The sequence below is a fragment of the Pongo abelii genome, chromosome 4 (genome assembly GCF_028885655.2).
Source record: "Pongo abelii isolate AG06213 chromosome 4, NHGRI_mPonAbe1-v2.0_pri, whole genome shotgun sequence".
Classification (NCBI taxonomy): Eukaryota; Metazoa; Chordata; class Mammalia; order Primates; family Hominidae; genus Pongo; species Pongo abelii.
Window position 1 is genome coordinate 140424312 of NC_071989.2, and position 70682 is coordinate 140494993.

The 70682-nt window shown below is 49.3% G+C and overlaps 2 protein-coding genes across 2 annotated transcripts; both read left to right on the forward strand.

Moving 5' to 3' along the window:
• The first annotated feature begins 9073 nt into the window (after window positions 1-9073).
• IL3 (interleukin 3) lies at window positions 9074-11232 on the forward strand. Its single transcript, XM_002815855.3, has 5 exons — window positions 9074-9287; window positions 9386-9427; window positions 10722-10811; window positions 10936-10977; window positions 11081-11232. Exons 1-5 carry the CDS (start codon window positions 9126-9128, stop codon window positions 11201-11203), a joined length of 459 nt encoding a protein of 152 aa, XP_002815901.1. The 5' UTR covers window positions 9074-9125; the 3' UTR covers window positions 11204-11232.
• A 10958-nt stretch (window positions 11233-22190) lies between these two features.
• Window positions 22191-24576, forward strand: CSF2 (colony stimulating factor 2). The gene is made up of 4 exons (XM_002815856.3): window positions 22191-22384; window positions 22487-22528; window positions 23216-23341; window positions 24155-24576. The coding sequence occupies exons 1-4, from the start codon at window positions 22226-22228 to the stop codon at window positions 24260-24262; spliced, it is 435 nt and encodes a 144-aa protein (XP_002815902.1). The 5' UTR covers window positions 22191-22225; the 3' UTR covers window positions 24263-24576.
• Window positions 24577-70682: the final 46106 nt, after the last annotated feature.

The window sequence follows — 70682 nt, forward strand, 5'->3', positions numbered from 1 at the left end:
TAGGGGATGGGAAACCCTATGTCCTTTCTCCTCCGCACGGTGGGAGGGTAGAAGGCTCTAGGGTCCTCTGTCTGAACAGTTTCTTCCTGGCTCAGAGGCACATGGTTGGGTACCGCTTGTCTTTTCCAGGGCAGTCGGTAAAATCCTATCTAGCATCCCGTTAAAACTGTCACCCAACACTGAGGGGGCAGTTTAGAACAGGCAGATGGCTCTAGTGGATAGTTAACTAGTAAGGAGGCAACACTGCAGTTGCCTGGTGTCTGTAGTTGGCGTCTTTTAGATGGAGACTGACGGCAGGGTTTTAGAGTATAGAAATGGGGGCAGGGAGCAGTGGCTCACGCCTATAATCCCCGCGCTTTGGGAGGTCGAGGCGGGTGGATCACTTGAGGTCAGGAGTTTGAGACCAGCCTGGCCAACATGGTGAAACCCCATCTCTACTAAAAATAAAAAATTAGCCAGGCGTGGTGGCACGCACCTGTAGTCCCAGCTACTCGGGAGGCTGAGGCACAAGAATCACTTGAACCCGGGAGGCAGAGGTTGCAGTGAGCCGAGATTGTGCAACTGGACTCCAGCCTGGGCAACAAGAGTGAGACTCCGTCTCAAAAAAAAAAAAAAAAAAAAAAAGAAAAGAAAAAAGAAAGTGGGGGCATGTTTCATCTTACATGGTACGGGTCGCATGCTTCTTATCCTTGCGATAGTTCCCCAAGGGATAGTTCCAAGGAGGTGGAGGAGGGCAGGAGGGGAGAGAGAGAATCAAAGTCTTAAATAGGGGTGAGGGAGTTTTGGTGGGGCAGGGATCACGAAATAAAAAAGACCCATTGTTCCCTGGACTGGAAGGAGCCCTAGGAATCCTCAGTGGGGATTTCCATAGGAAGAACTGGCTTGTTCGTCTCCTGGGTCCTGGTCCCAGGAAACCAACCGTAAATCAGTGGAGGGCCAACAGCAGAGGTGACGTGAGCAGAGAGGTGTCCAGAAAGGCTGCTCTGACAACTGGGAGACATGCAGTGGCAGAACCCGGGCCTGAGAGCTGTGGTGAGAACCAAGGTGGCCAGGCCTGGACCAGGATGGGGGAGTCAATGGGAGGGATGAGAAGCAGATGGCGCAGAGAGGCCTTCAGAGGCTCGTGTGGGCCGTGGGGAGAGGAGCGAGTAGGTGGAGCGGGAGTGATGGGGGTGACTGAGCCAGGGAGAACAAGCAGGGTTTGGGTGGGCCCACTCAGGGCATAAGCTAGGGAAATACCAGGAAAATCCCCAAAGACAGAGTCCTGAGAGGAATCCAAGCTGTGGCATGAAAGAAATTAACTATGGAGTGTGGAAATTGCAACCCAGACTCAAGTCAAATGGAGAAGCCTTCTAGAAATGCAGCACTGCTGACAAAGGGACCCTCTACAAAGTGCTCACTTTCCCAGAGGAGGAGGAACTTTCTGAAATCTGACAGAGAAATGTAGATGCTCTCGTACGCGCTCTGTGCTCTGCTCAGAGGCTCCTAAGAGGGTTCCCTTATTAAAATAAAATAATTTCACAACAAAGTGAATAACAGTTAAGTAATCTGCAACATAAATACACATGATTGTCAGTATCCCTGAGATGAAAACTGAGCGGCTCATTCCAGAGCTAAACTTTCAACCGCTGACGTCTGTAACAAGGAGTGGAGTATTCATGGGATATCAAGAAGGAATATTGGTGACCCAGGACCTGAGCCCAGCTCTCAGGCCTGGGAGTTCAACAGCCTGAACAAAGGCATGAGAGATTTGGTTGGTAGCAAGAGCCCAACATCACCCAGGGTTCTCGGGAAGCTATTCAACAAGTTATTAAAATTGCTTTCTTTGATGTGCAGCCGCTGTTTTTCCCTTGAAGAAACCAGAACATTGGGTCAGGTGTAGAGAAGGTGGAAGGGTCGTGGCAGGTACCTTGCTCAGCCTGGGGCAGTGGGCATCCCAGCCCGGGTGGCAGCTTCCCTGAGATGTGGGTGTGGAGATGGGCAAGCTTTGCAGGAGTTCCTGTGGGCCAGAGACAAAAGAGGCCAGTCAGCTTCTGGAAGCCAAAAAGAGCAGGAGAGCCCTTTGAAAAGACTGAGAATGTCCTGGGTGGTGGCTCTGGCCCAGCTCTGGAGGGGCTGCTGGCAGTGGAAAGGGGAAGAACCTGGGGGGTGGAGGTGGAGTGGAAATGCTGCTCCTGTTTGGGAAAGGGCAGGACAAGGGCAGGCACTCTGACCCGGTACAGGCTCTTCTGGGAACACAGAGACTCCAGTGACAGAGGGATGCTCCCCAGCCTCACACACCTCAATCATCTTTGGATTGTTCCACATGGATAAAGAAGATGAGGTTTCAAGAGCTTTGAGGTGTTCAGTAAGGCAGCCAGGTTAGACTTCAGAAAGGTGGTGTTCTACAGGGGCCAAGTGTGTGGTACGGCCAGGAAGGGCTGTCCTCGTGGCCTTGTTTGCCATTCCCCTGCCTCCTTTCTGGGGTGGCCTTCACTAGTTCCCCCATCACCTCCCCCAGCTCTGTCCTGCCCAGGCCCCAGGAGGAACCCAGCTGCTTTAGGGGCACAGCAGCCAAGCGGGTCACAGCACAGTCTGAGACAGGCCGGAAAGGCAGGGACCATCATGCTTCCTGGCTCCAGGTGCACTGGGCAAGGGCCTGGGGTATAGGGGCACTTTCTGAACCAGCTTCCAGGATGCAAAAAGAAGGAGGCCAGCTGTGCCAATGTGAATATTACAACTCCCACACTTGGCGAAGAACATCTACCACACACATCCTCCATGAGGCAAAGAATAGGCTGGTGGACGCATCTGCAGTGAAGATGCCAGATAAAGGCTGACTGAGGTGTGACCCTGCAGGTGCGCCTCACCCAAATGTGCCCAAGCCCAGAGCAGTGACCAGCAATACAATGGCAGTGATGACTGGTAGGGAGGGCAGTGGGACTTCGGGGCTGTGTGCTCACCTCAGGATCCATTGCTCCTGGATCTCACCTTTCTGCAGGGGACCAGCAAGAACCCACGAGTGCCTGGCCTGGGGCTGAGCGGAGCTGTTCCTACCCTGTGCCCATCTGGCACCAGCTACTCATAGAGGGCGTGCTCAGGTGCCACTGGATTTCAAGGATGATGTTCAAGAAGTTGTCTTTAGTCTGGATTCTAATGGCCATTGTGGGTAGGGGCTTTTGGAGGCTGAGGGGAAGAAGGATGAGGAGGAGGGAGAGGCAAAACGGTCTCCACATATCTGTACTGCTCGGAGGTACTGTGGTCTTCCCTAACCTGTGTGGATCTGAAGTGGCCTGGCCCACATCCTCTGTAAAGGCCCAGCATGGGGGAGGGCGGTGCAGGAGATTCAGGGGGTGTGGGGGTTGCGGGGATGATGAGGTTTAGGGAGAAGCCCCAGATGGACTGATACTCTTTTCTGATATGGAACCTCCACGACAAACACATCAACTTATTCATCATTTTCTGTAAAGAAAAGATCAGTAAGGCTGGAAAAAATGTAAAAGGTTTCTCCTCACGTCACCAAGGAAGATAAGACAGAGTGGGCCCGGCTGAGAGGCAGCCTGGCTCTGAGCTCACCTGGGCCTGTCTGTGTCCCTGCCTAGCTAGCATCTAGTCCTGCCCTTCCCTGGACAGCTCTGACCTGCAGCTGCCCACCCAGGCCGGCCCTTCCCCTCTCTCCCTGGGAGGCAGACAAGACTTCGCATGGCAACATCATCCACACAACTAACACTCCATGTGAAGTCTCCCCCACTTAAGAGAGCATTTCCTGAGGGCCTGGACTGCCAGGTTCTTAGCATTTATGCCCCAACCTTGTCACCTCACAGTTTGGGGCAGCTTCTTTGAGAACGGGGAGCTCTTGGTTTTGTCTGCAATAGATATGATAAATGCAATAGGAATGCATCTTCCAAAGCTTTGTATTCCAGGTGGGTAACAAGAGAGTGACAGACACTGAAAGCCCATAACTTATTAATAACAATAGGAACGATATGGCCACCCCAGGTACCCAGATATTGGAGCCCTGGATTGAGGCCAACAGATGGAGCACCTGCAGCCCCAAACCCAGCGCTCCCTAGGGAGCACTTCTTCTGTGGCATGCCTGGCTCCAGATCATCCTTTAGGTCATAGCTGTCCTTTCCTCCTGTCTTCTCTGATAGTGCAGGCTGGATGAGGCTGCCCCATTTCTGGGCTTCTGCCTCCCACAGGCATATCATTCTAAATGGGGATTCTCCAACTGTCTTCTCTATTAGACTGGGCCTGGGATGCGGGGGTCTGCTCTGCACCGACAGGGCCCCAAGGAAGCCATGTCCCTGCAGCAGGGGATAGAAAGGCGAGAGTGCACAGGTGGAGGCTGTGTAGGTCTTGGGGATGGAGTGCAGAGCCAGGTTGGGACAGGAGGCCAGGGCTCTCCAGCTGGGCTCCCTCTGTGGCTTTTTCCTGAGCTCTCTGCTCAGATGAGCAGGGGAAATCTGACGGCACTGCTTGGCTGGCCAAGAACCCTGAGCTGCCTTCTGTGGTGACAAAACCAGGCGATATCATCAGGGCCACCAGCGGAAATACAACTGAGGTCATGGGCAGACTAAATCTGACACTTGTGATGCCATGGAGAGGGTGGCGGAGGAGCTCGTCACAGTGACTGAGGCCCAGGTTCTTGCCTGTGGCGGGTACCCCAGAAAATTCCACTAGGCCTGTGGGGGTGAGTGATGGGAAGAGGGAGGCATGTACCTCTGGTTGGACTGGACCCTGAGGACCAGGACTTCCAACACTGTGGCCCACTCTGTAGGGATGGGGTCAGGCCCACAGGGATCCATTAGATAGGGGTCCAGAGACCCCTGCTGAAACCTCCAGGGCTTTGGCAGACCCCGAGCTGCAGTCTTGGGCTGGCTCTCCTGTCCGGGCCCTGGCACAGCCTCCCTCCTGCCTGCCCCAGGGGTGGGCACGTGTGCTCATTTCCCTTCTTGATAGCAATCAGCCCAGCCCACAAAGGAGGGTTCCCCTAAGCTGGGCTGGGTTGACGCAAAGGCCTGGGGTGGAATCACCATCTTACAGGGGACCAGGTCTCTCCCCAAGGGCTGGCAGGACTGTGGCCTCTGGAGGAGGGAAGTGGTGCCTATGATTTTGCATGAAGCTCCTATAGAGTCAAGGCGAACCTCGAAGGAGACCCTCAGGATGACCCAGGCTATGCCTCGGTCCAAGGGCTCACAGAAGCGCTGTGGTGGCCAACTACCCAGATATCCTTGGCAGCCCCTTCTGAACGAGGTTTGCTTTTAGGAACATGTCCCTCCATTCCTCCCTGGTTCATCGAACAGCAGCAGGTGTTGGGCTGCAGTCACTGGGCCTCTCCGGGGTCCGGGGCTGCACCACCTCCTGCCTCCTTTGCTCTGCCCGGCTGGCCTCCCTGCCCATCCCAGCCTCCTCCCATGGCCCCACACCCTGCCTCTGGGACCTTCCATTCCATATTCTTGCCTACCAAGGCCCTGGGTCCTCCCAACCTCCTTGCCTTCTGACCCCAGGCTGCCAGCCCCTCAAGGTCACCTCCAGGTAGTCACAGCTCAAGCCACAAAACCTCACCACCCTTATTGCCTCTAGCCCCACCTCAGGGGCTGACTTGACCTCTATTTCACAGAGAACACAGAAGCCATTGTCCCCTCCCACCACAAACCTGTGGGCCAACCGGGCCCACCCCACTGCACCTACCCCACCAGATGGACTGGGCCACCCAGGCAGCCTTTCCCTGAGCTCTCTGCGAGGAGCCCGTGACAGCTGATGGTGGGGCACTGCCTGTGCTGGCCGGCCAGCCATCTCACCCACTCCCGGCTCACCTCCTTCAGAGAGGAAGGAGCTCAGACTTCTGTGTGGAAGGTGCGTCTCTGACCCTGTGACTTCTCTGGCTGCCCCATCCCACTCTTCCCTTCAAAATAAAACTTCAAAGAATCTTCTACCCTCTGTCTCACTGTCACTCGCTTCTCAGCCCACTGCCAGAGGCTTTGCCCCACCATACACTGAAACTACTCCGCCAGAGGCCTCAGGGATCTCCCCGTCAGTAATCGGAGTGGTTATATCTCATCCTCACCCTGCTGTCCCCTCCTGCCACGTGGCATCATCCCTTAAGGCCGTCATTGTCCGATGCTGCCCAGGGGGTGCTCAGCCTCTGGGTTGGACTGTTCTGCTTATCTCAGTCCCAGTGATGTCACTTCCTAGCTACAGCAGCTCAGCTTCTGAGACTCAGTTTCTTCATCTGGAAAATTGGGCTAATAACAGCACCTGCCTCACAGTTCATCATGAGGATTAACAAGTTCAGCCATGAAAAGAACTTAGTTCCCCACGCTTCACAAGTGCCACTCAATAGAAGTCAGCTGTGAGAGTGCTTCTCTTCACCCAGTCCTCTCCACCCCATAAGAACCTATCTAGTTCAGCTTCCCACCACCTGTCTTCCAGAGGACTCCCAATATCCCCTCACTGGCCACCCTGCTGCCTTGACCTTTCTCATCCATTCCCCCACAGCAGGTGCACCTGAGCTTCACCACGTCTCCCCTGGTTGAAAACCCCACAAGTCCTCCAATGCTCCCAGCATGAAGCCTCAACCTCTTTTGCCTTTAATAAACTATGTGTATATATATAATTTTTTTGGAGAGATGGTCTCACTCCAACGCGCAGGCTGGAGTGCAGTGGCACAATCACAGCTCACTGCAGCCTCGACCTCCCAGGCTCAGGTGGTCCTCCCACATCAGCCTCCCAAATAGCTGGGACCACAGGTGTGCACCACCACGCCTGACTAATTTTTTGTATTTCTGTAGAGATGAGGTTTCGCCAAATTGCTCAGGCTGGTATATAATCATTTTTAAAACGAGACAAACATTACAAATGTCAAGATTTACAATACTACTATTCAGGATTTTGTGTGCGTGTGTGGTTACAACACAAAGTCTCGACTTTTAAAGAAACAAAAAAAATACAGGAATGTTTTGTCTCCACAGCTTTAAATTCATTGAACTTTAAAATTCCCTAGAAAAGCCCACTTACATTAAAAAAAATACAGCTTTTCTCTATAAGGAATCACATTATTTGTGCACAAGTCCCCAAAACGTTTATATAGACAGTAACACCAAGGTACAGTTGAGTATGCAAGGAACAAACTCTGGGCCCGTGGGGCAAGAGGGGACCCTACCGGAGCTAAGATTGCTGAGGTAGTTAGATCAGAGCCCCTCAGATGTCACTGAATCACCGAGGATCTTGTCAAAATGCACTTTTTGATTCAGAAAGTCTGGGCTGGGGCCTGAGGGTTGGCGCCGCTAACAAGCTCCCAGGCAGGGCTGACCTGCAGGTCTGGGAACACAGGAAGGGTAGAAGACTTGAAATCTGTCTCCCCACAAGTCTGAGCTGCTAGTGGAGGTTACCATGTCTGTTTTATTCACAGCAAGTGCTTTGTAGATGTCTGTTGAATGAATTGTGCCTACCGAGTACGCAAGCTGGTCCTAAGGCTCCCCTGTGTTGTGTTGAGTTGTGCCTGTTAGACTCCACTCCGGGTCCAGAACCTAGGGCTCCTCCTGGTCCAGGGCCCAGCCTGGGGCTGAGCCAGGAGTGCATATCAGCTACAGAAATTATCCTCACAGCATGGCCTTGAGTCACAGCCTCTTCACCTGCCTCCCCACAGCCACATCCTGGTCCTTGTCTTCACCTGATCTGCTTATGCTCAGAAGCCCAAAGCACCCAAATTCCGCTGCCTCAGCATAACCTCCTATCCGCCATCCCCCACACCGATCACAACACACTGCACCACGACCCAGACCCTGGCCTTTCCTTACTGCTCTCCTCTCCCTCCCACCCAGGGCCAGTCATCTTGAAGAAGTCTTCCACACGCCCCTGTCACACTCATCCCTTTACCAAAAGCCCCTACCCCATGGGGTGGGTCAGGCAGGCCCCAAGACAGGCCCGTATCAGGAGGACCCCTCTTCTCTCAGGGGCTGCCCTCTGGGATAACCACCCCCGCCCTTCTGGGTTTCCTGCTTCCTATCTGGCTGCAGCTTCTGAGGTCCCTTGTGGATTTCCCCATGGTCTGTCCCCACTCGCATCCCCTCTCTGCAAACCTTGCCTACTGGGCCTGCACCTGGCAAATCCATGCTCAGCACAGACGGGGATCAAGACCTCTCAGTACAACTGTCTCCTGCCAATCCGTGCCCCAGCAGCCTGAGGCCCAGTCTGAAACCAGGGAGTTGCTCTCCTTTCTCCTCTCCTCCCTTGACCTCGCCCCTCAGACCATGCCAATTCTAACTCCTAAACCTCCCAGGCCAGCCCCTCCCCCAGCTCCCAGTGACAGTGTCCTCCAGAGCTCCTGTCCTCAGGTACCTGAGCTCAGCTCTTGGTGCTACCAGAGGGACTGCCAGGGGCTGCAGCCAGGCCTCCTGCAGGGGCTGAGTCCCACAACGCAGGGAACAGCCATGCCACTGCTAGCAGACCAGTAAGAGAATGGCCACCTGGGGCCTGAGGGCCCTCGGCCACCCATCAGAAACAAAGTGTCGAGGACAAGCTGCCCGAAGCCCATGGGACAAACCACTGGGGACTGGAACACCAGTAATTCTGTATTGGGAGGGGGCACCAAGAGATGTACTTCTCAGAGCCTGAGGCTGCACGTGGATGTTTAGCAGCGTGACCGGCTACCAGACAAACTCTCATCTGTTCCAGTGGCCTCCTGGCCACCCACCAGGACCAAGCAGGGCGGGCAGCAGAGGGCCAGGGTAGTCCAGGTGATGGCAGATGAGATCCCACTGGGCAGGAGGCCTGAGTGAGCTGAGTCAGGCTTCCCCTTCCTGCCACAGGGGTCCTCTCACCTGCTGCCAGGCTTCCCATCTCTCATCCTCCTTGACAAGATGAAGTGATACCCTTTAAGTAATCTTTTTTCTTGTTTCACTGATCTTGAGTACTAGAAAGTCATGGATGAATAATTACGTCTGTGGTTTTCTATGGAGGTTCCATGTCAGATAAAGATCCTTCCGATGCCTGCCCCACACCACCACCAACCCTCCCCGCCCCGCCTTGCCCGGGGTTGTGGGCACCGTGCTGCTGCATATATAAGGCAGGAGGCTGTTGCCAACTCTTCAGAGCCCCACGAAGGACCAGAACAAGACACAGTGCCTCCTGCCGATCCAAATATGAGCTGCCTGCCCGTCCTGCTCCTGCTCCAACTCCTGGTCAGCCCCGGACTCCAAGCTCCCATGACCCAGACAACTTCCTTGAAGACAAGCTGGGTTAACTGCTCTAACATGATTGATGAAATTATAACACACTTAAAGCAGCCACCTTTGCCTTTGCTGGTGAGTAGCTGGGATAAGACTGGCCTGCAGCAGGGAGGGGTGGTGGCTGCCTCAGGCCAACAGGCCTCATGGGCCTTTCTCTCCCTTCACCCCCACAGGACTTCAACAACCTCAATGGGGAAGACCAAGACATTCTGATGGTAAGAGCTCAGCCCGTGGATCCCAATCCACTTCCTGCCTGGGTGACTTCAGCAAAGTCATTCCATCTTACCTAGCCTTGCTTTCTTCATCTGTAAAATAGGGTTAATAGCGCCTATCTCAGTGGGATTGTTATGACAATCAAATGGCAGTGTGCATGTTCTGGCCCAGCATCTGGCACTTAAGAGTTCAATACATGGCCACGGCCATGGCTATAATAATGAAAATGACTTTTAAATTAGAAAATGAAAAGGCAGTTCTAGGTGAGGAATACCAAGGGCCTTAAAGTCAGTTTTTGGTAGGGCAGACTCTGGACTGACAGACATAAATTTCCCCCTCAGATGTGCCAGCTTCTTTTTCCCTTAAAAAATTGAGTTTGTGTTTTCACCCTCATTGGCTGTGGCATTATCATTTACAGTTATTTTTCATGGTTCCAGTTGGTTGCAGTGGTTCTGTCTCACCTTTGCATGACATTTCTTGGGTCAAACAAGAAGTGGAAGCCTTTGCTGAGTTCCTGGGCCATCTGTGTTTGGGGCACTCACAGCTCACATGCTGCACCCATTTCCATGCTGGGGTCTCTGTGATTTTCTTCTTGATTTCTAGGAGACTTTAATTCAGTCAGGGCATGAACACTGTTATCAGCCTCTGAGCTACAAATACTTCCCTTGGAAAACCCCGTCTTTTGTAGAGCTTCTTTTTGGAGATATTTTTTCCCCCAAGTGCAGAAAGATCCACCTAGGTACCCCCTCCCCACCCTTTTTTTTTTTTTTTGAGACAGAGTCTCACTCTGTTGCCCAGGCTGGAGTGCAGTGGCACGATCTCAGCTCATGGCTACCTCTGCCTCCTGAGTTCAAGCGATTCTCCTGTCTCAGCCTCCCGAGTAGCTAGGATTACAGGCATGCACCACCACTCCCATTTGTGTATTTTTGGTAGAGACGGGGTTTCACCATATTGGTCAGGCTGGTCTTGAACTCAACCTCAGGTTATCTGCCTGCCTCGGCCTCCCAAAGTGCTGGGATTACAGGCTTGAGCCACCGCGCCCAGCCTACCTAGGCCCTTTATGTAGCTCACATGGAGCCAGAGACTGGGGGCTTGAGGAAACCAGGTCCTGCCTGCCACTCACTTCTAGGCCTGTGCCCTTGGGCAGGGACCCACCTGAGGCAAGAACGGGACTGGGAGGGAACCCGAGGATGTCCCCAACAGTGGGCTTGGGAAACTGTGGGGGTGACTTCCACCTGCTTGTGGGAGGGATACTCTGTAACCTTTCCCGCTTAAGTGTATTCTCTGCCCCGTTAGGAAAATAACCTCCGAAGGCCAAACCTGGAGGCATTCAACAAGGCTGTCAAGAGTTTACAGAACGCATCAGCAATCGAGAGCATTCTTAAGGTATGTGAAGCTGTTGAGGGTTTGGTATCCCTGTGTTGGCCCTGCCCTGCCTCTGAGGAGGACAGCAGGGCCCACTCCCTTTCCAAGGGAATCTCTGACCATCTGCTTTGGTCTCTTTCCACAGAATCTCCCGCCATGCCTGCCCATGGCCACGGCCGCACCCATGGTAAGCTGTCCCCCAAGATGCCCCTGTCATGGCTTGCTCCTCAGCTAGTCATCACCATTACAGCCTGAACTCACCTAATGCCACCTTCTTGGTTTCTTTATAGCGACATCCAATCCGTATCAAGGACGGTGACTGGAATGAATTCCGGAGGAAACTGACGTTCTATCTGAAAACCCTTGAGAATGCACAGGCTCAACAGATGACTTTGAGCGTCGAGATCTCTTGAGTCCAACGTCCAGCTCGTTCTCTGGGCCTTCTTACCACAGAGCCTCGGGACATCAAAAAAACAGCGGAACTTCTGAAACTTCTGGGTCATCTCTCACACAGTCCAGGACCAGAAGCATTTCACCTTTTCCTGCGGCATCAGATGAATTGTTAATTATCTAATTTCTGAAATGTGCAGCTCCCATTTGACCTTGTGCGGTTGTGTTCTCATTTTTATCCCATTGAGACTATTTATTTATGTATTTATTTATTTATTTATTGCCTTCTGGAGTGTGAAGTGTATTTATTTTAGCAGAGGAGCCATGTCCTGCTGCTTCTGCAAAAAACTCAGAGTGGGGTGGGGAGCACATTCATTTGTACCTCGAGTTTTAAGCTGGTTCCTAGGGATGTGTGAGAATAAACAAGACTCTGAACAACTGCTTTGTTCCCAGTGTCTCAATTTGACTCGGGACTTAGTGACCATTTTAGGGGAGACTGGTGTGCCACGAATCTTGGGTGGCTTGATCCTGCCACGTGGATGCTGTCTGGGTGAGCTTGTTCTCACACTGTCCTCCTGCCACCCCCATTTCCAGAAATGTGATGATGATAACTCTAGCAATCTTGAATATCCACAGAACTGCTACCAGGTACCAGGAGCCGTTCTGAGCATTTTACCTGTGCTATCTAACTTATTCCTCACCCCAACCAAGAGTATGTTTTCTCCGTTTCATGGGAAACTGAAGTTCAGCGTGGTTGAGCAACTGCCTAAGCTGATAGTGGCCCAGCTGGGGCTTGAATTCAGGTCCCCGGGGTCTGGAGCACGCTAATCCTGTGGCATGTCTCTCCCTAGTGGTCCTTCCAGAAACTGCAGCCGCCGCCCCTGCTCCTCCCAGTGCCAACGCCAGGGATCAACATCCCCTGACCCCCTCAATGCAGCAGGTTCTGCTGACACAGGCCACCCAATTCTTGATTTCATTCCTTTAAAACCCTCCAAGCCTGGAGTCTCCACCCCTGCCTAAGCCCCCAGCCTCTCCTGCCTGATGATTTAGCAGCCACCCTGTAGGCCTCCTGGCCAGCCCTGGAACTCACACCCTGACGATCTGCGCTCTACTAGGGAGCCAGATGGAGTTTTAGAAAATGCAAATCTGACCATGTGGATCTGTACTGAATCCCCCAGTCCTCGGGGTCTTCTGGACCTCGTCCACATCCTTAGGGCAACGTATAAGGCTCGCCTCCACCTGTTGCTTTTATTTCCCCCATGGCTACCACCTAATCAAAGCTCCAGCCAACAGGAGTGCTGGGACTTCCTAGACAGGCTTCCATGAAGCCTCTCTTCATGCCCCGGAGCTTCTATCCACATTGTCACCTCAGTCTGGCATGCCCTTCCTTGGCATGATGAGTTCCTATTCCATGGACCAACTCAAACTCTACCCACCTCTGGACTGTCCACACCATCCCAGGATGGGGCCCTCCTCCAAAATAGGTGGGTACACAGGGACCCACTGGAGGGACAGCCATTGTGGCCCAGAGGTGGTGCAGACCAGCCTGGAGGCAGAAGGCAGGAGGCTGGGACATCCCGAGTGTGGCTTCAGTCTGCCGCCTGGCCCTTTAGCCCTGAGTGCCCCCCTCTAACTCCCCTGCACACCACCCTGTGGCCCTCCTCAGTCTGCTGGTGGAAGGAGGGGCAGAGGGGCCTTCCTCTGTCACCACGTAAGCAGCAATAGCATCCTCTCTGATTCCTCCCAAGTCCCAGAAAAGGATCAGAGGCTGACACCAGGTGCAGGGGTCCTGTCCCCCTTTTTCCTCTTTTCCACCTTGATCCATCCCTCCCTTGAGGTTATGAATAAGGAACAGCCTGGCTGCTTGAATGTGACTGGAGATGATGGAAGATTTATCTGCTACAGGCTCAGAACTCTATTTCCCTAAATTCTTCCCCCTAAAAAATCGTCATGTTTCCACAGAAGAACTCTCTTCTCCCCCTCCCCCCACCTTTCCCCAGCCTGGCTCACTGAGGGCATTGCGCGGGGACCAGGGGATGTTACTTGGACTTAGCCTGGGAGGAGATACAGAGGATGCTGCTGCAGTTTCTGGATTGACCACTAGAGGGAGGTGTGTGCCACTGGTCTCAGGGCACACCAGGTGTCCTGGAGGAGCCAGGCCTGAGAGGGTAGGGTGAGAGGTCTGACTCTGGACTCGGTTTCCCAAGTCTCCTGCACACCCAGCCCCCCCAGCCCTCACTTTCCCTCCCTCTCACACGTGACAGCTGGTCCTGTTTTCATCCTGGGCTGAGGCAGCATTTGTGCCCCAGCCCCATGTTCCCAGATGAGACGCTGCTTGCCACCTTCTCTTCACACCCTGGAGAGTGGGTCAGCAGCCGTCTCCTCTGCTGGTCCTGTGTTATGACTGATGCCTGCAAGAGGCAGGGTTAGTGGTTGGATCAGACACAGACCTGGTGCACGAGGCCAGTCGGCAGGACCTGTGGCTGGTGGAGGGTAGCAGGTGGAGGTGACATGCTGGAGAGGGCAGTGGGTGGACCTTTTCAGATGCGCTGGGGGCTCCTTGCTGACCTTCTGGAATAGTATAGATTGCAGCTTAAAGCCAGACTGGGGCCAGAACCAAGTGGCAGTCAGTTCCTGGACAGGTTGGGGGAATTTCTACATGCTTTAGACAGAAGGTTTATGTTCCCTCCAAATTTGTATGTTAAAATTGAATCCCCACTGTGATGGTATTAGGATGTGGAGCCTGTCCTTTGGGCCAGGTCTATGTGTCCAGATGGCACCAGGGGGCAGCATCGCCCCATTATAAATCCCAGAACCACCAGAGAAGGCCCAAGTTCCTGCCTTCCCACATCCCAGGTGTCAGACGCTCAGGGGGAAGGTGGATCACAGCTCTCAGCCAGGAATTTTATTTTTCACTTAAAAACTATTGTTGGAGTAAGACTCCATCTCAAAAAAAGAATACTATTGTTTTTCATTGGAGGGGAAAATGGGAAAGTGTATATACTCTTTACTGAAAAACTTAGAAATGCAGAAAAATCGAACAAAGGGAAAATTGACAGAAAGGCAAGTGCCTAAGGAGGGCAGAACTCAGAAGGCACAACAAGCCTTACCCCTTGACAGGAATCCTCCCACTCCAGGAAGGGGCTCTGTTCCCCCTGCCCTGGCCTCAAGCCCCCATTTGACTCAGTGGAGCAACTGCTCTGAGGACCCTCCACGGCTCCCCCAGGCTGGGGCGGGCATAGGTAAGACACTGGGACAGGCCTTTCGGGCCTCCTGGCCTTGTGCAGTTGGCCCAGCACAGTGTGGTGGGGGTCATTACAGACAGCACAGGACCGAAGGACGGGCGTGGACCTCATCGGAGGCACTGCCTATGGGTGGCACAGAAGGGGCCTGAGAGAGAAGTTCATCCAGCAGAGAAGGGTGGGAAAGGCACAGGGAAGGAAGGAGGCAGATGCCCTGGGGGAGGAGGGCATGGAGGTCGAGAAGACAAGGTAAGCGGAGGCACAGGAGAGTCTAAGCAGTGGAGAGGCCAGAGTGTGGCTGGGTGCCAAGTGTCCAAGGTGAAGGCTGTGCCCTGGGTCACTGCTTTTGCCCCTGGAGCCCAGCCAGCCTGGGCCCCAGGCACCTCTGGGTCTTAGCTAGTTTCTTCTCCCCATTCCTCCCTCTCTGATCCCAGGCCAGCCCAGCCCGGCCTGGCTACTGTGGAGACAGTAAGACTGGATGACCGTGGCCTGAGAAAGGGTGGGTGGAGGGAGGCAGAAGGACAGGATGGAGCCATGGCTGACACTGTGTGTTTAACACCAACAGGAAAGAGCAAGGGCAGAGGGAGAGAGGTGCTGGAGGAAATAGGGGGTGGTCCAGCAGAGGGGAATCCCTGGACCCAGGAAGATGGGGGACCCATGGTGGGAGAGAGGGAGAGGAGGCAGAGGTGGTATGGACCAGGGGTCGGGGCTAGGGGCCCAACTTTCCCCCTTGAAAGCCTCAGGTCAAGCTCAACGAGGTGGATCAGCAAAGTTGCTGCTGCCCTTCTGGACCGAGAAGGGACTCGAAGAATCCCCACAATGACCCAGGCACCCACGTTGTGATTATCCCCATTACATAGACAGAGACTGAGGCAGAAAAATGAAGGTTATTTGAATCCAGAGCCTCTGAATCCTTAAGCAACAGTGGTTCACTAATGCCCACCGAGGCCCAGGAATTCTTTAAGTCTGACTCTGGACGTGCCTGGGGTCCCCCTTGACTGGATCCAAGCCTCCCGTGTTAACTTCTGCCTTACAACCTCCTGGTTCCAGCCCCACAGTGAGCAGCGCAGCATTAGCGCCTCAGCTCCACGCTTCTCACCTGGCCACTCTCATACTGCCCAGTAAATGCCTCTACACGTCCATCTGTCCTGTCCTCCTACCCAGCACCCCTCTCCACAACCAACACACACATTGGGGGCTTAGATCCAGGGAGGTGGTCCTCTGTGCTCCTCTTTGTCTCTGTCCCCATGCCTTAAGGAACTTCTGAGAGAGACCCTGGCTCCCAGCTGTCCCCTGCCATGGCTGGTTGTCAAGGCCTCCTCCAGCTCCCACTCAGGCTCCCCAAAGACCCCAAGCTCAACTCCACCTCCAGCCATGGCTCATGAGTGACCCCTTCCCTTTCCCCTCCATGAGCCCTCCCTGCCCTGTGGGGTCCATGGACTCCTTCTGGTGTGAGGCCTCCTTCCCTCCTCTTCAGACTCATGAGCCCTTGACCCAGGGGGCTCCCGGGACCTGCTTCGGCAGAGACTTGCCTGGGGCCTGCACTTGGAGACTCAGCCCTTTCCTGGAGGGAAAGTGGGCTGTGCTGGAGACCAGCGGGCAGCAAGGACAGCAGGCTGTGGGGATGGCGTGTGTGCCCTGAGAGGGGCCAAGTCAGGGTGTCAGGGAGGGAGGACAGCTGCGGGGAGGCAACAGAGGGCAGCGGGCGCCGGAGCGAAGGCCAAGCAGCAGAGCAGGGGTCTCCTTCCCTGCCTCCCTTCGTGAGCACCGGCTGCGCACGTGCTCTGTGTCCTGATCCCATGGGCCCGGCCGAGGCCCTCCTGAGCATGAGGAATAAAAACACTGGGCAGTCGCCACTACCATTCAGAGAGCCTTGAATCAGGGAGGATGCCCCATGCAGTGGGTCTGTGATCAACATGACTCCCCTGCTCTCCCAGGCTGATGGCCAGACTCAAAAGCTGCCCCTCGCAGCCCTGGACCACCTCCTCCCCACCAGGACAAGTGGAAAGACTGAGGAGGATGGTTCCCTGTCCTGGTGTTCCAAGCTGGCTCTTTCTGGAAAATCTGTATGGCTCAGCCACTTTGCCATCAGTCAAGCTCGAGCACCAGGATGCAGGTGGCGTTTGCCTCCTGGGGCTGGGGTGGGGAGGCTTTAGGGCCCTGGGGAGGGATCTACCCAGGCCCACTTCCCATGAGGGAAACCTAAATTTACACTCACCTCCAGGGCATGAGAAGGCTGGGAGGCTGGTGCAGACCCTGGTAACCATTCCCCTCTCTTTGATGGACATGGAGACTGAGGCTAGATGGAGGCACCTAGCAAGCCAAAACAGAAAACCAAAACAGAAACACCTTCCCGTGCAGATATCCAGTGCATCTCCCAACAGCCTGCAAAAGTAGTGCTGCATGCCCTGTGGGGTGAGCCAGCTGGGGCTCAGAAGGGGCAGGCCACAGGCCAAGGACATGCAGCGAGCTGTGCCTGCCCAAACAGGGCCTCAGGGAAAGTCTGAGGGACCCGTGAGGGATCCAGAACTGTCTCGGAGGAGGCTCATTCCAGAACCACTCGTCATGCTGAGAGCAGAAAGCCCACATCTGCCACCTCAATTCTGACCCATCAGTTCCAGGGGGATGCAGGTGCACGAGCTGGGCAAGGGCCTGGGACTTCCACCCGGCATCTTCACCCAGACTCTAGCTCCAGACATAGAGGGCAGGAACGGATGCCCGCAGGACTTCAGAAATTATACAGGCTTCTGGTCTCATGATTTCTCCTGCTTTTGATTTTTAATGCACCTCCTGATGGCTCTTCCCAAGAGAGCACACATAGGCAGTGGCCCCTCTGGGTGCCTGATGATCCTCCCAGCCAGAGATGAGGCTCAGAGCAGAGACTCAGGAGCAGGGAATGCATTTCCGGCCCTAGAGGGAGTACACCAGGCGAGTAGTAGACACAGGTCGGGAAGGGCGCTGTGGTGGGCAGGCCTGGCACACCCATGGAGTGTTGGTGTCCACAAGGACTCCTCTGCCTGAGTGATGTGCATAGTGGAGTCGCCAGATCCTGAGGGAAAACGAGGAAGCCCCAAGAACAAAGAAGCAAACAAGGAGGTCTCATTGTCCTTGGCCATCCTCAAAAGTTGACACCCCGCCACTACTTCCTGCCTGGCTCACTCTCCACAGCCCCTCTGGTGTCAGGAGCCTCCTCTTTACCAGTGACTTCCAAATGCCCTGACTTCTGGACCCACATGACCACAACTGACTGAGTCTTCCTGGAGGTCCCCTGGCCTCTCAAACTTGCCATTCCAGTGCAGCATGGGCTGACCTCTCAAACCTCTCTGTGACCTTGTGTCTCCCCCATCACAGCAAATGGTCTCCATGTCTCTGCCTATGAGTGTGGGCCTTGTGCTCCCTGTCCCCCACCCCAAGGGACCACCAGAAGTGAGCTCTCTGAGTGCAAGGGGCCTGTGAGGTTCGTACTCTGCAGCAGACCCTCCCGGAAGCTTGGCTGAATAGATGCAGAGACCACACATGGTTGAGGGTTAATCACCCTCAGATCCTCCCAGGCCAGTCAAGACTCCCCAGTGCCAGGAACCCAGGAATACCAAGAGGCCAAACTGGAACTAGAGCTTGGCGACAGCAGCTTCCCTTTTTGAGGTGTACATTTGGGGACCGAGACAGAGGGGATGCAGGTGGGGACAGACTGGGGCTGAAACTGCAGAAGCCAGAAATGTTGCTTCATATGTCTGGTGTGGCCTGGAGTGACAAGAGAAAGACACACCACTCATGGTGCCATGCGGTACTAGGATCTCCTGTCGGTGATGCAGGACCCGGGAGCCCTGACTCAGGTGGAGGCCAGACTCCCTACCTCACCATGTGTGTCCAGTAAGGTGCCCTCTGGGGCTAGGGCTGGGCAAGGGGCAGCTGTCCCTGGAAACTCCAGCAGGCCTCACTCCTCTGCCCAGTTTGGGCTTCAGAAATCTCCCCTAGCACTGGGCAGAGGAGAAATTGAAGGATTGTCTCTTCCCTGGGAGGATCTCCCACAAAGTTTCCTGGGGCAGGCAACAGTTTCCTCTGTGAGGCAGTGGCCATTGACCCATTGTATAGATGCAGGGGTTGAAGCTCAGGGAGGAGGGACTTTCCTATGCTTCAGGGATCGGTGGTGGCTAGGTAAGGGCAAGAGCCCAAGCCTGGGGCATAGAGACGCCTGGATGGCAGGATCTGCTGGGGAAACTCTGCCTTCAGCCCAGACTTCCCTGGGGTAGTCACAGGCCACTCCAGCCTACCTGCCAACACCTGGCAGGCATCTCTCTTTACAGCTGCCTTGAGGGGACAAGCACGCTGGGTCCAACCCCTGCTGGTCCAGCCAGGTGACCAGCATTTCCCAACTTCCTGACCCCAAGACAATAGAAAACGCTAGGATAGCAGGAACGGATATGGGTTCAAATTCTGGCTCTGCGGTCACTGATTGTGTGGACTGGGCTGACCACTGGTCTCCCAGATCTCATGTCCCCAGAGATAACAAGGACCCTCACCAAGGGTTGGACAGGTCAGAGAAGGATCAGATCAGCCCCAAAGCCTGTGCGGGGGTGCCATGGGACCGAAAGGACTTTGAGGCCCATTTCCTTCCCCTTGTGATAACGTCTCTCGTGATAAGGATCCTGGAGTGACTCAAGCCCCCATTTCCTACAGAGCCTGTGGGGTGGACACGCATAGGAAACTCCTTCCAGAGGGTTTTCTCCTGTCTCTGTAGGAAGGGGGGCCCCAGAGGGGTCATACCGCCCATCGTGGTCCCCGCCTCTGCCCTGCCACAGCCCCATCGGAGCCCCTGAGTCAGCATGGCTGGCTATCTGTTGACACTGTTTAAAATACGGTGCAATCTAGGAATGCCTGCCTGTGTCACGGCCTCAGCCCTGATGTCATCTTTCCATGAGAAAGATGTGTGGCTGCCCACAAACCTCATCACCAAACCCATGGATCTGTGTCCTGTATGTGCTGACTTGGGCACCTGCAGGCCACCACTGCCGAAATGGATTTCTCATTATGACTCTTGCTTTCCTCCTTTCCTTCCCTCCTAGGCCCTTGGCCACTGGCCTGTTACTTGCCCATCTGTTATGTCCCAGCCCTTAAACACAGCTTTGCTGGCCCTCAGCTCTTCTTCCTGAATAACTTCCGTGGCCTCAGCTACCACAGACATGTACCGCTGCCAGATCTGTCTCCTGTACATGCAGACTCTGAAACTCCAAAACTTCCCGTGGGCCTCGCGCTCTGAAGACCTGCTCCTTTGTCCCCTGGGGCCTCACCTTAGCCACGTGGACAGTAATTCTAACTCCTCTTACTCACATTCAAAGCACACTGTGGTGGGGAGGGGGTGAGTAGACTAATCTTGCTCCTCCATGGATGGGGTTAAAAAGTCCTTGGAGGCAGGACCCTGACCGTTTTTGTCATCCTTATATCCCTTTTCCCTGCTGGGAACCTAGTAGGTGCTCAAAAAATAATGAATGACTGAGTGACTTCACTACAGCACCAAGTCCTGTTGAGATTCTACCTCCTCAGTCCCTCTGGAGTCTGCCTGCTGTTCCTTATACCCATTCCTAAAACCCTAGGGCTCCCTGTGCCCAGAACATTCTCCCCTATCCTCTCCTGCCCCTCTCCTTCCAACCCAACGTGCCCACCTGACTTCTAGCCTTTCAGCCTGGGCTTGCAGGAAGGATCTCTAGTGAAGCTCTCTGGTCCCCTTAGATCCCCAAGCTAGAGAAAGTGGCTCTCTGGGATCCCTCAGCTCTGGACTTCCCCCTGCCGAGTCAAGGTCACACCATGGGAGGGTCCATTGCAGTCTGTTTCCTACCAGACTGAGAGCCTCAAGGGCCAAATGTGAGGGCCAGTGGGAGGGTCCCATTCACCTTCTCCCCAGAACAGGTCCTGGTGTGGATTGGAAAGACTTGTTGACTGACTGTCTGAGCTATGACAACTCATTTCTAGGAGGAAAGTGACCTTCTCTCCCAGATGGGTCATACAGGCTCTCTGCCTCCCTGGCCATCAGCTGAACCACTGTGTATGGCTCCCTTCCCTGCCCTCCAGCCTCCAGGGTGCTATCCAACACATGTGATATCTACGTGTAGTATCCATGTCCTCATCTCTCCCCCGAGAGCTCCCTGGAAAGACCTGAGCCAAGGCCTTGCAAAAAAGGTAGAGGAAGGGCCAGGGCCTGGACATTTCATGTTCCCACCCCAGCCTGGCCACCTAGGAGTGTTCTACGTGGGCTCAGATGAATGGGGCTGGCCTCACAGTGGGGTCTGGAGGACTAAGGTTTGGCTTCTCTATGCAAGGTCAGAAAAACTCCCACAGTACAGGGAAACTGGCCAGGGCTGCAGACTCAGACCACAGTGCTAAAGCCATGAATTCCACCTGCTCTCTGAAGGCTCGCCAACCTGAGTCTAGCAGAATGTTCTCACTTGTGTCCAACCCCACCGGTTTAGGCTGAATCAGCCTCTTGGGCCCAGAGGCACTGCACCTGGGGTAGGGAGCTTCTCCAGTATCAGGGTCACCTTCAGAGGCCTGGAGCCTTTCATAAAGCAGGTAAGAGGACTCAATAGATGCAGCTGCATGGAAAACATCCTCCCCTCCACCATGCACCTATATGTACAGACACAACCAATCACAGCAGCACACATACACCCAGAAATGGGCACGTGTGGGCCCACACCCCTTTAGCTATGAAACCCAGGCACGGGGCAGCTTGAGCCAGATACCTTGTGCAAACACAAACTCGTGCTGTCTTCTCTGAACTCCATTGTGAAAATCAAACACTTGTCAGTCCCTCAAGAGCCTTTAGATTTCCTACTTCCACAGAAAGCCCTCTGGAGTTGGGGGATGCTGGGGTTATGTAGGAAATTAAGCCTAGAGGGCCTTGCTGGGGAAGCCATTGTCCCTGTACTTGAGATGGGTGCAGCCACAGCCCTGGAGCCAGCCTGAAGCTCCTGGTGCCTTCTGGGGGCTACATATAGGAGTGTAGTGCCCACCTCAGAGAGGCAAACCTGCTCTGCAGAGGGAATCAAGGTTCACATAACCAGAGAGAGGAGTCACTCAGCAAGGTGGCTCCAGAGCCAAGAGTCAGACTCTGAGTCCTGACTTGACCCAGCCCCACCCCCTCTGAAGCTTGCTGAGAGTGGCTGCAGTCTCGCTGCTGGATGTGCACATGGTGGTCATTCCCTCTGCTCACAGGGGCAGGGGTCCCCCCTTACTGGACTGAGGTTGCCAGCTGCTCCAGGTCCTGGGTGGGAGCCCATGTGAACCGTCAGTGGGGCAGGTCTGTGAGAGCTCCCCTCACACTCCAGTCTCTCACAGTGGCCAGAGAAGAGGAAAGCTGGAGTCAGAATGAGGCACCAGGGCGGGCACAGCCTGTCCAAAGGCCCCTGGGATTACAGGCAGGATGGGGAGCCCTACCTAAGTGTCTCCCACGCCCCACCCCAGCCATTCCGGGCCAGGAAGTCCAAACTGTGCCCCTCAGAGGGAGGGGGCAGCCTCAGGCCCATTCAGACTGCCCAGGGAGGGCTGGAGAGCCCTCAGGAAGGCGGGCGGGTGGGCTGTCGGTTCTTGGAAAGGTTCATTAATGAAAACCCCCAAGCCTGACCACCTAGGGAAAAGGCTCACCGTTCCCATGTGTGGCTGATAAGGGCCAGGAGATTCCACAGTTCAGGTAGTTCCCCCGCCTCCCTGGCGTTTTGTGGTCACCATTAATCATTTCCTCTGTGTATTTAAGAGCTCTTTTGCCAGTGAGCCCAGTACACAGAGAGAAAGGCTAAAGTTCTCTGGAGGATGTGGCTGCAGAGCCTGCTGCTCTTGGGCACTGTGGCCTGCAGCATCTCTGCACCCGCCCGCTCGCTCAGCCCCAGCACGCAGCCCTGGGAGCATGTGAATGCCATCCAGGAGGCCCGGCGTCTCCTGAACCTGAGTAAAGACACTGCTGCTGAGATGGTAAGTGAGAGAGAGAGTGTGGGCCCGTGCCTAGGCCACCCAGCTGGCCCCAGACTGGCCACGCCTGTCAGCTTGATAACATGACATTTTCCTTTTCTACAGAATGAAACAGTAGAAGTCGTCTCAGAAATGTTTGACCTCCAGGTAAGATGCTTCTCTCTGACATAGCTTTCCAGAAGCCCCTGCCCTGGGGTGGAAGTGGGGACTCCATTTTAGATGGTACCTCACAGGGTTGTCCACTTTCTCTCCAGTCAGCTGGCTGCAGGAGGAAGGGGTAGCAACTGGGTGCTCAAGAGGCTGCTGGCCGTGCCCCTATGGCAGTCACATGAGCTCCTTTATCAGCTGAGTAGCCATAGGCAGACCTAGCATTCAACGGCCAGGAGTCACCAGGGGACGGGTGGTAAAGTGGGGGTCACTTCATGAGACAGGAGCTGTGGGTCTGGGGCGCTCACTGTGCCCTGAGACCAAGTCCTGTTGAGACAGTGCTGACTACAGAGAGGCACAGAGGGGTTTCAGGAACAACCCTTGCCCACCCAGCAGGTCCAGGTGAGGCCCCACCCCCCTCTCCCTGAATGATGGGGTGAGAGTCCCCTCCTTCCCTAAGGCTGGGCTCCTCTCCAGGTGCCGCTGAGGGTGGCCTGGGCTGGGCAGTGAGAAGGGTAGGCTCGTGCCTGCCATGGACAGGGCAGGGTCTATGACTGGACCCAGCCTGTGCCCCTCCCAAGCCCTACTCCTGGGGGCTGGGAACAGCAGCAGAAAGGAGTGGTAGAGAGTTCCTGTACCACTGTGGGCACTTGGCCACTGCTCACCGAGGAACGACATTTTCCACAGGAGCCGACCTGCCTACAGACCCGCCTGGAGCTGTACAAGCAGGGCCTGCGGGGCAGCCTCACCAAGCTCAAGGGCCCCTTGACCATGATGGCCAGCCACTACAAGCAGCACTGCCCTCCAACCCCGGTGAGTGTCTACGGCAGGGCCTCCAGCAGGAATGTCTTAATCTAGGGGGTGGGGTCGACATGGGGAGAGATCTATGGCTGTGGGTGTTCAGGACCCCAGGGGGTTTCCGTGCCAACAGTTATGTAATGATTAGCCCTCCAGAGAGGAAGCAGACGGCCCATTTCATCCCAAGGAGTCAGAGCCACGGAGCGCTGAAGCCCACAGTGCTCCCCAGCAGGAGCTGCTCCTATCCTGGTCATTATTGTCATTATGGTTAATGAGGTCAGAGGTGAGGCAAACCCAAGGAAACTTGGGGCCTGCCCAAGACCCAGAGGAAGTGCCCAGGCCCAAGTGCCACCTCCTGGCAGGACTTTCCTCTGGCCCCACATGGGGCTTGATCCTTGAATTGCAGAGGATCAAGGAAGGGAGGCTACTTGGAATGGACAAGGACCTCAGGCACTCCTTCCTGCGGGAAGGGAGCAAAGTCTGTGGCCTTGACTCCACTCCTTCTGGGTGCCCAGAAACGACCTCAGCCCAGCTGCCTGGCTCTGCCCTGGGACCAAAAAGGCAGGCGTTTGACTGCCCAGAAGGCCAACCTTAGGCTGGCACTTAAGTCAGGCCCTTGACTCTGGCTGCCACTGGCAGAGCTACGTACTCCTTGGGGAACACGTGGGTGGCAGCAGCGTCACCTGACCCAGGTCAGTGGGTGTGTCCTGGAGTGGGCCTCCTGGCCTCTGTGTTCTAAGAGGCAGTAGAGAAACATGCTGGTGCTTCCTTCCCCCATGTTACCCACTTGCCTGGACTCAAGTGTTTTTTATTTTTCTTTTTTTAAAGGAAACTTCCTGTGCAACCCAGATTATCACCTTTGAAAGTTTCAAAGAGAACCTGAAGGACTTTCTGCTTGTCATCCCCTTTGACTGCTGGGAGCCAGTCCAAGAGTGAGACTGGCCGGATGAGGCTGGCCAAGCCGGGGAGCTGCTCTCTCATGAAACAAGAGCTAGAAACTCAGGGTGGTCATCTTGGAGGGACCGAGGGGTGCGCCAGAGCCACAGTGGGAGTGGCCCGGACCTGCCCTGGGCCACACTGACCCTCACACAGGCATGGCAGAAGAATGGGAATATTTTATACGGACAGAAATCAGTAATATTTATATATTTATATTTTTCAAATATTTATTTATTTATTTATTTAAGTTCATACTCCATATTTATTCAAGATGTTTTACCGTAATAATTATTATTAAAAATATGCTCCTACTTGTCCAGTGTTCTAGTTTGTTTTCGACCATGAGCAAATGCCAGTGGTACCTGCCTTCCCACGAGGCAGGGAAGGGAGGAAACGGGGAGGTGGAGAGGGGGCAGAGGCCTGCCAGGGGTTGGGCACTATCCGAGGGCCAACACTGTCAGAGCAGAGGGGAGGTGAGAGCCGGGCATAGGTGTGGAATTCTGCACACCTGGACAGGTTTCCCGGGATGCTCCAGGGCTCCCACCCCAGAGAATGGCTCTCAAGTTCACCTGGAAGTCCAAGTGACCAGCCCAGGGAACTCTTATCCCAGAGAAGGGCATCACCCTCCCTGGGGAGGCCTGGGGGTTGGCTGGTCACTGGCTGAACAGGCCCACCCTGGCATCAGGCAAAACACCTGCCCTGTAGAGGCCTTGGCCCCTGTGCCCCACGCCCTGCCCCTCACGCTTTGGGATTCAACCACTCCGAAAGTAAACAGCAAATAGACCAACTGTTCAGGGGAAAACAAATCAAACCACAGGGGTCACAGTGCAACTTATTTACCAAACTTGCCCCAAAATGGGTGATCTTAATCTCTGAGAGTCAGAATGTAAGGTCATAATTTGTTGGTACGTGGCTGTAGTGCCGCATTTTTCTGAATTGGTTTTTATTTTTACATGAAATTTTGAATCTAATCAGGCACTTTCCCCTAAAACTCATGGCCTGCAGGCTAAAGACAAAGTAGGCCTCCTCCTTCTCCTTACTTTGACAGCTGGGCTCAAGGCCTTGTTCCTGAACCTGTTCCCTCATCTCCTTCCAGGACTATGAGGAAGTGGATGTGCCCCAAGTCTTAGGTGGGCAGCAGGGCCAGCTTCTCCTTGACAGGTGGGCCTGGGGAAGCTGGCTCGTGGCAGCTTTAGCCCCTGCCTGGCACTGTCTGCAGTCATGCGCCCACCATCCCTCTTGCTCTCTCTGCTTCAGTCAGCACCTGCAGACGGCGCCGGGCCTGGCCAGAGACCCACTCAATGCTCATGCAGAAAGACCGTGACTTCAGGTGTGATTACAAATAAGAAGTCAGGGTGAGTGCTCAGGATGAAGCCTGAGTGTCAGCACAGGCAAGAATCCATGAAGTGTGCTGTGGTTGTTGAAAATGCATGAAAATCACATCTTGCCCAGCTATAAGGTCCTCTCTGCCTTCTGCGTAAGCCAGTGATGACTGATAAGAGGTTTAGCACTTCCTTAGACTCACATATATAAGTACCCCTCTCCACAGAAATGCTGCCAAGCCCAGGGCTTGGACCAGCTTGGAGTCACCTTCAAGTAATACCATGCACCTGTACGTGCTCCTGGCTCCTGTGCTCTGGGGGTCAGAAAGCCATTCTTCCCAATGAAAGTAGCCACGATATCTCCCCACGAAAATCACACAGCAATCTGTGCTGAGATTCAGAAAGAACTCTCGGCTGACAATAACACATACAAGGTAAGTCTGGGTCTCCATCAAACGTTATTTTGCTCTTAGTGCCCCTTTGTGCTCCTGACCAATTTCTCTGGCTTCCAGGGTTCCTTCAATAGGCCCCAGAAAACCAGTGAGGTAAGAAATAGCTACCCCAGGACCTTTCACACCACATTTGAACAGGGAGAGAGAGATCTCACCAGTCAGTGCCCAGGGAAGAGATAACAACAAGGGATAGTGGAGTGAGAAATCTGGGAGAAAGCTCAGAGTGTGGGGATGGAACCTCCAGCTCAGTCAGCAGGTAAGCCTCCCAACCAAGTGCAGCCCTGAGCCCAGGGAGACACCAGATGCCCAATGCCTCCACTGCTCGGCCTGCAAGGCCCACAGGTCTCCTTGTGGGAGAATCAGGGTAGGGCCTGAGCTTGGGTCCAGGGCTCCTTCCAGCCAGGTTGACCAGGGATGGATGAGGCTGGGTCATCTGGTGCCCTGCTGTGCACCAGAGCCCCAAACCTGTTTCAGGAGCTCTGCTATGAGGAGTTCACAAGGAACTTTACCTTCACCCTTAAGGGTCTCATTAACAAATATGACAAACAGGACCATCACATAACGAAGGTTTACATGGACATGGAAGAGCTCACCAAAATCTGCCCAAAGCTGAAAATACATTGCTGTTTGTCTCTTAGCGGAACCTGAGACATCATTTCCCTGCACCATAGCCAGGGGCCCAGTGAGGCAAAGGGCTTTTATACACCCTGCCTGCCACCTGCAAGGTCTCTGGTGCTACTCCTAGGCCACAGGTGGCTATCCTCTGGAATTGTCTTCAATCTAAAAGAAGTCCACTCACTGACACAGGGTGGAGGGTGGGGAGTGGAGGGCTGGGTGTGAGGAAATGGCAATTCAGAGATTCTCAGGGTTTCTGTCTGTGCTCTCTGCCAAGCCCCCATGCACAGGGATCAGCGTGGGATAGGTCTGAGACAGGTCAGAGCAGGACTGGTCATGGACTCAGGCTGAGGTCATGGACTTGAACTGAGAGCCAGTGCAAGCTTGCTCCAGTTTGCCCTGTCCTTGGGGCCTCTTTTGGATGATGAACCCCACTGAGAACCCATGATGGGGGGATGAGCAGCAGTTTGCAGGGGCATGCCTGGAGAAGTGACTGAGCTGCCTCTCCCTCTTTTCCCACTGCTCGGACAGTCCTGGGTACTCCTCCCAGCCTGCTTGTCCTTATGTCCCTGTCCTGGACAGCCATGGGACCTGCCTATCCTGTGGGCTCCCTCTCCAACACTATGGATAGTTCTCAGACTCTGGACCCTTCTATCACCACACAGCCCCTGTGCCCTCCCTCAAACAGTTGGGGAGGGCCTACCAGTTACCTCCTAGAGGATGGCTGGAAGGACAAGAGTTTGCTTTTATTTATTCATTGTTTTTCCTACTAAGAAGATGACTGAAATGTGTATTTCTCATTTAGCCAACAGACTCACCCAAGAATGGTACTATTGAGTAAAGTCATTTCTCCAAGTTCAAGGAGAGTGTTCCATCCATAGAAGGATGGAAATCTTGTAAGAGGATCAAGGGCAGCCTCTGGGCTCCTGCCCTCTCCCGAGGTTAGCACTGCAGGAAATTGATTGGAAAAGCATCAGGAACAACTTACTGCTGGGTTGGGGTGTGAGTTTGCTGGCCCTGGGCTGGCAGACAAGGGTGTGGTATTGGGGGTGGTGGTGCCTGGGGACACATTTCTGTAAATGATACCTGCTGCTTCAATAAAGCCCAGGATGTGGAAATGCTGGTGAGTGAGAGTCATGATGGAGTCCAGCCTCGTGGGGATGCAGCCCTGTTAGACTGCAAAGGGTGGGGGCAATGGCTCCATTTCTGGGCTCCATACCTGGAGTTCCACGGGTCTCTCAGGAAAAGCATCTGGCCGTGGATGAGGCAAATGGGACCCCACCTCATCTGAACCCCCACTGCATCTCCAGTGCCAGTGGGCACACAGTGGGGGCTCTATCAACTTGTTATGCCCCCCTTCTCCTTGTGTCCATCAGAACTCAAGATTTCAGGTCCTTTCCCAGGCCCGCCTCCCCAGCCTCAGTCAGCACCTGCCCCCTCCAGACCCAAGTGCCAGGACTTGAAGATCAAAACTCTTCCTCCTCTGTTCTGTATCATAGCTCCTGGGGTGCTCTAAATCTAATCCAGCCCTGCCACCCCCTCAAGGCCCAGTGCGGTGCCACAGAAACGTCAGCCCTGGTAAATGGCTCAGGGGAACAGGGCCTTTCAGGTGACTCACAGAGCACTGGGCATAGTGTGGGACCTGGGGAGGAGGGGGCCCACAGAGGCCAGGGACATCTCCAAACCCCTGGCTTCCTCTGGACCAACAGAGTCATCTGACCTCAAAGTAAAACCTCTTTCTTGGCCTGCAAAGCCCTGGCCAACACTCTCCTGTGTCTCCATCGCATGATGGCCCCTCCCTGACTAGTACCACCCCACACCCGCAGAGCACTGGGCCCTGCCTGGGGCGAAATGCCAGTTGCTTGAGTCCTAAAGTGCTGCCAGACTGGGCTACAAAGCTCTGACCCCCTACCCTCAGCTCTAACTTGAATTCTAATCATTTGAGGAGTTTATTGGAGGCAACTGGGATTACTCCACAGTCCACACAGCTTCCTACAATCCAAACCTCTCCAACTGTGAGCTTCTCCACCTGACCAAGACCGATAAAGACCCATTTGTTCTGGAACATAATTGTTAAGTGGCAACCACAACTTAGCCCAGGCCAGACCTGCAGGGAGTTTGCCACATCTGCCCATTGACAAATCTGCCCAGCTGTAAAGCTTCAGACAGCACCTGCAGCTATGCAGGCCAACCACACACCTGCCCACCCCATCCCTTGCCCTAGGATCCCAAGACCCCCACTGCTCATCTCCACCTTGAGGGAACACATCAGTCTGGAGGTCAGCAACTGTGCCCGAGAAAAGTTGCCAAATCATCTAGAACATGGAGGGTAGCCCTGTGACTCAGGATCAGATGTCAGGGGCTAGTGCAGGGCCAGGGTCCAAGGGTGGTTTCAGTCCAGAGAAAGCCCATGATCCAGTCACCAGAGACTGTAAGCTTTTGTCCCTTGGGTGCAACACCTGGGTGGTCAGAGGTCCCAAGGCTCTGGAGTGTATGAGGTGCATAGCTGGATGGCACTGCTGGGACACACTGGCAAGGAGACCCTCCACTTCCCTGCCCCAGCCTCCTCTTCCCTGCCCCAGACCTTCTCCAGGCATGAGGTTTCCTGACCTTGAGCTCCTGACAAAGCCTGAGGTACCTGACAGTGGGGGTGGGGAGCGTAGATGTATGTCCTTGTCACCTCAGTGCCATGTTCAGTACAGCACGGTACACATGAGACTGGCCTGCCACTAGCTTGTTGTGTGACCTGGGACAGGTACTTCAGTCTCTCAGCCATAGAGTCCGCAAAGGCGGGGTGAACTCCAGCCCCAGAGGCCAGATCAGAACTCAGGTCCATGGTTTTAATCCAGCGAAAGGACCTCAGGGCATCTGGCTCAACTCTGGGGAAACTGAGGTCAGAAGGTTTGACAGGGAGCTTCTGGTACCTCTTCTGGTAAACAAGGAAGTTGGAAGGGGCACTGGTGGGAAGGTGGCTGTACTAAACCAAGTGACTGCCCTCATCCCTCTGACAGCCTTAACCCTTGGTCAAAGTCACCAAACAGCTGCCCATGAAGAGACTCTGCAGCGACGGCCACCTGAGTTTTCCATGTGCCCTTGTTCTACCGTCAGGTAGACTCATATCTGGACAGTGGGGCTGGGGAGACTGCTGGGGGCTGGAACCAGGTGGGAGGGCCATGTGGGTACTGCACCGGAGACCCAGGCAGGCCTGGGCCCACGGCTCCCCAGAAGCCTGCTGGCATTGCTGCTTCAGGATCTCAAGATGCTGGCCTGCTGGATCCCTGGAGCCCTGGGCTGGATACCTGGGCCCAAGAAGCATGGTCTTGACTCCCAGTTGGCTGGGACTGGCCCTGGGTACCCCCTTTCCCAAGGAGGGCAAGAAATAGGTCCAAACAATATTCTTCCATAGGAGACAACTGTAGCAGGTCGGGCCCTGAGGAAATGCTCTAGACTGGGAGGAAGAGCAGGGCTTGGTGGCCTGAGAAGATGCATTCACACATCAAGACCTCTCAAGACAATGGGATAGCCCCTCCTTTCACAGGGGCCTCCCAAGGGACCACCTCTACTCTCTACCACCTTCCATGTCCTGTGTACTCTCTCCCACTACAGAAATCAGTAGTATTGAGGCTGGAACCAGAAATCTAAGAAATACGCTAAGGCAGCAGGGCAGCCCTCTCTCATATGCTGGGCCTTGAGAACCGGCAGCCCCACAGCAGTCTCTGTCACAGTCATAGTATGGCCACATCCTTTGACTTGGCATTCATACCCAGAGAGAACACACATAAGGAGGGAAGCTTCATCCATGGAAATGGCCAATCTGTCAGTCTGTGAGATGAAACGATGGGCATGAAACTAACAGGGCAATGTGGAAAGGCATCCCTGAAAGGTCCAGTATGGTGTGGCTGCCAGGATAACCCCATGTGGGCCAAGGACTGGAAAGGAATTGGGATGATGACTTGGGAGGTGGGATGGCAGATGAGCTTTTCCCCATGGCTTGATCTGAAGAGAGGGGTTCAGTGTCCAGGTCAGTGGCCATCAAGTGGTCCCCGTGCTTATAGAAAATTTCCATCCTCAGTGTCCCTGGCTAAATGAGATTCTCTGTGGTGTCCTTGTGTCAACTGATTCCACAAGTTGGCTGTTCGGCCAAGATGCTGAACATCTTGATTAGCTTACAATGAGGCAGGTTCCCTCAAAGGCCCAGAGCATTCCTGCCTGGGCAAGAGTCAAGGTGCCTCTTTCAGCACAGACAGCAGAAGAGGCCTGTCTGCTCCTCCTGGAAAGGCAGAACAGCTCACAGCATGGCCTGAGAGGGTGCAAGTGCTGTCCAGACATCTTCAGTTAACCTCACATGTTAATGCCCTGTGCATGGAGTCACAGATACGGGGCTACCCATTTGGCCTGCACCATGCCAGCCCCAAATGGACAGGACTGGCCCTGGTAATCAGATGTGCTATGTTCTGGAGCCTTTACTCCTGGTTCCTGGCTGCCTGCATATGTATGTGCTTGGTAAGCTGGGTCTACATAATTGAAGTGGAGGGCAGTGGCTGCAGGCACCACACTGTGCTGTCCCAGGCTTCTGAGCCAGCTGCTGGTTTGTGCTGAAGGTACATGGCTGGTGTCCCTGGACCCAGTGGCTCCTGCCGTGGATCCTCCCACTTTGTTACATGGGCTTCACAAGAAATGTGATGTGTGGGTCTCTCTCTGGCCTCAGTTTTCTTATCTGTGAAGCAGGGGTGAGGCAGAAATGGAAAGACCCCAGCCCAAGACCAGCTTGCCCTGACACCATTAAGCCCAGGCAGATGCAGAGTCGGGAAAACCTGTTGCTGCTGAGAACACCCTGATGCGTGCCCTGTTCCTCAGAGGGGTGGGGAGGCCAGACACTCATGGCATGCAGTCTGCAGAGCAAGTCAAAACTGGGGCAGCCCCCAAGATGGGAGCTGGGGGTGATGAGCAGCCATCTCACCTACTGTCAGTGCGGAAGCTCCCCAGCCCCAAGGCCCAGAGACGGCAGGGACTTCCTCAGGACCACACAGGAGGTGAGCTAGACAGAATCGTTGAGCCTGGCCCCACAGAAACCCCCTCTCTGGGTCCTCTAAAGGGCTGCTGGACACAGGCCTCACTCTTGGAAACAATTGACCAATTTCCCTTCTGTGAGGGGATCCTGCACCATGACTGCCAGGAAAAATGCAACTTCAAAAGTTATTTTTCACTGTGGTTTAAGAAAAGAGCAGTGAAACAGTTTCATGTTGGTGCTGCTGATGTTATCTCTGGCCCAGACCTGCTCTTTCAACCTGAGAGATGATTAATTAAAATCTTTCTCCCTTTTTTTGGTCAACCTCAAGGGAAGATCAGCACGAACTTCCCAGGCCCTTCCCTTAACATACCACCTGGAAGTTCAGCACTTCCTTCAAAATCCTGCAGCTCTTGTGTAGGTGGAGAAAAACTTTTTAAAAAGTTATTTTCATTTTTATTGCAATATTGTACAAATGAAGTGCACAAATCTTAAGTATATCGTTCAGTGAGTTTTTATATTTATACCTATGTAAATAACTGGCACCCAGGGAAACACATACACCATTTTCCACTACCACCAAAGCCTTCCTTGTGTTTCCCTGCTCCTAATCAGTATCCTCCCTCCAAGTATAGCCACTATTCCAACCTCTGCCACCATAAATTAGTTTTGCCCATTCTTGAACTTCATTTAAACAGAAGCATGTACTATACCCTTTTATGTTTGACTTCTTTCATTCAACGCTGTGTCTGTGTAATTCTCTAGTTGTTGCCCATCATTGTAATGTTATTTTTCACTGCTGTATAATATCCCATTATAAAAATATCCTACAACTTATTTCCCTATTCTGGCCAGGTGCAGTGGCTCATGCCTGTAATCCCAGTACTTTGGGAGGCTGAGGCAGGAGGACTGCCTGAGGCCAGGAGTTTGAGACCAGCTTGGTCAACATAGCAAGACCTCATCTCCACAAAAAAATAAAACAATTAGCTGGACATGGTGGCACAGGCCTGTAGTCCTGGCTACGTGGAAGTCTGAGGCAGGAGGACTGCTTGAGCCCGGCAGTTCAAGGCTAAGGTGAGCTATGATTATGCCACTGCACTCTAGCCTGAGCAACCAAGTGAGAACCTGTCTCTAAAAAAAATTTTTTTAATTAAAAAAAAAATTCCTATTCTACTACTGACAGACATTTGGGCTGTTTCCACTTTTGGGCTAATATTAATAAAGCTTCATTGAATATTCCTGCACTCATGTTTTGGAGAGCATATGTTTACCTTTCTTCTGGAAATGCTGGGAATGACATGGAATTGCTAGGTCATAGGATATACATATTTTAGCTTTAGCTAAATACTAGCTTTAGCTGCTGACAAATATTAAATATTTTCCCAAGGAAAAGTCTTTCACTGGCCGGGCACGGTGGCTCATGCCTGTAATCCCAGCACTTTGGGAGGCTGAGGCAGGCGGATCACAAGGTCAGGAGATCGAGACCATCCTGGCTAACACAGTGAAACCCTGTCTCTACTAAAGATAGAAAAAATTAGCCGGGCATGGTGGCACATGCCTGTAGTCTCCAGCTGCTTGGGAGGCTGAGGCAGGAGAATCGCTTGAACCCAGGAGGTGAAGCTTGCTTGAAGTGAGCTGAGAAAGTGCCACTGCATTCCAGCCTGGGTGACAGAGCGAGACTCCGCCTCAAAAAAAAAAAAGTATTTCATAAACAATGTTGCTGTTGGTTTTCCTGCCTTTTGTAGACACTGCTTATCCACCAGATACAGGAACTCTCCTCTTCTTTCACATGATCTGAGCCTGCTTCCCAAATGCTCCCATCATTACCGGAAATTCTTCTCTACGTTATTTACTCCTGCATCTCCTTTTTGGGAGAGGTAGCTCACAAAGGGCCCAGTTTGACGTGGATGTGGATGGTGTCACTGCCAGCACACTGTGGAGTGCAGCCCTTGTCTACAAGGTCTCAGAGACTCTGGGAGGCTCCAGGTAAACTGTAATGTTTTGCTATCCTATGTGGAGAAACCAAGTGGAGAGACCTGGGTACTGTCCTGGGTTCCTCTTGAGGTCTTGGTCCCTTAGTCAGTCCCCTGCCATGTCCTGGTGCATTCATCTTCCCAGCCCCTTTCCAACCTGCCCACTTCTCTTTGTCTTTATGGCTTTGCCCTCACCCAGTCCACCTCACTAATGCAGACAATCACCCCAAATACCCACAGGCCTTGTCTCTAGACCCTTCCTGCTTCTCTCCCCACAGCAGCCACCCATTAATTCATTACATAAATATGTACTGAGCACCTACAAAGTGTCAGGAACTGTGCCAGGCTCTGAAAGGAAACCAGCCCTTGAGGAGCTTATACTTTAGGGGTTAGTCTGGCTGTGTGTCATCAGGGTTACCTGCCAGCTCAGCATGAACTCCAAGCCCTTTGGTCTGACCTAAGACCCTCCCTTACTGCCCTGGCCCCGTCAGCCCCTGCAGATACCTCCAGCCTCATTACTCACCATCCATCTCCTTCATATCAGCCCTGGTCCCCAGTAACACGAACCAGCCACAGCACTCCCACCATCACCTGCTACCCCTGCCTGGAATGCACCCCAGCCAAATGGGTGACATCTGTCCCCACAATGGGGTAAGACTAATGTCCAGTGGGAGGTGGAGAGGTCCTGCACTGGGGCCCCCTCTTTCTCAACACCTACTCTGAGGCTTGCCTGCCCACCTCTTACACCACAGGGGTGGACTGTCATCTGTTCCTCAGGGGACTGTGAGGGTCTCTGCTCTGAATTACTGCTTTATCCCCCAGCTCGGAGGAGGGCCCCGCATGGCATCAAGTGCCAGCAGTGACTATGTTCCAGAGTCTGATGAAAGTGAGCCTCTTTTCACCTTTGAATAAAAGAAATGCACACAGCTTTTATAGAAGTCCAGATGGAAAGGCAACATCCAATTTTCCAAAGTTTAGAAAATGTTCTTGGGACCAAGATCAGCAACAGGCTATAAGCAGGTACAAAGTACACAGCCAGGGCTGTTGTTTTCATTCTTCTTATCAAAAATAGCATCTGTGAGGGAGCCAAGAGGAGGCCCTTGGGGCCATCCAGGAGCCAGGGGAACTAGGAGCCCAACACCAGCACAGCTGCCAGCTCTTTTTCCCACTTAACGGATTCGGGAACCATCTCAAAGGAAGCTGCAGGAGGGAGGGAAGCCCAGCTCTCTGGGAATGTGTCACACTTCCTCCAGTTAGGCCTGGGGCAGCCCCAAGCTCTCCTGGTGGAGGCCCTGGCTCCTAGCCAGGCCTCTTCCTCCACCAGACTGGATAAGGGTGAGGCCATGTGCTGGGGAAGGGTGGGGAAGGGAGGCCAGGGAAGCAGCAACTGGGCTGGAGCCAGTGAGAAACAACACAATAACAGGATAACTCATAGTCTCCCCTCTCCCCTCACACTCCAGGAAGCTGTCCCTGAGTGAACTCCATAGCCCTCAGGTCCCTTCTCCCACTGGGACCTCTCTGGGGCAGTTTCTGTGGGTGCCTCTTAGTCCTCAACTGAAATGGAAGCTCTCTCTCTTCTCAGGGCTAGGGGCAGCACTGTGAATCAGACAGACCCTAATGCCTCCTCTCACCAATCCAGTCCTGGACATGCGCAGCAACCAGTGTTGGAACCCAGGTGGAAATCAGAGGAAGCTGCCAGAGCCTCGAGCCATACGCTGGGCCATGGTCACACCAAAGGTTCTTGTGCCTATGGGGCTGAGGGACAGAGATATGCAGCCTTGGGCTCTGAGATCAAACAAAAATGGGTGTGGGCCCAGGTGCCCAAGTTACAATGAACCCCCCTGTTAGGAAGGTGCATCTGACCTTAGACTCTGTCAGGCTGAAGGACCAGGAGTCACAAACAGACAGACAGACACAGCAGGACCATGACAGGGGCAGACAAACAGATAGGCATAGCTCAGGCTCCTGGCAGTGATGAGTAAATGGACAGACACTGACAGACAGTTAGACTCAGCGAGAGCCTGGAAAGGACAGATGGAGAGACAAGAGGAAACGCTGGCAGTGAAAGACTGACAGACATAGAGGAGATGGCGGACTTGGTAAGAGCCCCTGGCAGGGACAGACAGAGACGCAGTTGCAAGCTGTGTCAGGTTAAAATGTGGCCATTCTGTCTCTGACCTCAGCCCCTGACTGCAGATCCCAATTCTTTGAGGTTCCTCCCCTTGGCACTGCGATCAGAGACTTTCTGGGACTCTTGGGACCCATCTCTCTGGGACTACAATGCCCTCAACCCCACAAGTCCCAGGAAGGTAGCAGGCTGTGGCCCTCACTGTCCCTGGAGTCAGACTCAAGAATCAATCCATTCTCCTGGTTTTTTCCTCCCCTTCCTGGCCTGTGGGGCAGAGAAAGCCTCCTCGATATCTCTTCTCCTGGGGCCACCTACTCCCAGCATGGTGGCTGTGCTTGTCGTGGAAAAGGTCTTTTTAGGAACCACTATGAGTCCAGACTCTGTGGGCACAGGGGGTGATGCCCAGCAGAGGCTACAGTCTGGCATTTGCACGACTATCAGAGGATGTTGAGTTCCACCTGGCCGGCTTCTCTTCTCACCACCCCCCATGACCTCCAGGCCCCAGAGGCCTGAGGGCCTAAAAGGTTTTGACCCAGGGGAGCAATTCCAGGCCAGGTGAGGATGGGGTGATTAGTCCCCTTCATAGCTGCGGAGACTGAGGCTGACTTGAACACACTCTGCTCTGAGTCTGTAGGGTCCAAGAACCCCCCTGGGGTGAGCTGAGGTTTTTCTACTTTCAGGGGACCGTTGTGCTGAAAGCACGACCAGGCTGCCTGCCTGAGGTTGGGTTCCCTGGGAAGCAGACTCTGAGACAGAAACTGGCATGCAGGACTGCTCATGGAAGGGAAGGGAAGGAAGCAGGATTGAACAGAGGGAGAAATTGGACAAGATACAGTCACAACAAAAGTCTCAGCTGATCCTAAGGAGACTTCTAGAGCAGGGATGGCCCTTCAGACTCTTCCTATGTTGGGGCAAGGAGGTCAAGCTTTTATGCCTTCATTTTGATCAGTAATTGGATGTAAGCTGCCCGTGGAAGGAAGCATGACCTTAGGCATGGAAATTTTCTTCAGCAGGGGCAATCAGACCTTGACTCCTGAAAGGTGTTCAGGGCAGCATATCACAGCTTCCACCACAGTCCACCCCTTGAGCTTTCTGGATCCACTTCTTCATATAAACACTTCCCACTGGTTCTGGGAGCAGCTCCTCCAGGATTCCAGTACTGTGCTATCAATAACTGGTTCTCCAAAAACAGAAAAAAAAAACCGTCATGGTATAAATACTCCCACCATTGGTGCACTACCAATGGTTTAAAAACAGACTGGCAACAATTTTAGCAATGGGATCTCACGAGCAGGTAGCCAGCTCTAGCACACCAATGATTCCAGTAGGCTTCTACTCCTGGGAGGAGACTTAGAAGAGGAAGGGTCACAATGAACTACAGTCCCCGCTGTTGCAGTTGATCTCAGGGCCACAAATGACACTCATCATCTCCTCCTCTACTATCCATTCCAGATTCCCCCTCACCCTCAGTTAGCACCTTTGCTCATCCTGGTGGCTTACCTGGTAGCATGACCCAATCCCTCATCTCTAAGAGGTCTGATTCCATCTCAGGCTGGGATTGTTGCACTTGTCCATTTACTGTCAAAATTGGGAAAGGGAGTAATAAAGAGGTATCCAACTGGATCACCGGGGTGCTACATGTATGACTCCCTGCCTCCACCGTGTAGTCTTACCTCCTCCTGATGATCAGGCTCAGGTACCCCTGCCATGATGGTATCTCCTTTTCTTTCCTGCTTGTCCCTAGACACAAGAAGGCTGAAGTGCCCTGGCAGCATCCCTAGCTGATAGTCTAATGGGACTCTTGCTGGAAATGTTCCCTCATGGGGAACCAGGATCTCCAAACCCACATAGCCCAGATTTGCAGGCATGGGAGGCATATATTTTCCAAGTGGGCCACTGGGAATGATAGTAAAGGGGGCCACTCCTGTTTTTCTCTCTTGGTTCTGAAACTCTTGTATTATACCTATTGGAACACAGCTCCATATAAGGTCTTTGATTTGTAGTGAGAACTGCATCCTGAAAGATAGTTCATTATCCTGTAAAGTAGCACTCCAAGCTGATGCTTCAACTATGCCATCCACAGGCTGTTGCCCAACACTCTACCAAACTGACAACACCTGAGTAGTGCAATATGTGATATGACTAGCACATCCTATGGTCATGGACCTGTGCTTCCACTTTCTTTGATATAAAGTAGATCCCTCAGTCTGATATGCTATGTGAGATCCCATACCAGGGGAATAAAAACTCTGAAGGCCCTTGGATAGTGATGTTGGCTGTAGACCTGCAGCCAGGAAAGGCAACCTCATGCTTAAATTGTGTCTTTATTCTTGTCAAAATGAATCATTGGCCCTTCTGGGGTATAAGAGGGCTAATGTAGTCAACTAGCAGTGGGGTGGCCTCTTGATCTCCTTGAGGCCGAGTATTGTATCTGAACTTATTTGGGAATCAAGTTTGAGCTTTTACGTCTTCCATCAGCTGGACACAAGGGATCACCCATGCAGCCATAGATGTGGGCTGGGGGAAGGTTTTGGTGTCCTGGAGTTGGACGGTACAGGGTTCTGGGTCACTTGCACCTGCAGCTTACTTGTGTCTTCCAATCCTGCTCATTGGTTCCAGCTGTACCACTTCCATCTTATGATGGATTGCTGTTGAGCCCACCTGACCTTATGGCTTAGTAGGTCTCACAAAAACCAATTCATCATGGTGGTTCTTCCTGCACGGTCACTGAGTCAGGCCCTCCAGGCCTACCAAGGCTCAGAAGCACGGCAGAGCTGTTTTTCAAAAGGTATGTAATTCTCCAGTGCAGATGGTATGGCCTTGTTCCAGAACCCTAGGGACAGTGTATTTTCCCAGTACAGATACCTTTAAAACCACACTATCTGATGACTCATAGGGCCCACATGTCAGGGCTACATGTACTACAGCCAAAGAGCCCTTTCCTGCCTGGGGCCCCACTCAAAGATGGCAGGCTTTTGTGTCACTGCCAGGTATATGGTTCAGAATAATACTCCAAAGTGTGTAATAGGTTGCATCCATATAGGTTGCATCCATAACCCTAAGAGGCCTGCCAAACATTCCGCTTCCTTCTTCATGGTGGGAAGTACAAGATATAGTGATTTGTCCTATACTTTGGTGGGAATTTTCTGCACGCTCCAGACTACTGGATTCCTAAAAACTTTACTGATGTGGCAGGCTCTGAATATTCATAGGGTTTATCTTCTGGAGTGCATGTGTCTTGCCATGGCCACCAATCTTGTCTGACTGGCATAATATTATCAATAGAGTAGACCAGTGTGATGTTCTGCAGGATGCCCAAGTGGTTCAGACTTCTTGGAACTATGTTATGACAGAGGGCAGGAGAGTTAACTTTGCCTTGGAAATTTGAACTGTTGTTTGTCCCAAGTGAATGCAAACAATTTCTAACAGGGGTGGAAAAGAATGGATTCACCAAATCAGCAGCTACACACTGTATACCTCAGCCCATGTTAATCTGTTGTAGTGAAGACACATTTGGCAAGCACAGTGGCTGCAAATGGGGCTACTATTGAATTGGTAGTAGATTGCTGTCATCTTCAGGATTTAACTGGGTTTTGCTGGTAAATTAAATGAAGATATGATGGACTCCCTTTTAGGTCTATAATGGTGGCAATAATTTCTGCCATTAACCCTGGAATGTGATATTGTTCTTGATTTACTATTTTGGCTGGAATGGGAAGGTTTTGAAGGCTTCCACTTGGCTTTCTTCACTATGATCACTCTTACCATGCAGGCCAAGGACCCAATGTAGGGGCTGTGCTAATTATCAAGTGTGTTGATCTGATTATATCACTGTGGGTCTGTGGACCCAGAGGACCTGCTATTAGCAGAACTCAGGCCAGGAATCTATCACCTGGCCCACATATACCCCTCATTCTAATGAGAGGATTTTGGTGTCACTTCAGGTACCTAGGTAACAATGTCAATTCTAATCCCGGGTTCAATAGTCTTTCACATGTTAGGATATTCTCTTTCCTAGTATGTAGTTACCCAAGTTAAATGCCCACAGGTCCCCTTGGGAAAGGGCTGGGGAAATCATTATCATGCACACTTGCTGTGGTGGTGTGGGACTATTCCTTCTGTGAGATCTGGCTTCTTCTTCAATCAGTAGGTTCTAAGTCTGAAAACTGGTTCAGATCTGGAAACTTGGCAGGTTACTCTTTATTGGGGTGACTGGACTCATTATCCATGATTGATTTCTTTTTCTTGCACAGAATAACCCGCAGCAGTGTTGGCTGGCCATCTATTGTGACCCTCCAGATGCTATGTTCTATTAACCATTTCCATAACTCCCCAGGAGTCAGGCCCTCTTAACAGCCATTCCAATCTTGCCACCCAGACAACTGAGCCCATCAGACTTGTGAGGTTTAGGTGCTATGACTTGGCCTCTATTATCTCAGAGTCCTATCGCCCCTACTGCTATCAGTGAGCCCAGTTCTGTGACATTTCCTGTCAGTGCAGGCCTATTTTAGCCACTATTTTAGTTCTTGGTGATACTGGTGCCCTTCTTTCCAATACATTTCTGTTTTGGTATCTTCTTGGCCCTCAGGCGAGTATTCTGAATTTGCTTAGTATATTTATTCCTGCACACCCACGTCCTTCATAGTCTGCCACAGCCATTCTGGCTACCCTCACTTAATATGGGCCATCCTCTTTCCACGCTTCTAGGAGCCATCCAAACGATGTATTTGCACCATCTCTTGGGGCTTTGCCACAGTTTTAAATACTTTATCCTGGAAGAATGTTCCCATATCCATAAACTCTTTTGTTCAAATTTCTGTTCCACCCCCTTGGTCCAGAATCCAGTCCTGTGCATACTCTCCAAGCTCCTGCTAGTACTGTCTGGATATGACCAGAATTTCCTTTGAGGTATAGTCCTTTTCTACACTAGCAAGTTCAGCATGTCTGGTCAGGTTAGGTTTTGACTTAACCCTAGTTATTGGCCTAGCACAAAGAGGTAACATGGGAGCAAATTCTGGAGGAATGAGAGCATGTCTTGCAGGACAGAAGCCTCCGCATTTTCTTTTTAAAGTAAGAAGCAAGTTCTAGCTTTTAATAGGGATGAGTAGGTCACTTCTGCAGGTCCAGAGTGTTTAGTGAAATCTGAGGATTCAAGATTTTCAGGTGCAACAGAGGTCCTCATCCCACGTGTCAGGGTCTCATTCTTCCCCAACCAGGGCTCTGCCCTTGGCATAGAAGACCTGCCTTGGTTGGGAATATAACCTTCTTTGAAGCTTAACTACTTTGATAAAAGTCTGGGTCTGATTCTCTGCTTTTTCTTCTTTTTCTTCTTTTCTACAGATGCCACAAAGAGGCCTATGGCTTTTACGCTTATGTTTTCATTGCCAATTAATCACTCTAAGCTCTTCATTATCTTTTACTGAAAGTTACTCAACCTTAGCAATTCCATTGTCCTTGCAGTGGCTAATTCTCCCATATTTCTCAAACACCTGAGGCACTGCACCACCTAATGCATTCTCTTCCAACATAGGTAAAAGTTTTAACAATTATTACCATAGGCCAAAAGCTGTCTGCTTCACCTGCCACCTGTGATGGGAGTCCTCATTGGCAGCCAACAGCGGATGATCCAGCTCCAAAATCATATCTTAGCATCTCATTTTTTTCCTGTCACTCCTAAAGCCAGATGCCATAGATTAGGTTCTACAGGAAACAGACTGAGTAGGATATGAGCATGCAGGACCTTTATTAGGAAAAGCTCTTGGGGTCAACATCAGTGGAAATGAGGACTGAAACAGGAATAGGCAAAAGGAGAAGTGGAGCTACCATGCAATTCCAGCCGAGGTTCCAGCTTGAGACCAGGAGCGCTCATCTGTGATGATCCTTCAGAGTTTTCTCAAGAAGGAGATGGAGCCAAGCCTTTATACCTTCATATTTATCAATTGGTAGATGTGGGCTCCCTACAGAAGCAGGTGTGACCTTACACAAGGCAATTATTTTTTAGCAGTAGTCCAAAATAGGGTTGACAGCTGGGGCTGTCTTCTGGCAGCTCTCCCACCAGCTGGTGAAATAAATCTTTCATTCATAAAGTGGATTGGGGGGGTGGTCTGAGCTGTGTATCACAGCATCCACAAGACCACCTTAAAAAGCCTGTACAAATCTTGTCCCTGGGCAGATGGGTCAGAGCCTGATGCTTACAAACCACGCTTCCCCCCACAACCCTGGCAACTGGGATTCTGTTGTTTTCCTATGGCAACTCTAAGCCCAGGGAAGAGCCTCACCCTGCCATTCTCAGGTACTCAACTCCTCAGGAGAAATGGCTACAGGGTCCCTCTCCCCATCTAATATTGAGTACTCACTGTATCTCAGCCACCAGGTATCAAAGACACCTGTCAGGCAGCTTTTGTCCCCAGCAGTAGTGAGCAGATTCAGTACCACCTGGGTTGGGGCAGCTATAGTTTCTTGGTCAGTCTATGAAAGGAGGAGGAGTCGTTTGCCAGGTGGCAAAGGGGCAGAGAAAAACATGCTTGTGATGGGATGCCTTAAAGAAAGCCCTTCAACCAGGCCAGGTGATCTGGTAAGAGGTGTGGCGGGGATAGGCTGAAGCTAGATCAAAGAAATCTGGACCTAGTAGCTCGCATTTAGGATGGCTCCATAATCGTGGAGTTTCTCCCCAAAGAGGGGCATGCAGAAACATGTCTGGGAACACCACTTGTCTGAGGTGTTGTTTGTAGGGTGGCAGGTTAAGAAAAGGTAGGGACCCTTGTTGGAGGGAGCAGACCTTGATTTGGCCTTTAGACCACAAGTTTGAGACCTGTAGGGTAGCCAAAGAGAGAAGTACCAAGCCCCAAGGAACTTGGAAACCTAGAAGATGGGCAGAGGAGGAGACAGCTGTGTAAGAGGCTTGTAAGAACTGGTCACAGAGGAGAAAGAGAAACAGGAGCGGTGGCATCAAAGAAGCCATGAAAGACATAGAAATCAGAAAATACTAATCCTGGAGGAAGCAGGTTGGTGTGGGGAAGTGACATTTGTTGGCAGGGGCCTTGGGGCAGGCCTGTGGAGTATAGGGAAATGGAACAGTCCTGGCAGTTCAGGTGGCTGGGGGCTGGGACTTTTGGACAGGCTGTATAGTGAGCAGGTTTCAGGGGACGCCTCCCCTTTTGAGCGTTCCCCATGGCCTTGCTAGTGCAGGATGGACAGGAACTGTACTCAGGTCCAGGTGACAGCTCATGCCTGGATTTTCCCAAGGGGGCGGATCCAACCAGTCCACCAGTCCGTTCTGGAAGCTTTAAGCTCCTCTCAGACAGGGTGACATCCAACTGTTTCAAGGGCTTTCCAGTGGGCTGCACTTGTTCTGTCCCACAGGATCTATAGGGAAACCCCAGCTCTGGGCAAACAGACCCCCACCCCCTGACTAAGGCCTCCAGAATCTGGGCCAGAGGCCAGGGTGGGGCAAGACACTGAGTCAGGACAGCGGTTTTCTGGCTTCCTTAGTTTGTGTCCACAGACATCCTCACTATCCTAGGAGATGACCCCAGCAGGAATGGGGAGCTGAAGCCTGAAGAGTCACTGAAATGATTTACATAATTTCCTTAATGCTCACCACGATCATGTGAGAGAGAGAACACGACCCCTTTCACAGTCGCATCACTGAAGCTGTGAGCAGAGAAACGACTTGTCTGCCAGACAGTGGCAGATACAACACTTAAACCAAAGTCTCTGAGACTCCTCAGGTGCCCTTTCATCACTCTTCCTGCTACTTGGCATCAACCAGCCAGGATGAGACACTGAAAGGGATGCCAGGTCTTTGTTATGTTGCATCCAAATGCTAGCTAGCCCCTGCCAGTCCATCCACCACACCCGGGATGCCTCTCATATCTAGTATCTCAGCCCTCCAGACCCTCACTCCTCCTTGAGACTCTAGCCCCCAGTCCCCAGTTCCTCCCAGACTTCCCAGACTCCACAATCACCAGTGTGGAGGAATCCATTGTACCAATGAAGAGTCTAAAACACAGAGGAGCACAGGGAGCCAGGTGCAGAGAGCACATGGATATGACACTTGCCCTATGGCAGCTGCCCTAGTGTCCATGAATGGCAGAGAAGAGGGACAGTAGCCCTGTGTCTTAACCACCACAGTGAGGACAAGGGTGAGGCTGCTGGGGCAGTCCCAGCTCCAGGGCCTTTGGAGGGGATCTCCTCTCCTTGCTCTCCACAGGAAGCATGTGGTGCTGGCCAGCCAGCCACAGAGGTCTGGGCATCCCCAGGGAGCAGCACAGAGGTGCCCGGCAGCCCCCACCTCTCCACCCTCCAGCTCTCTTCCCACCTCTATCACACTGGCAGCCACACTTCTTATCTCCAGGACTTGGCTTCCTGTTGCTTTTAAAGAGACACGTGGCCTACTGGCTGGCATCCACTAGGCCAAGAGGCCTTGCCCCGTAACTCCTGGGGTCATGGCAGGCTCACGCCTTGCTCGCCACAAGGAGAGGCTCTCCTCTCCACTCAGCACTCAAGTCAGCCTGAGGACTGCTTGACAGCCCAGTGACTGGCAATGTGAGCTCTTCTTAAGAATGAATTCATTCATTCATGCATTCATTCAATAAATACTTTTTGAGTACCAATTTACCATGTTATCAGGCACTGTCCTGGGCATTAGGGCCAAGTGGGACAAGTTGTCTGCCCTCTTGATGCTTACAAGGTAGTAAAGAAGACAGTAAAGCAGTAAACAAAAGAATGCTCAAGATAATGTCAGTGGAGATAATAAAATAAAATACAGACTGGAATAACAGGCATTGGAGACTTCAAAAGATGGGAGGGAGAGAGGGTTGAAAAATTACCTATTGGGTACAATGTTCACTATTCAGGTGATGGCTACACGGAAAGCCCAGACTTCACCACTACACAATATATCCATGTAACAAAACCGCACTTGTGCCCTTTAAACCTATTTTTAAAATAAAAATAAAATAAATAGGATATGTGATGATGGCATGGAAGATTTTAGATGGTCGATGGGAGCCTTTCTGAGAAGGTGACATTTGGTTGAGACCTGACTGACAAGAAGGAGGTGGATTTATGTTTTTAAAGGATCCCTCAGGCTACTGTGCTGGCCAAAAGTCAGTAAGGGGATCAGTGAGAAGGTTTTTATATTTGCTTTTCCAGAGTTGATGGCCTGAACCAGAGAGTGAGGGTAAAAAGGGGGAGAAGTGGTCAAAGAAGGGCTTACAAAGGAATAGAGGACAGAGGCTGGGGCACAGGAGGCTGCCTGGGTTCAGTGCTCAAGGTCTTGGCAGGTGGAGGCTTTTCAACACCTCTACCTCTGCTCCTCAGTTGGCCTAGGTACTTGGAGGCCTCTGTCAAATGCCCTGGGACAGGGCCAGAAGTATCCAGAAGGAAGTGGGAACAGACAGCAAGGGAGCCCTGGAGCCAGGTCTAGCTGGGCTCTGTCCTCACTTGCAGGGAACTCTGACTCTGATCATAAAAAGAACTGAACTTGACATGCAGCAAGTGCCCTTCAGCCTGGTGGTCTTGTATCTTGAACTGACAGAACTTTGATAGGTGGACGCCACAGCAGTTGCTTGTTGACTGCCTGGCACTCAGCCCCTTGACCTGGTCATAATCCAAGCTGATGCCCAGATGATGCCCACTAAAGTTGTAGCCCATTGGTCATAAGGTGCCCAAGCTGGAATCCTCCTGGTCTGTAGCAGCTTTTGAGCTCCTGGCCATGGGGAGAGCAGAGAGGATGTTTGAACAGCGGTAGTGGTAGAGCCGAGGGAAGGCGGCTGCCAGGAGGAGAGATAGTCAATTGTCATCAGAGGTCCACTATTCACCTCCTGCTCACCACCAAAGAGAGCTCTCCTCTCCACTCAGCATCCAAGCCACAAAGATATCAAAGCAGAGGGCTGGGGATGCCAAGGTGAAGGGGACAGAAATGGAAGCAAGGACAGTTGAAGCATAAATGGGAATGTCAGGGAAGAGTCAAGGGCCTTGTGTGAGCATTCAGTGTTGGGGCAGAAATTATCCATTAAAGTCACTCCAATCAGCAAATCTCAGTGGCGTGGGGCAGGGTGGATGTCTGTGACACATCCAGTAATATCCTCCCTCACAGTTTGGTACCCGGTAGTGGAACCCCAATGGTCAGAGAGTATGAGAATTATGCCATTTTCAAACTGGGCTTCCCTGGACTCTAAGAATGAGCCCAGGAAAATGTTGTTGAATCAGAATGATACTAGGCTTCCAATATAGAAAACATCATGGCTGAAAGGCAGGTACTCAAATGTTTTGCTTCTGCACAATTTTATAGCTTTTTTGAGAGAACATTTGGGAACTTGGCCTGTCTCTTGAACTGTTTTGCAGGCTAATGAAGCCAGCGTATTTGAGATTCACATGCAAATGTCCACACTGGCAGGTGCCATGAATCAAATCTCCAGGATTTAAACAGAATAAAGATGAGATTCCTGTTCTCAGATATGCCAGTTCTACAGGAGGCCTGCAAGCAGAACTTCTGGACCTAAAGATTTTGTTATCCTGAAGCTGTCAAAGATGTCTCATGTTTACCTGAGCCCTCACTCACCACCAACCAGGTATAGAGCAGGGGTGTCCAATCTTTTGGCTTCCCCAGGCCACAATGGAAGAAGAAGAATTGTCTTGGGCCACACATAAAATACACTAATGATAGCTGATGAGCTTAAAAGACAAAAAAGTCTCATAATATTTTAAGAAAGTTTACGAATTTGTGTTGGGCCACATTCAAAGCTGTCCTGGGCTGCATGTGGCCCACAGGCCGTGGATTGGACAAGCTTGAGAGAGATACTACAAACCTCAAGTTGTTCTTACGCTTCTACCTGGAGAGAAGGCTTTCTCAGACAGTGATCAAATGACTAAGCGTGTGCACGGCTCTGGGTCTGAGCAGTCACCAACCTCAGCTGAAGAGGGAAGTTTGGGCACTTCTAAGGAATCTATTTTGCTAGGCCTCACTATCTCACACACCCTGCCTTGGACTGTCCATCATGGTGTCAGCACAGTCAGGTGGCCCCTCAGATGAAGCAATGTAACCACTGAAAACAGTTAATCACACAGGTACCACACAAATCTTACCGGACATTTCAGAGACATCTTTACAAACTAGCCTGTTGTCCTAAGAATGATTTAAGTTTACTGTTAAAAATTCAAACAAGTAAAGAGCATCCCATATCCAAAGATGGCCCTTGGGTAGCATCCTTCCAGGTACCTGGATTTTCTCATCCATAAAGTCAAGTATATCCAATTATTCCCTGTATGAAAATGCTTCTACTATACAGACTATAACCTTTTTTGTTTTGTTCATTTAAAAATTGTAATGTGCCACATGCCAACAGTATTATTCAGAATCAAATGATTCAAATAGCTAAGATAAAGTTGTGACCTAATGTTAAGTCAGCCTACTATCTTTTATAACAAAAGTGTAGTTTTGGAGAAAATCCTTCCTTTCTTGAACTACTGACAATGATTAACATTTACTAACAATGGTTAACCATTCTCAAGCATTTACTAAGTTCTAGGCACAGTGGTACTAAGCATTTTTGCATGTACTCATTCACTTAATTCATATAACAAGCCTCTCTGAACCTTTGTTCTTCATCTATAAAATGGGAATAATAGTACCTACCTCATAGGTAAGTAATTTTTCAACAGTCCCATAACAACCTGGGGGTGGGGGGACAAGGAGTGATATGGATGTGGGTGTGTGTCTGTAGAACCAAACTGTTCTGCTGAAGAGATCATGCCTCTTGCTCATGTGACACCAGCAGAGTGACTGATATGGAAACGGTGAGCACATAGATGGAGGCTGTCTGGGCGCCACAGTGCCCCTGATGCAGAAACTCATCATCACACCAGTGTGTCAACATCACCGAGAAACCTTTGACAAATCTAAAGACCCTGTTAGCAACAGTGAAAGTTTCCTGAAGAGTGAGAAAACCACAGGGAGGAGGCTGTCTTGGCATCTGATTGGCACATTATTTCTACAGAAAGGCAATTAGTCAAATTGGTTTGGGGACCCCAACTGTTCATGCTTCACCATCTCTTTGAGAAAGAAAAAGGGAAAGTGACATTTACTAAGAGCTTGCTAGTGCTAAGACCTTTCATATATTATTATATTTAACCCTCACTACAGCCTGTGAAGTGTAATTATCCCATTTTATGTGTGCGAAAGTGAACTCCTAATCTTCTCCTTCATGCCTGCCCCACGTATAGTCTTCTTGTCTCAGTTGATGTCAAATCCTTCTTTCCATCTGCTCAGAGAAAAACCCTTGGAGTCATCCTTGACTCTGATCTCTCTCTCATACTCAACATCTAAGCCATCAGCAAATGCTGATGATTCTTCTTCCAAAATAGGTCCGGAATCCAACATTTCTCATTTCTCCCCACTTCCACTGAATCCATGATGATTCCAGCCACTATTATCTTCTAGAATATACTTCAGTGGAAGCCTAGCTAATTTCCGTGCTTCTACCTGTTCCCTGCTCTATAATCTATTCTCAACTCAGCAGCCAGAGTGATCCTGTTATGCTCTAGTCAGATCATACCCCTCTGTTCAAAACCCTCTTGGAGTTCTGTGTTTTACCACAGAAAAGCCATAGTTCCCACAGTGGCCTGCAAGGTCCGCATCATCTTCCCCTTTATCTTTCCGTCACTCTCTTTTCCCCTGTGACCCTCTCTGCTCACTCATTCTGCTCCAGCCACACTTGCCTCCATGTTGCTCCTTGAACACACCAGCCTCAGAGCCTTTGCGCTGGCTCTTCCCTGTGCCTAAAAGGGGCTAATGCCTTCAACACCTTCAAGTCTTTGCTCAGATGTTATTTTCTCAGAGATCTGCCATGCCCATACTGTTTAAGATTGCAGCCCCTTCTACCACCACTCCAAGCACCGCTTATCTTGCTCTGTTTTTTCCCACAGCACTTATCACTTTCTAACCTGTTAACAGCTTTGTTGTTTATTTTGTACCTCCCATGCTGTGATACACACTTCTGAAGGCAGAACACTTACCTATTTCCTCTACTGATCACTCCCAAGTACCTAAACTAATACCTGGCACATGGAAGCTACTCAGGAATTTATGTTGAGTGAATGAGTGAGTGAGTGCGTGAGTAAATGAATGAATTTGATGGGGGCAAATTCGAAGTTACCAAACTGTCCAAGGTCTGGCAACTAGTAGGAAGGAGGAAGTGGCAGGAACTGGAGTCAGGTGTCTCCCACTCCAGAGGTCTGGCTATTTTCACCAAATACCTCTCAGGAAGAATGAGGCAGAGGATCCAAAAGCAATGTGACTGTGGAACTTTTGCCTAAGTGACAGTCAGTGGATTCTTCTGGGGTTGGTGCCCATTCAGGGCTAGTCCTTCCTCCAGCTGCACCTGCATCTTCAGCTGGATTGAACGCACGGTAGCCCGCCTGAGCACTGGCCCTGAGTCACCCAGAAAGGTATCAGTTGTGGTCAGCACTGTTTATTAAGGTAAGTTGGAAAGTATGAGAAACCTCTGAAAACAATGTCTAACAAAGAAGGTTTCACTAATGTCTGGAGTTTGCCCATCTGTGTTATTTAAGAGGCATTCCCCCATGAACTCAGACTTCCACTTTTCTGAGGGCAGAGTAGTCACCTCACATATACCCAGTTGTCCTCTCAATTTCTTGTCTGTGGTTTGTACGCAAACCATCATTCACCTGCCAAACCTTCCTCTAAACCTGCCCTGAATGCAATGCCTGCTCATTTGCCACTCCCACTTCCTCATGTGTGGCAAGGCATCCTCTTCCTGAATTGTCTATCCTGAGATGACGGTTATACCCTGAGAAGGCAGTTACACCCTGAGAACACGCTCTAAGGCTTTGAGGCTGAGTTATTTCTCAGCCCCCTCTGACCCACATCAATATCAGGTACCTGGGGAGGGTAGGTGGGTGATTACCTACTTCTGTGACTTCACAGGCATGAAAAGGGCCCTTAAAGACTTCCAAACATTTGGGTCATTGGGCCAATCCCTGGCTCCTCCAGAATCAAGGCAGCATGCAGGCCTTTGGAAAAAGAAGGATTACTTTCAAATAAACAAACAAATAATTAGAAACAACAAACATTCCTAATGCCACCTAAATGCCACCAACTGGCAAGCAGAGCATGCGACTGCCCCCATGGCTTTGGTGGCAGGGCCCAGGGGCAGGCTCTCCTTGCTCCTCAGCCTGGCAATGCTCCGCCAATTCCAACAGCAGGTATGCTCCTCAGAGGCACCAGTCGAGCCCAGAAGCTGGGGTGAGACACTCTAGGAGTTTGGGAGAAGGGGCTCACCAGGTGAGATTCCCACAGAGAGGTGTGCTGCACCTAATTCTCCCTTCCTAAGGGAAGCCCACCCTGGGAATCCAGGTAGAAATGCCACACAGGCTGACACAGCCCCATCTTTCTAAAGGCAAGGAGCTCTGAGTCCTGTGTGGTTTCCTGAAAGTGCTTCATGAACTACTTCCATTAATAAATTCTTTCATCTTAAATTTTTAAAATGAAATGAAACTGTCCTAGAAAGCTACAGACTGGCTCCCTCACCATTACTGATACCTTGGAGTATATGGGTCTTCCCTTGAGTAGATTTTGTGGGAGTTATTCTACCCACATCCCTTTGCTGAGATCTTACAGGATTTCTTGCCCCAGTTAAATCTCCTGGGGTAGGCAAAGTGCTCAAGAAGTTGGAATGGGGCTGTGGGGCTCCACAAACAAGGCAGGCACCCAGAGGACCCAACATCAGTACTCAGGGCCTCCTTGGCTTCTGGCCTGCAGCTGGGGAGGCAGGGCTGCAGTGCTGGAGGGGCATCTCTGTCAGCCTCCTGCAGCACAGGGGCCAGGGTCTGGGGGCAGCAATCACTTTGGTGACTAATAACCTAATCATGGAAAATTACAACTTCCTGAGCTAGGTATATCAGAGGTGGCCACAAAACTCTTTATGATGTGGCCAAAAATTCCTCCTACCACCACAGCCCTTGAAAATAGGTCAAAGACACCTTCTATGGAACTCTCAAAACAGGGCTTAGCTCACACCATCTACCTCTATGTCATTGTGCTGCAAACACTGGAGCATTTGTGAGAATGCTCTCCTCTTCTGTGGTCTGAGTTCAGTTTTGGCTCTGGGCTAGTCATCTGTTCTGTCCTACTTGTCTTCCACAAGGGACCGACTGGTCACAAAGGCCATGAAGGCTGTCTGCTGTGTGTCCCTGGAAATGTCTGTCAACAGTCTCTCTAGGCAGAAGTGTTTCTTCTTGTGTACAACCAAGACCTATAGGCCTGGCCTCATCTCCCAAGCTATACCTCACCACAAAGCAGAACAAGGGGTGGACTAAGAACTGGCAGAGACTTATACTTGGCTTTCCAGAGGTCCCAGATTTGTGGTAGGGGTTCATGAGGCTGGCTGCTGTCTAGATGAGATATGCAGAGTGAGCTCTTTTCCCTGAATTCTGGGCATCCCATCAGTAGTATGGGACAGGGTCAGCTCCTGGCCTGGCTGGCTCCAATGCTGCCTGAGTGAAGCTATGTAACCCTGGAACATCTCTCTTAGCATGCTGATATTTGGCTGCTTCTCTGATAATGGGAGCAGCATTCTCTGGTATAGGGGTGCTGTGGAAGCCCTAGGGAATGGGACAACAGATTAAAATGGGCTTTGAAGAACCTTGCAGAGGTGACCAGAGAGGCCCAACCTTCTATTTCGTGTGCTCAGGCCTTGGCAGAGACAGAAACCACGAGGCTCCAAGGTCCCCAACCAGTGGGACCCCGACACCAGGAGGACAGGACTCTCAGAGTTCTGTGCCTACTCCTCAGTTTCTTTTGTGTCTGCTGCTATCAGGAGTCCCAATCTACAGGGCTCAATCAGGATGGGATCCTTAGTGTGGCACCTGGGTCAGAAAGCTGCCCCTGCTAAGAGGCTCAGGACAGGGCTGACTGGGAGAAGAGGCCCCACCTAAGTGTCTGCCACCCAAGATGATACTTTTTTTGGCCCAGAAGCCTCATCTGACCACTGGCCCAGGCCTCAGCCTGGGTGAGGGTGGACATCTCTGTCCTAACAAGATCCTTGGGAGCCTCCAGGCAGTCCTCTTCCAGGGATAAGAGGTCCTGTATCTCCTTGGCCTAGAGCCAGGCCTGTGCTGAGTCATAGGACTCTGCCTGGTGTTCAAGGCCAAAAACAATGACGTAAACATTCTGAAATCCAGGAAAAATCAGCACTGGCTTTCTACCCAAGAGCCCTGCCCAGCTAGGTGTAAGTTTACCCAGCTAGACAGTGATAAGGACAATGGGAAACTGCCTGTCCCCTGTAGGCAAGAGGAGCAGGGGGCTGAGCCTTGAGCCTGAAACCAACCCTGAAAGATTCTTTAAAAACCCCATATCAACTCATCTAAAATTAGCTTTCAGCATCTAAATCACTTCCTGTTACAGAAACCACAGGCCTGATGCTTCAGTCATCACCCTGCCTGCCTCTAGGGGTGGGGTAGGTGAGGTAGGAGTGCTGCACACAAAAAACAGTCACTATCCAAAAGTGACACAGCAGTCAGGAACCCCTTTTCCCCCCACTGCAGAAAGGATGGCTAAGCAGGGCCCTATAATGGTGTTGTTGTGGGGACCAGAGCCAATGTGAACATGCATGCAGGCAAATACACACACATCTGCACACTCCCCTGCATGCACGCCGCACACACAGGCCAGAGCTTTCTCCACCACCGCAGAGAGACTGCCGCATGGACAGCCCAAGCACGTCTCCGTTGTGCCCCTTCTGAGCACAGGACTCACCAAGAGAGGAGGGCAAGTGTCTGGCCTCCTTGGAGCATCTGCATCTCTTTTTACTTCTCTTGCAGCCCTGGTTACTTTATGCCTAATTGGCTGTGAGCGAGGTTAGCCCAGCACTTGGCACTTGGCTCTCACTCATTGTTAAAGCCAACATTGCCAAGTGTTTCCTGTGTGCAGAAAACCAGGTGGTGGCCGGACTGAGGATGTGGAGCAAGTCAGAGGCCATCCCTGTACACCAAGAACTGAAGTTGAAGAAACCATCTGAATCTCTAAACCAGATATGTCCAATCTTTTGGTTTCCCTGGGCCACTCTGGAAGAAGAATTGTCTTGGGCCACACATAAAATTCACTAACACTAACAATAGCTGATGAGCAAAAAAAAAGAAAGCAAAAAATCTCATAATATTTTAAGAAAGTTTAACAATTTATGTTGGGTCACATTCAAAGCTGTCGTGGGTAGTACACAGCTTGTGAGTCATGGGTTGGACAAGCTTGCCTAAACCATCCAGAGAGCTCTGTTCTTCCTACTGCCTCAAGCTAAGCCCTGACCCAAACCTGAGACCTGGATTGAAGGATGCCAGCATCTGTGCACAGATAAACTGCAGCCACAGAAGGAAGACACTGATCATCTGTCACAAACTTGGCGAGTCATAAATAGTGCCACCTAAACCATGAGATAAACTGGGGGTGCACCTGGAAACCAGGCAGCCCCCCTCAAGGGCATGGGCTTTTGTATTATAGGTCTGCTGCTATTCTCCCAGTACCCTCAATGGCACATGTCATGTAGAAGAGTCTCAGTAAATACCTGGTGGGTGACAGAATGGAGGTGGGTGATTCTGTTGATGAGCAGGCTGGCACCGATGAGCATGGAGTATCTGCCAGCCCCAGGATGGTGCTGCGTCTGTGTCCATCCACTGTATGGTTACAAGAACTCAAGGTACCTGGGATCCCTCAGTCCTCACAGACCAGCTCCCAACCTGGGCACAAAAGACAATGTATGTTGAGTGTTATTTCTGACATGAGACTACTGGGACAGTAGGTGTCTGCCTGCTCCAGTATGAGGGATCCCACTACTTTGTCACTGGATGGCTTTGGTTGCAGTGGTTTCCTAACCAAAGCACAATGACCCTTCAGTGGGGTCAGCTTCAGCAAGATAAAGGCCTGGCCTGAAATAGGTGTCTTCTATAAGAAAGACAGAGTTGTGTCCATTATGCCTCTCTCGCTGCTTCCTGGTAAAGGGACCCAGGCATCCCTGGGTGACTGGAATGCCTGGTGACCACTTCCATTCACCCCCATTAGCTGCTGCTAGGTACACATGAAGTATCTTAGGTTCCCAGAAAGAGAACCCCTGTTGAACAGTAACGAGCCCCAGCACAAGGTGCTAATGATTTATCTGCCTTCACATTTGAGTGTGCTTTCTTGGAAGTGATGGAGAATCTTCAGCCTGAAGATGTGGAGGCCCATGGAGAGTCCTGAGCTCCCCACAGGCAGCTTTATGTGTAACTGAGAAGGGAGCTGTGAGCATATCTGGCTGTCCAGCTCCCACAGCAAGTGGGGTCCACCAGTATTGACATGGCTGTTGTCTTCATGATAAGCTGGACCAACAAGGCCAGGGCTCTGCCCACAAAGCTAAACTAGTATGGGGACTTGGCACTTGTCCCTGTCAGGTGAATGGTAAGCACTTTCCCACAGACTAGACATATTTTCCAAAGGCCTGCTTTAAGTCAAGCCTTATCTGGGCACTGAGGATACAATTAGGAAGAAGACAAAAGTCTGCCTCTCAACAATGGCATATTCCACTGAGGGAGACATGTAATTATAATACCAGATTGTAAGTACAAAACTAGAGAGGTGTTAGAAAAAGACAGACATGGTGCTCTGGGTGCACAGAGAAGGAACATGCCACCCAGCCTGGAGGCTAGGCACTGTTTTGGTGAAAATTTTTACTGAGGTAGAACTCAGTAGGAATAAGACATTATCAAATTGAATTAAAAGAATAACAGATCGTGATCAAGCAGGGTCATTCCCAGGAATGCAAATTTGATTATGGAAAATCTACCAATGTACTTCTCCACAATAATTGGTTAATCGAAAGGTGATCATCTCAACAGAAACATCCGTTTATGAGAAAAATTCTTTGTCTACTAGGACTACTAGGGAGCATCCTTAATAAGATCAAGAATTATACCAGAAACCGGCCAGGCGCAGTGGCTCATGCCTGTAATCCCAGCGCTTTGGGAGACAGGCAGATCACTTGAGGTCAGGAGTTCAAGATCAGCCTGGCCAACATGGTGAAACCCCATCTCTACTAAAAATACAAAAAAAAAAAAAAAAAAATTATCTGGGCATGGGAGTGTGTGCCTGTAATCTCAGCTACTCCAAAGGCTGAGGCACAAGAATTGCTTGAACCTGGGAGGTGGAGGTTTCAATGAGCCAAGATTGTACCACTGCTCTACAGCCTGGGCGACAGAGTGAGACTCTGTCTCAAAAAAAAAAAAAAAAAAAAAAAAAAAGGAGAATACTTTAAACACCTCTGCGCAAATAAACTAGAAAATCTGGAAGAAATGGATAAATTCCTCGACACATACACTCTCCTAAGACTAAACCAGGAAGAAGCTGAATCTCTGAATAGACCAATAACAGGCTCTGAAATTGAGGCAATAATTAATAGCTTACCAAACAAAAAAAAGTCCAGGACCAGATAGATTCACAGCCGAATTCCACCAGAGGTAGAAGGAGGAGCTGGTACCATTCCTCCTGAAACTATTCCAACCAATAGACAAAGAGGGAATCCTCCCTAACTCATTTTATGAGGCCAGCATCATCCTGATACCAAAGCCTGGCAAAGACACAACAAAAAAAGGGAATTGTAGACCAATATCCCTGATGAACATTGATGCAAAAATCCTCAATAAAATACTGGCAAACCAAATCCAGTTGCACATCAAAAAGCTTATCCACCATGATCAAGTGGGCTTCATCCCTGGGATGCAAGGCTGGTTCAACATACGCAAATCAATAAACGTAATCCAGCATATAAACAGAACCAATGACAAAAACAATATGATTATCTCAATAGATGCAGAAAAGGCCTTTGACAAAATTCAACAACACTTCATGCTAAAAACTCTCAATAAATTAGGTATTGATGGGACATATCTCAAAATAATAAGAGCTATCTATGAAAAACCCACAGCTAATATCATACTGAATGGGCAAAAACTGGAAGCATTCCCTTTGAAAACTGGCACAAGACAGGGATGCCCTCTCTCACTACTCCTATTCAACATAGTGTTGGAAGTTCTGGCCAGGGCAATTAGGCAGGAGAAGGAAATAAAGGGTATTCAATTAGGAAAAGAGGAAGTCAAATTGTCCCTGTTTGCAGACAACATGATTGTATATCTAGAAAACCCCATCGTCTCAGCCCAAAATCTCCTTAAGCTGATAGGCAACTTCAGCAAAGTCTCAGGATACAAAATCAATGTACAAAAATCACAAGCATTCTTATACACCAATAACAGACAGAGAGCCAAATCATGAGTGAACTCCCATTCACAATTGCTTCAAAGAGAATAAAATACCTAGGAATCCAACTTACAAGGGACGTGAAGGACCTCTTCAAGGAGAACTACAAACCACTGCTCAAGGAAATAAAAGAGGATACAAACAAATGGAAGAACATTCCATGCTCGTGGGTAGGAAGAATCAATATCGTGAAAATGGCCATACTGTCCAAGGTAATTTATAGATTCAATGCCATCCCCATCAAGCTACCAATGACTTTCTTCACAGAACTGGAAAAAACTACTTTAAAGTTCATATGGAACCAAAAAAGAGCCCGTATTGCCAAGTCAATCCTAAGCCAAAAAAACAAAGCTGGCGCATCACGCTACCTGACTTCAAACTATACTACAAGGCTACAGTAACCAAAACAGCATGGTACTGGTACCAAAACAGAGATATAGACCAATGGAACAGAACAGAGCCCTCAGAAATAACGCTGCATATCTACAACCATCTGATCTTTGACAAACCTGACAAAAACAAGAAATGGGGAAATGATTCCCTATTTAATAAATGGTGCTGGGAAAACTGGCTAGCCATATGTAGAAAGCTGAAACTGGATCCCTTCCTTACACCTTATACAAAAATTAATTCAAGATGGATTAAAGACTTACATGTTAGACCTGAAACCACAAAAACCCTAGAAGAAAACCTAGGCAATACCATTCAGGACATAGGCACGGGCAAGGACTTCATGTCTAAAACACCAAAAGCAATGGCAACAAAAGCCAAAATTGACAAATGGGATCTAATTAAACTCAAGAGCTTCTGCACAGCAAAAGAAACTACCATCAGAGTGAACAGGCAACCTACAAAATGGGAGAAAATTTTTGCAATCTATTCATCTGACAAAGGGCTAATATCCAGAATCTACAATGAACTCAAACAAATTTACAAGAAAAAAAACAACCCCATCAAAAAGTGGGTGAAGGATATGAACAGACACTTCTCAAAAGAAGATATTTATGCAGCCAAAAGACACATGAAAAAATGCTCATCATCACTGGCCATCAGAGAAATGCAAATCAAAACCACAATGAGATACCATCTCACACCAGTTAGAATGGCAATCATTAAAAAGTCAGGAAACAACAGGTGCTGGAGAGGATGTGGATAAATAGGGACACTTTTACACTGTTGGTGGAACTGTAAACTAGTTCAACCATTGTGGAAGTCAGTGTGGCGATTCTTCAGGGATCTTGAACTAGAAATGTCATTTGACCCAGCCATCCCGTTACTGGATATATACCCAAAGGATTATAAATCATGCTGCCATAAAGACACATGCACACGTATGTTTATTGTGGCACTATTCACAATAGCAAAGACTTGGAACCAACCCAAATGTCCAACAATGATACACTGGATTAAGAAAATGTGGCACATATACACCATGGAATACTATGCAGCCATAAAAAATGATGAGTTCATGTCCTTTGTAGGGACATGGATGAAGCTGGAAACCATCATTCTCAGCAAACTATCGCAAGGACAAAAAACCAAACACCGCATGTTCTCACTCATAGGTGGGAATTGAACAATGAGAACACATGGTCACAGGAAGGGGAACATCACACACTGGGGCCTGTTGTGGGGTGGGGGGTGGGGGGAGGGGGGAGGGATAGCATTAGGAGATATACCTAATGTTAAATGACGAGTTAATGGGTGCAGCACACCAACATGGCACATGTATACATATGTAACTAACCTGCATGTTGTGCACATGTACCCTAAAACTTAAAGTATAATAAAAAAAAACACAGCTCTGTACAATATTAAAAAAAAAAGTACAAAGGATGTTCCTGAGATGAAGGTGCATGTGGGGGCTGCAGCTCCCCACTGACTTTCTTGCTTTCTCAGAAAGGCATCCTCCAAGTTCAATGGTCTTGGCAGCCTGCATAAAATGAGATATCCCTCATGTCAGAAGAGTCCAGATTTGAGCCCTCACTGCCCTTTACAGTCCTTCCTGTGTGAGCAGCAGAAAGAGCTTACACTACCAAAGAAAGCAAGAACTCTGTTCTTCAGTAAGCCATGTTGCACAGGTCTAATATGCAAATCCTAGGCCTTAAAAAGTCTTGTTGCCAGTATCTTGGGCAATCTTTCTTTAACTAGTTGTACAGTTTTGGAGTTTACAGTTCATGTTTACTCTGGGTCTTTGAGGAAGCAGGCCTGGCCAGGGTCTAACACAACTGGCATTTTACGTCAGTATGAAACGAAGAACCTTTCAATAAACAGCACTAAGGCAATTGTTATTAAATTGGTTAGGAACACTTTCAGATTTAAGTAAGAGAAAATACAACTCAAACTGGTTTAAACAATAAGGAAAAGTAAATGTATAGAAAGAGATCTGGAAGGATATACACCTAGCTGAGAATTGTGGGTTACTTGTAGAAGCTGGAGTAGGGGATGGGAATCAGGGCTGCCAAAGGGCGGCCACTTTATTTAACTTTACAATTTTACAATCTTAAGACTAAATAACTTCTTTTTTATTAAAAAAAAAGAAAGGATTTTCTCTTTTTAAGATTTGACAAAAGAGTGTATTCATGCATCATTGGGGTGCTTAAAAAACAAAACTAATTTTTACAGGATCATTAGAAGTCAGCCAAGCAAAGGCCAAAGGAGGCTGCTCCCTCTGCAGGAGGCCCTGCTGACCACCGGTGACCTAGCTCCAGACACCTCTGCTCTCCTGTATATCTCTGCCTAGGCATCCCTGCCATACTGGTGGGCCTTCCCGGCTCCTGAGGGTGGGAGAATGGGTCTCTCATTTGCACCACAGCTAAAGGCCCACAATTATGGGACAGGAAGCAGGTACAAGGTACTAGAGAGCCACAGGGCTAGATGATAAGGGTTCCTCTGTTGAAATAAGTTCAAAGACAGAAAACAAGGAAGGCCACGGAAGGTCAAGCATTCAGAGTCTGTATGCCTATCCCCCTGCACTCCCCTCCTCTCTCAGCCACACCCCAACTTCCTGAGGCTCTCTGTCCAGACTTTGAGAGACTGTCCCTTAGCTCACCTTGGGTCTGGGGCACTGGCTAGAACAAGGGCAGGATTAGAGAAAGAAGAATGATCTGGGATAGTATCAGGGTCAGAAAAAGGGGTGTGCAGAAGTCAAAACAGAATAGGAGCTGGGAAAGGCCCAGGGGTCTGCATCAGGAGCAAAGGTTCTGTTCACATCCATAGGTAGTAGTGGCAGATGAAACCACCACTTACCTCTTTCTCTAGCATAGAGCAAAATGTCTTTTACCCACAGGGAGAGCTACCTTAAATCCCATTTCATTTAGCCAAGTCAGAGAGGAAAAAGCCTGCCCACCAGTCCAGGGCAAAGTAACTCACTCTTTCCACTGGAAAAGTTCTAATGGAACTCAAGGCAGAGGGCAGAGCCGTCCCAAGGCATGGTCCAGAGGCCTGGGCCAAGATGGCTAGACGTGCTGCTGCTACATCTGCAGGAAATGGAATTCTGGGGGTGGTGTGGTTAAGAAAAAACCCTCTGGTTTTGATAGATCCACTTGTAAGTTTACCAAGAAAATTCAGACCAAAGCATCACCCTCACCTTCCTCCACCCACTCTGCAATGACTTCAGAGAAGAGTTATGAGAACTAAAGTGCTCCATCCCAAGAAAAAGAAGGACTTCCTTTGAGGTTAAGGCGTAAAATAACAAATACTACTGCACCTAAGAAGGCCTTTCCAATGTGAGACTTCCCACTCCTACCTTTAGAGACTCAGCAGGAACTGGGGAGAAGGTGAGAACATAATTAAGGTCTTAAAAGGAATAGATAAGAAAAGCTTTCTTTGCATCCTTTTATAGCTGAGTGACCTTTCATTAAATGAAATAGCTTCAGAAATGGGTTTGTTTTCTCACTTATGCCAGGCCCAAGGGGGCACAATTTGAAAGTGAGGGACTTCTCTGCAAAATAATGTAAGGTACTCGCTTTATTATGGGTAGAGAAAATTTTGGAACAATTAGGAAAATGCTTTTCCTCCTTCTTGTAAATTTAGAATATCCAGTCTGTAAGAATTAATGTGTGTGTTTGTGTGTGTGTGCGTGCATGTGCACGTCTGCCTGATCTAACAGTTACCAGATGGACAACTGGATTAATGAAGAAGTTATACTCTCTATAGTGGCAACAGGGAACGTGATAGGAATGTGCCTTGGAGTACCTACATCTACCTTGATAGTCCTGCTGGAATTTGGCAGTATTATTCTAGATTAGCATTATCCAATAGAACTTTCTGTGGTGATCAGAATGTTGTATATCTGCAATGTCCAATATAGAAGCTACTAGCACATGTGGCTATTGAACACCTGAAATATGGTTACGGCAACTGAGAGTTTTAAATTTCTAATTTTATTTAATTTTAATTAATTGGCCATATTTAATTAAATAGCCATATATGGCTAATGGCTACTATACTGGACAACACAGTTCTAGATTAATTGCTCTGTTTGTTTGGGGCAGGGTTGACTGAAGGGTAGGAGAGGATGTGTGTAGTGGAATTTGGTAGGAGAAAACACTACTATGAGAAACAAAACCCTCATGACAGATGAAGCTAAGAGCAAGCACCATGGCAACATAAAACACATTTGGCACCACAAGTCTTCTCAAGAATCTGCTCACACACAAAAATCTTGTACAAGTGATATTTTCAGAAAAGCCCAAGGAAAGGTGCTATATTAGTGAAACTGGGTTATATGAAACAAGTCTAGCAAACCGAATGGCAGAACAGTGTGATCCTGCTGGTATCTGGATAAAACCTTCATTTTTACTCCCATTAGTGAGAAGTCCCACTTTAGCAAGTGGCCAAAGGAAACTATGGTTGGAACCATAGTGCAGTTTTGAAATTTGACTTACCTGTTTTCCATAGACAGGGACCCAGGAAGAAAGAGTAATGAGTTGAAAGAGGCCTCAACTTTCCAACCATGCTGGAAAGTGCTCCCAAGAAGCAGAGAAAAGTCATGACATTAAGAAAAACTGAATCCATTAATATGTACTGTACATTGAGGTCTGCAGCTGCAGTGTGTCCACCTTTTCAAGATAAATGAATCTAGTGTAAGGACCATTGTTAAAAAAGAAAATGAAATTTATGAAGCCATCACCACAGCTATGTCACCATGTGCAAAAACCTTGCATTTTTTTGTGAAATACCTTTTTATCTCATATTGAAATTGCAGCTTTATGTGGGTAGAGGATTGCTAGAAGAAAGGTATAACTATAGACCCTACTGTGACTTGAGAAAAAGCAGAGTCATTATATGACAACATAAACCAAAAGGAAGGTGAAGAGGCCAGGTGCACTGGCTCATGGCTGTGATCCCAACACTTTGGGAGGTTGAAGCAGGCTGATCACCTGAGGTCAGGAGGGAGTTTGAGACCTGCCTGGCCAACATGGTGAAACCCCATCTCTACTAAAAGTGCAAAAATTAGCTGGGCATTGTGGCACATGCCTGTAATCCCAGGTATTCAGGAGGCTGCAGCACAAGAATCACTTGAACCTGGGAGGTGGAAGTTGCAGTGAGCCAAGATTGCACTACTGCACTCCAGCCTGGGAGACAGAGTGAGATTCTGTCTTAAATAAATAAACAAACAAACAGGAAGGTGAAGGATCTAAAGCTGAAAAATTTAATGCCAGCAAAGGATGGTTTGATAATTTTAGAAAGAGGTTTGGCCTTAAAAATATCAAGGTAATAGGAGAAGCAGTTTCTGCTGACCAAAGGCAGGAGACAGGTTCCCAGATATCATTAAGAAAATCACTGAGGAGAAAGGATACCTGCCACAACAGGTTTTTAATACAGACAAAAATGCCCTATTATGAAAAAAAGTGTCACAAAGGATATTTATTAGTAAGGAACGGAAGCAAGCACTAGCATTGCCCTTATCTATAAAGCTGCTAACTCCCAATCCTTGCAGGGAAAAGTGGTATACCAGCTGCCAGTCTTTCAGCTGTAGAAGAAGGCCTGGATGATGAAAATCCTTTTTCTGTATTGGTTCCATCAATGCTTTGTCCCTGAGGTCAGGAAGTACCTCGTGAGTAAGGGATTGCCTTTAAAAGCTTTTTTGATGTTGTATAATGCCCCTGGCTACCCATAACCCCATGAGTTCAACACCGAAGGCATCAAAGTAGTCTACTTATCCCCAAACATAGTCTCTATTTCAGGTACCCAGGATGCAGAATTCCCCTTTGGAAAACTCTAATATCTCTGCCATATCTGACATGCTAGCCAGGGTTCAGACTGCAGCAGCCACTAGCAAGTAAACTGTCTGGTGCTGACCTTGTTACTGCTTTGGGGATGGTAGTAATCAGAGGTCACTCTAGGGAATATCCCAGGAGGCTGATCCAGGTTGGGGGAAGGGAAGAAATAGAGAAGAGGCAAGCTGGGAGCAGTGGCTCATGAATGTAATACTAGTGCTTTGGGAGGCTGAGGCAGGAGGATCACTTGAGGCCAGGAGTTTAAACCAGGCTGGGTGACATAGCGAGACCTTGTTTCTACAAGAAAAAACTTTTAATAATTAGCCAGGCATGGTGATGTGTACCTGTAGTTGTAACTACTTGGGAGGCTGAGGAGGAAAGACTGCTTGAGCCCAGGAGTTTGAGGCTATAGTGAGCTGTGATCACACCATGCACTCCAGCCTGGGTGACAGTGAGACCACATTGAGAGAGGGAGGGGGTGGGGGGAGGCAGATGCGGTGAAGGCAGAAAAAGACAAAAGGAGACATCTTGCATCAATGGAGTTTTTTTTTTCTTTGTTTTTTTTTTTTTTTCTTTTTAACAGCCCTTGTCCTAATGCAGAATAGAACTTCTTGAAGCACTTCTAACTATAATTCTTTCTTCCTGGCTCAAAGGCTTCCAGTACCTTCCTGTAGAAACAATGTAAAGGCCCAAATCCTAAGCTTAGCAATCAAGATGAATGCTCACTGGGTCAGGACCTAAGTACTCTATGCCCTGTATGCTTTTCTACCCCAGATGAACCCTTTTACTTCTCCCACGCATGTCATGCTGATTAGGGCCTCTACATCATCTTTATCAGTTACTCCCACTCTCTAGTCCACCCAAACCACATCTTTCCTTTTTCCAACCACTTCTTCAAGATGTAGCTAATATTGTCCCTTTTTGGAAGCCTTCCCCAACTATCCAGTTTGGAGGAAGCCCTCCCTTCTTTCAGCACATCTAGATTTCTTGAGAAATCTTTTGTTATTATTTAACTCTTCAAATGGCTAATATCCCCTGCTAGATGTAGCCCCTTGTAGGATGGGCTGTGCTTTTATTATCCCTGAATTTCCCATAGCACCTAGGACAGAGGCATATAGCAATCAGTCAGTATACTCTGATTCATTTCAAGAAATGCATTCTGAGTACCAACTCTGTATCAGAAACCATGCTAAATGTTCCTGCCTGGGATCATACAGATAACTGAGAGGTGGCTCTAGTTTATAAATACATTTATTTTACCTTCAGACATAGCTAGACCAGTCTCCATTTCCTCTGACTCTCTGAGGTTGGAGAACCTCCTTTTAATGACAGACAATTCTCTATATTAGGCCTGACTCTTGACTTTATCACAACTCCCACTCCCACGTCACTTGCTTGAGATGTGCAGGGTCACAGATGTCAGCAAAATAACAGTCAACAACTCATACAAGGTAATCGCTTTTACTGAGTCAAAGAATAAACAATCAAGAATATTTCAGATATTGATAAATGCTTTGAAGAAAAAATAAAACCTAAGAATGACTTAGTGATGGAATGGCTACTTTAGGTGTCATGGAAGAATTCTCTGAAGAGGTGACAAGTGTACTTAGTCGTCAATGAAAAAAAAGCATTTATCATGAAAAGGAGCCTTCTAGGTACAGATACTAGCTACCGCAAAGGCCCTGAGGGAAACGTACAGCATAGTTAAGGAGGAGAAATAAGGTCAGTATGTCTAGAGCACAGTGAGCAAAGAGGAGAGCAGTAGGAGATGAGGGTGGAGAAGTATGCTGTGGGCTGCTTATACATATATACGTAAGGCATGATAAGAAGCATAAGTGTGAGGGAAGTCATGAGAGGGCTTTTGGCTGGAAAATATTCTCTTTGGCTGCTGGATGAACAATAAATTGTTGTAGGTAAAAGACGAGGCAAGAACACCAAGTAGGAACCTATGTCAATAGTCTAGAAAATGGATCACAGTAAATGTGGACTTGGGTTTTAGCAGTGGATATAGACACAAGCAAATGGATTAAAATAGATGGGCAAAAATACATAAAATAAGAAATCAGAAGCAGTAATAGACAATGAAATCAGAGGACTATTTTGCTATGATAATACAGAATGAAGACAAACATTCTTAACAATTTCTGGGCTGAATAACAGTTTACAAAATAACCAAAACAACAAGAAATAAAGAAAATTCAAGAAAAAACTGATAAAACCATGATAATAATGAACATCATGAACGTATTTCTTTCATGAAGAAGACAGAGAAATTGACTATTATTAATAATTAATAAACTTGGCTTAAGAGAGACATTAAACACTATAGCATATAAACATTGGATATACATTACTCTTAAAAAGTCATAAAAACAATCTCAGCAAATTTCTCAAAGCAGAAATTTTATTGCCCATATTCTTTGACCGCAATGATATAAGAACAGAAATATTCTTTTACAAAAATCTCAATTTTTTAAAGTCACTAAATTGCAAATAAATAAAAGCAAACATCAGTTGGCATTGTATACAGTAGAACATATGAAATAGATTATAGTAAAAAATTCTTAAGAGAGAGTTGGCAAGATGGCCAAATAGGAACAGCTCTGGTCTGCAGCTCCCAGCAAGATCGATGCAGAAGGCGGGTGATTTCTGCATTTCCAACTGAGGTACCTGGTTCATCTCACTGGGACTGGTTGGACAGTGGGTGCAGCCCACGGAGGGCGAGCGGAAGCAGTTGGGACATTGCCTCACCCAGGAAGCGCAAGGGGTCAGGGAATTATCTCCCCTACCCAAGTGAAGCTGTGAGGGACTGAGCCTGAGGAACGGTGCACTCTGGCCCAGATACTGCACTTTTCCCACGGTCTTCGCAACCCACAGACCAGGAGATTCCCTCCAGTGCCTACACCACCAGGGCCCTGGGTTTCAAGCACAAAACTGGGCAGCCATTCGGGAGACACTGAGTTAGCTGCAGGACTTTTTTTTTTCCATACCCCAGTGGCACCTGGAATGCCACCGAGACAGAACCACTCACTCCCCTGGAAAGGGGGCTGAAGCCAGGGAGCCAAGTGGTTGGGCTTGGTGGGTCTCACCTCCACGGAGCCCAGCAAGCTAAGATCCACTGCCTTGAAATTCTCGCTGCCAGCACAGCAGTCTGAGGTCAACTTGGGATGCTTGAGCTTGGTGGGGGGAGGGGCATCCGCCATTGCTGAGGCTTGAGTAGGTGGTTTTACCTTCACAGTGTAAACAAAGACACCTGAAAGTTCAAACTGGGTGGAGCCCACTGCAGCTCAGCAAGGCCACTGTGGCCAGACTGCCTCTCTAGATTCCTCCTCCCTGGGCAAGGCACCTCTGAAAAAAAGGCAGCAGCCCCAATCAGGGGCTTACAGATAAAACCCCCATCTCCCTGGGACAGAGCACCTGGAGGAAGAGGCAGCTGTGGGTGCAGCTTCATCAGACTTAAACGTCCCTGCCTGACAGCCCTGAAGAGCACAGATCTCCCAGCACAGCATTCGAGCTTTGCTAAGGGTCAGACTGCCTCTTCAACTGGCTCCCTGACCTCCATATATCCTAACTGGGAGAAACCTCCCAGTAGGGGCCAACAGACACCTCATACAGGAGAGCTCTGGCTGGCATCTGGCACGTGCCCTTCTGGGATGAAGCTTCGCGAAGGAAGAGGCAGCAATCTTTGCTGTTCTGCAGCCTCCACTGGTGATACCCAAGCAAACAGGATCTGGAATGGACTTCCAGCAAAATACAGCAGACCTGCAGCAGAGGGCCCTGACTATTAGAAGGAAAACTAACAGAGATCCCATCCGAAGGTCACCTACATCAAAGACCAAAGGTAGATAAATCCACGAAGATGGGGAGAAACCAGTGCAAAAACGCTGAAAATTCCAAAAACCAAAAAACCTCTTCTCCAAAGGATCACAACTCCTCGCCAGCAAGAGAAAAAAACTGGAAAGAGAATGAGTTTGATGAATTGACAAAAGTAGGTTTCAGAAGGTGGGTAATAACAAACTCATCTGAGATAAAGGAGCATGTTCTAACCCAATGCAAGGAAGCTAAGAACTTGAAAAAAGGTTAGACGAATTGCTGACTAGAATAACCAGTTTAGAGAAGAACATAATGTGATGGAGCTGAAAAACACAGCACAAGAACTTCATGGAGCATACACAAGTATCAATAGCTGAATCAATCAAGCAGAAGAAAGAAGAAAGGATATTAGAGATTGGAGATCAACTTAACGAAATAAAGTGAGAAGACAAGATCGGAGAAAAAATAATAAAAAGGAACGAACAAAACCTCCAAGAAATATGGGACTATGTGAAAGGACCAAACCTATGTTTGATTGGTGTACCTGAAAGTAATGGGGAGAATGGAACCAAGCTGGAAAACACACTTCAGGATATTATTCAGGAGAACTTCCCCAACCTAGCAAGACAGGTCAACATTAAAATTCAGGAAATACAGAGAACACCACAAAGATACTCCTTGAGAAGAGCAACTCCAAGACACATAATCATTAGATTCACCAAGGTTGAAATGAAGGAAAAAATGTTAAGGGCAGCCAGAGAGAAAGTTCTGGTTACCCACAAAGGGAAGCCCATCAGACTAACAGCAGATCACTCTGCAGAAACCCTAGAAGCCAGAAGAGAGTCGGGGCTAAAATTCAACATTCTTAAAGAAAAGAATTTTCAACCCAGAATTTCATATCAAGCCAAACTAAGTTTCAAAAGTGAAGGAGAATTAAAATCCTTGAGAGACAAGTAAATGCTGAGTATTTTGTCACCAACAGGCCTGCCTTACCAGAGCTCCTGAAGGAAGCACTAAACATGGAAAGGAACAACTGGTACCAGCCACTGCAAAAACATACCAAATTGTAAAGACCATCGACACTATGAAGAAACTGCATCAACTAACAGGCAAAATAACAAGCTAGTATCATAATGATAGGATCAAATTAACACATAACAATATTAACCTTAAATGTAAACTGGCTAAATGCCCCAATGAAAAGACAGACTGGCAAATTGGATAATGAGTCAACAAGACCCATCAGTGTGCTGTATTCAGGAGACCCATCTCACATGAAAACACACACATAGGCTCAAAATAAAGGGATGGAGGAATATTTATCAAGCAAATAGAAAGCAAAAAAAGCAGGAGTTGCAATCCTAGTCTCTAATAAAACATATTTTAAACCAACAAAGATCAAAAAAGACAAAGAAGGGCATTACATAATGGTAAAGGGATCAATGCAACAAGAAAAGCTAACTATCCTAAATGTATATGCACCCAATACAGGAGCACCCGGATTCATAAAACAAGTTCTTAAGATCTACAAAGAGACTTAAGACTCCCACACAATAATAATAGGAGACTTTAACACCCCACCATCAATATTAGATGGATCAATGAGACAGTAAATTCACAAGGATATTCAGGACTTAAACTCAGCTCTGGACCAAGTGGACATAAAAGACATCAGAACTCTCCACCCCAAATCAACAAATTATACATTCTTCTCAGCACCACATTGCACTAGTTCTAAAATTGACCACATAATTGGAAGTAAAACACTCCTCAGCAAATGCAAAAGAACAGAAATCATAACAAACAGTTTCTCGATACCACAGTGCAATCAAATTAGGACTCAGGATTAAGAAACTCACTGAAAACCATACAACTACATGGACACTGAACAACCTGCTCCTGAATGACTACTGGGTAAATAACGAAATTAAGGCAGAAATGAAGATGTTCTTTGAAACCAATGAAAACAAAGACACAACGTACAGAATCCCCGGGACACATTTAATTAAAGCCGTGTTTAGAGGAAAATTTATAGCACTAAATGCCCACAGGAGAAAGTGGGAAAGATCTAAAAGTGACACCCTAACATCACAATGAAAAGAACTAGAGAAGCAAGAGCAAACAAATTCAAAAGCTAGCAGAAGACAAGAAATAACTAAGATCAGAGCAGATTGGAAGGAGATAGAGACATGAAAAACGCTTCAAAAAATCAATGAATCCAGGAGGTGGTTTTTTGAAAAGATCAACAAAATAGATAGACCGCTAGTCAGAGCAATAAAGAAGAAAGGAGAGAAGAATCAAATAGACATGATAAAACATGGTAAAGAGGATATCCCCACTGATCCCACAAAAGTACAAATAAACTAGAAATCTAAATAAACCAGAAAATTGAGAAATGGATAAATTCCTGGACACATACAACCTCCCAAGTCTAAACCAGGAAGAAGTCGAATCCCTGAAAAGACCAATAACAGGCTCTGAAATTGAGGCAGCAATTAATAGCCTACCAACCAAAAAAAGCCCAGGACCAGACAGATTCACAGCCAAATTCTACCAGAGGTACAAAGAGGAGCTGGTACCATTCCTTCTGAAACTATTCCAAACAAGAGAAAAAGAGGGAATCCCCCCTAACTCATTTTATGAGGCCAGCATCATCCTGATACCAAAACCTGGCAGAGACAGGCTAGGGTTTGGTATTCAGAAAATTTCAGGCTAATATCCCTGATGAACATCAATGCGAAAACCCTCAATAAAATACTGGCAAACCAAATCCAGCAACACATCAGAAAGGTTATCCACCACAATCAACTCGGCTTCATTTCTGGGATGCAAGCCTGGTTCAACATACACAAATCCATAAGCGTAATCCATCACATAAACAGAACCAATGACAAAAACCACATGATTATCTCAATGGATGCAGAAAATGCCTTTGACAAAATTCAACACCCCTTCATGTTAAAAACTCTTAATAAACTAGGTATTCATGGAACATATCTCAAAATAATAAGAGCTATTTATGACAAACCCACAGCCAACATCATACTGAATGGGCAAGAGCTGGAAGCATTTCCTTTGAAAACCAGCACAAGACAAGGATGCCCTCTCTCACCACTCCTATTCAACATAATAATATTGGAAGTTCTGGCCAGGGCAATAAGGCAAGAGAAAGAAATAAAGGGTATTCAAACAGGAAAAGAGGAAGTCAAATTGTCTCTGTTTACATATGACATGATTCTATATTTAGAAAATCCCATTGTCTCAGCTCAAAACCTTCTTAAGCTGATAAGCAACTTCAGCAAAGTCTCAGGATACAAAATCAATGTGCAAAAATCACAAGGATTCTTATACACCAATAACAAACAGAGAACCAAATCATGTGTGAACTCCCAGTCAAAATTGCTACAAAGAGAATAAAATACCTAGGAATGCAACTTACAAGGGATGAGAAGGATCTCTTCAAGGAGAACTACAAACCACTGACCAAGAAAATAAAAGAGGACACAAATAAATGGAAAGACATTCTATGCTCATGAATACGAAGAATCAATATCATGAAAATGGCCCTACTGCCCAAAGTAATTTTCAGATTCAGTGCTATCCCCATCAAGCTACCATTGACTTTCTTCAAAGATTTGGTAAAAACTACTTTAGCTTTCATGTGGAACCTTAAAAAAGACTGCATAGCCAAGACAATCCTAAGCAAAAAGTACAAAGTTGGGGGCATCACGCTACCTGACTTCAAACTATACTACAAGGCTACAGTAACCAAAACATGGTACTGGTACCAAAACAGATATATAGACCAATGGAACAGAACAGAGACCTCAAAAATAACACCACACATGCACAACCATCTGATCTTTGACAAACCTGACAAAAACAAGCAATGGGGAAAGCATTCCCTATTTAATAAATGGTGTTGGGAAAATTGGCTAGCCATATGCAGAAAACTGAAACTGAGCCCCTTACTTACACCTTATACAAAAATTAACTCAAGATGGATTAAAGATTTAAATGGAAAACCCAAAATCATAAAAACCCAAGAAGAAAACCTAGGCAATACCATTCAGGACATAGGCATGGACAAAGACTTCATGATTAAAACACCAAAAGCAATGGCAACAAAAGCCAAAACTGACAAATGGGATCTAATTAAACTAAAGAGCTTCTGCACAGAAAAAAAAACTATCATCAGAGTGAACAGGCAACCTGCAGAATGGGAGAAAATGTTTGCAATCTATCCATCTGACAAAGGGCTAATATCCAGAATCTACAAGGAACTTAAACAAATTTACAAGAAAAAACCAACCCCATTAAAAAGTGGGCAAAGGATATGAACAGACACTTCTCAAAAGAAGACATTTATGCAGCCAACAAACGTGAAAAAAAGCTCATCATCACTGGTCACTAGAGAAATGCAAATCGAAACCACAATGAGATACCCATCTCACACCAGTTAGAATGGGTGATCATTAAAAATTCTGGAAACAACAGACGCTGAAGAGGATGTGGAGAAATAGTAACACTTTTACAGTGTTGGTGGCAGTGTAAATTAGTTTAGCCATTGTGGAAGACAA

Excerpts from the sequence above, each read along its gene's own strand:
- CSF2 (XM_002815856.3), top strand. The coding sequence starts at position 22,226 with ATGTGGCTGCAGAGCCTGCTGCTCTTGGGCACTGTGGCCTGCAGCATC. Across the intron at positions 22,385-22,486 it reads AAGACACTGCTGCTGAGATG|AATGAAACAGTAGAAGTCGT; the intron begins GTAAGTGAGAGA and ends CCTTTTCTACAG. Across the intron at positions 22,529-23,215 it reads CAGAAATGTTTGACCTCCAG|GAGCCGACCTGCCTACAGAC; the intron begins GTAAGATGCTTC and ends CATTTTCCACAG.
- IL3 (XM_002815855.3), top strand. The coding sequence starts at position 9,126 with ATGAGCTGCCTGCCCGTCCTGCTCCTGCTCCAACTCCTGGTCAGCCCC. Across the intron at positions 9,428-10,721 it reads AAGACCAAGACATTCTGATG|GAAAATAACCTCCGAAGGCC; the intron begins GTAAGAGCTCAG and ends CTGCCCCGTTAG. Across the intron at positions 10,812-10,935 it reads CAATCGAGAGCATTCTTAAG|AATCTCCCGCCATGCCTGCC; the intron begins GTATGTGAAGCT and ends CTCTTTCCACAG.